This window comes from Triticum urartu, chromosome 1A (assembly GCF_056163025.1).
Source record: "Triticum urartu cultivar PI428250 chromosome 1A, HENAU_Tu73, whole genome shotgun sequence".
Taxonomy (NCBI): domain Eukaryota; kingdom Viridiplantae; phylum Streptophyta; class Magnoliopsida; order Poales; family Poaceae; genus Triticum; species Triticum urartu.
Genome location: NC_141873.1, coordinates 89,747,896 through 89,817,163, shown reverse-complemented (window position 1 = coordinate 89,817,163; position 69,268 = coordinate 89,747,896). Strand labels below are relative to the sequence as shown.

The following is a 69,268-nucleotide window of genomic DNA, read 5'->3' as shown; positions in this document are numbered from 1 at the left end:
AGCAAGAACACAAGCAAAGGAAGACACAATCAACCACGGTGCAATGCTCAAGCAACATGATGCAAAACATGGCATGATATGCAGGATGTGATATGCAATGCATATGCGTGCCTCGGAAGGGAAAGATTGAACCAGGCCTCAACTTGGAAAACCAAGAGTGCGGCTGGAAAGATGAGTTGATTTCGGTCGAAATCTATATAAAGATCACCGGAATCGAATGCACGGTTTGCAAATGACAAGCAAAACAATAATGGCACAAAGCTGTGATTAACAGCACAAGGCCATCTAAATGTATCAAGAACAACAAGCTACTGCACTCTAACATAACAACAAAGCACATGGCAGTGATCCACTCAAGATGCTTGACAAAAGATGAACACTGAGCTACGGCTAAATCACACAATAGCATGTTCAAACAAGCATGGCAAAAGTGCAAAAGATATCAGGTTCACAGACTTAGTGAAAATAACATGGCAGGATTTAACATCAGGAAGCAATGTTTAGAGCAAGATAACAACATGCTACAGGAACATATCATGGCAAAGCAAGTCATGGCATGAAACTACTCAAATCATACAACAAAAGTCCCTTACTGACCATAAGCCAAAAGGGATCAGAAGATACAATGGCAACCACGTGAACATAGCAAGTTTCGTTAACAGATTCAGACGTAGCAGAAAACTGGAACATGGCAAAACAGAATTACTAGTCATGTTTACGAGCTCGATGCACTCACCACAAGGCATTGCATGACAAGCTAAGCATACACCCAGCAAGTAGACATGATAAATAAGCTAACCATGGCAAGAACACTCTCATAGCATGCATGGATCAACTACAACAACCTCGGCAAAATTGATTAACATGTAAACAATCTGCCAGGAACATTTTATAGCAAAAGTTGAGCAAGATTGAGTCATGCTAGGATACTCCATAATTGCAAACAAAGACATGGATGGATAGAGCATAACAATATCTCAAAAACATCCTTACTGAACATGCTCAAAAGAGGCATGGATCACTCTGTAGCAACAAGAATACATGGCATAAAAATATCATCAGGGAAATGACTTAGAAGAATTCTAAGTCCCTGAAATCAGCAACATCACGAGAGCTACTTTGCATGCTTGTGCTAATCACCACAATGATCACAAAAATACATGTCATACACCCAAGTAAATATGGCATGGCATACAACAAAACACATGTAGGGCTCAAGATCATAGGAGGCACACATTAAACATGGCAAAAATGACAAATGTCCATAGTCTATTAAGAATCTGAAGCTAACACTACATAACACTCTTGCAACAGCATTTAGGGCATCAAGATGAACTCAAATGAACATAGTGCAATGGAATGGAATGAAGAGCACATCCAGACGAACAATTTGATATGCTACACGCCCAAAACAGAGCCACGGATGCAAAGTTATGATGCCATGAAAAATGTGTTGGAAATATGCCCTAGAGGCAATAATAAATTGATTATTATTATATTTCCTTGTTCATGATAATCGTTTATTATCCATGCTATAATTGTATTGATAGGAAACCCAGATACATGTGTGGATACATAGACAACACCATGTCCCTAGTGAGCCTCCAGTTGACTAGCTCGTTGATCAATAGATGGTTATGGTTTCCTAACCATGGACATTGGATGTCGTTGATAGCGGGATCACATCATTAGGAGAATGATGTGATGGACAAGACCCAATCCTAAGCCTAGCACATGATCATGTAGTTCGTATGCTAAAGCTTTTCTAATGTCAAGTATCATTTCCTTAGACCATGAGATTGTGCAACTCCCGGATACCGTAGGAGTGCTTTGGGAGTACCAAACGTCACAACGTAACTGGGTGACTATAAAGGTGCACTACGGGTATCTCCGAAAGTGTCTGTTGGGTTGGCACGAATCGAGACTGGGATTTGTCACTCCGTGTAAGCGGAGAGGTATCTCTGGGCCCACTCGGTAGGACATCATCATAATGTGCACAATGTGATCAAGGAGTTGATCACGGGATGATGTGTTACGAAACGAGTAAAGAGACTTGCCGGTAACGAGATTGAACAAGGTATCGGGATACCGATGATCGAATCTCGGGCAAGTATCGTACCGATAGACAAAGGGAATTGTATACGGGATTGATTAAGTCCTTGACATCGTGGTTCATCCGATGAGATCATCGTGGAACATGTGGGAGCCAACATGGGTATCTAGATCCCGCTGTTGGTTATTGACCGGAGAACGTCTCGGTCATGTCTGCATGTCTCCCGAACCCGTAGGGTCTACACACTTAAGGTTCGATGACGCTAGGGTTATAAAGGAAGTTTGTATGTGGTTACCGAATGTTGTTCGGAGTCCCGGATGAGATCCCGGACGTCACGAGGAGTTCCGGAATGGTCCGGAGGTAAAGATTTATATATGGGAAGTCCTGTTTTGGTCACCGGAAGAGTTTCGGGGTTTATCGGTAACGTACCGGGACCACCGGGAGGGTCCCGGGGGTCCACCAAGTGGGGCCACCAGCCCCGGGGGGCCACATGGGCTGTAGGGAGTGTTCCTTGGCCTACATGGGCCAAGGGCACCAGCCCCACTAAGGCCCATGCGCCTAAGAGAGAGAGAGGGGGCAAACCCTAATGGGATATGGGCCTTAGGGCCCATATTGGTGCGCCTCCCTCTCCCATCCCCTCTTGGCCGCCCCCTTGCCTCCCCATCTAGGGCTGCCGCCCCCCTAGGGGTGGGAACCCTAGAGGGGGCGCAGCCCTCCTCTTCCCTATATATATTGAGGTATTGGGCTGCCCAGAAGACATACGATTCGATCTCTCGTTGGTGCAGCCCTGCATATCTCTCTCCCTCCTCTTCTGTGGTGCTTGGCGAAGCCCTGCAGTATTGCCACGCTCCTCCATCATCACCACGCCGTTGTGTTGCTGCTGGATGGAATCTTCCTCAACCTCTCCCTCTCTCCTTGCTGGATCAAGGCATGGGAGACGTCACCGGGCTGTACGTGTGTTGAACGCGGAGGTGCCGTGCGTTCGGCACTTGATCATCGGTGATTTGAATCACGACGAGTACGACTCCATCAACCCCGTTCACTTGAACGCTTCCACTTAGCGATCTACAAGGGTATGTAGATGCACTCTCCTTCCCCTTGTTGCTGGTCTCTCCATAGATAGATCTTGGTGACACGTAGGAAAATTTTGAATTTCTGCTACGTTCCCCAACAGTGGCATCATGAGCTAGGTCTATTGCGTAGATTCTATGCACGAGTAGAACACAAAGTAGTTGTGGGCGTTGATTTTGTTCAATATGCTTGCCGTTACTAGTCTTATCTTGATTCGGCGGCATCGTGGGATGAAGCAGCCCGGACCGACCTTACACGTACTCTTACGTGAGACAGGTTCCACCGACTGACATGCACTAGTTGCATAAGGTGGCTAGCGGGTGTCTGTCTCTCCTACTTTAGTCGGATCGGATTCGATGAAAAGGGTCCTTATGAAGGGTAAATAGCAATTGGCATATCACGTTGTGGTCTTTGCGTAGGTAAGAAACGTTCTTACTAGAAACCCATAGCAGCCACGTAAAACATGCAAACAACAATTAGAGGACGTCTAACTTGTTTTTGCAGGGTATGCTATGTGATGTGATATGGCCAAAAGGATGTGATGAATGATATATGTGATGTATGAGATTGATCATGTTCTTGTAATAGGAATCACGACTTGCATGTCGATGAGTATGACAACCGGCAGGAGCCATAGGAGTTGTCTTAATTTATTCATGACCTGCGTGTCAACATAAACGTCATGTAATTACTTTACTTTATTGCTAAACGTTAGCTGTAGTAGTAGAAGTAATAGATGACATGACAACTTCATGGAGACATGATGATGGAGATCATGATGATGGAGATCATGGTGTCATGCCGGTGACAAGATGATCATGGAGCCCCAAGATGGAGATCAAAGGAGCCATGTGATATTGGCCATATCATGTCACGTTAATTTTTGATTACATGTGATGTTTATCATGTTTTGCATCTTGTTTACTTAGAACGACGGTAGTAAATAAGATGATCCCTCATAACAATTTCAAGAAGTGTTCTCCCCTAACTGTGCACCGTTCCTAAAGTTCGTCGTTTCTAAGCACGCCGTGATGATCAGGTGTGATGGATCCTTACGTTCACATACAACGGGTGTTGACGAGCCTAGCATGTACAGACATGGCCTCGGAACACATGCAAAACACTTAGGGTTAACTTGACGAGCCTAGCATGTACAGACATGGCCTCGGAACACAGAAGACCGAAAGGTCGAGCATGAGTCGTATAGAAGATACGATCAACATGAAGATGTTCACCGATGATGACTAGTCCGTCTCACGTGATGATCGGACACGGCCTAGTTGACTCGGATCATGTAATCACTTAGATGACTAGAGGGATGTCTATCTGAGTGGGAGTTCATAAGATGAACTTAATTATCCTGAACATAGTCAAAAGGTCTTCACAAATTATGTCGTGGCTCACGTTTCTGTTCTACTGTTTAGATATGTTCCTAGAGAAAATTTAGTTGAGAGTTGATAGTAGCAATTATGCGGACTAGGTCCGTTAACTGAGGATTGTCCTTATTGCTTCTTAGAAGGCTTATGTCCTTAATGCACCGCTCAGTGTGCTGAACCTCGAACGTTGTCTGTGGATGTTGCGAACATCTGACATACACGTTTTGATGACTACGTGATAGTTCAGTTAAACGGTTTAGAGTTGAGGCACCGAAGACGGTTTTGAAACGTCGCAAAACATATGAGATGTTTTGAGGGCTGAAATTGGGATTTCAAGCTCGTGCCCACGTCAAGAGGTATAAGACCTCCGACGATTTTCTTAGCCTGCAAACTAAGGGAGAAAAGCTCAATTGTTGAGCTTGTGCTCAGATTGTCTGAGTACAACAATCACTTGAATCAAGTGGGAGTTAATCTTCCAGATGAGATAGTGATGTTTCTCCGAAGTCATTACCACCAAGCTGCTAGAGCTTCGTGATGAACTATAATATATCAGGGACATATATGATGATCCTTGAGATATTCGCGATGTTTGACACCGCAAAAGTAGAAATCAAGAAGGAGCATCAATTGTTGATGGTTGGTGAAACCACTAGTTTCAAGAAGGGTAAGGGCAAGAAGGGATACTTCATGAAACGGTAATTCAGCTGCTGCTCTAGTGAAGAAACCCAAGGTTGAACCCAAACCCGAGACTAAGTGCTTCTATAATAAGGGGAACAGCCACTGGAGCAGAATTACCCTAGATACTTGGTAGATGAGAAGGCTGGCAAGGTCGATAGAAGTATATTGGATATACATTGTGTTGATGTGTACTTTACTAGTACTCCTAGTAGCACCAGGGTATTAGATACCGGTTCGGTTGCTAAGTGTTAGTAACTCGAAATAAAAGCTACGGAACAAACGGAGACTAGCTAAAGGTGAGCTGACGATATGTGTTGGAAGTGATTCCAATGTTGATATGATCAAGCATCGCACGCTCCCTCTACCATCGAGCTTGGTGTTTGCGTTGAGCATAGACATGATTGGATTACGTCTATCGCAATACGGTTATTCATTTAAGGAGAATAATGGTTACTCTGTTTATTTGAATAAAACCTTCAATGGTCTTGCACCTAAAATGAATGGTTCATTGAATCTCGATCATAGTGATAAACATGTTCATGCCAAAAGATAGTAATGATAGTACCACCTACTTGTGGCACTGCCTCGTAAGTCATATCGGTATAAAACGCATGAAGAAGCTCCATGTTGATGGATCTTTGGACTCACTCATTTTTGAAAAGTTTGAGACATGCGAACCATGTCTGTTGGTGTATATGCATGAAGAAACACCATGCAAATGGACCATTTGAACTCACTTGATTTTGAATCACTTGAGACATGCAAATCATAACACATGGGCAAGATGACTGAAAGCCTCTTTTTCAGTAAAATGGAACTAGAAAGCAACTTGTTGGAAGTAATACATTTTGATGTGTGCAGTCCAATGAGTGCTGAGGCGTGTAGTGGATATCGTTATGTTCTTACTTCACAGATGATTTGAGTAGATGTTGAGTACATTTACTTGATAAATCACGAGTCTGAATTATTGAAAGGTTCAAGTAATTTCAGGGTGGAGTTAAAAGATCGTCGTGACAAAAGGATAAAGTATCTATGATATGATCATAGAGATGAATATCTGAATTACGAGTTTGGCACAGAATTAAGACATTGTGGAAATTGTTTCACAACTGATACAGCCTGGAACACCATAGTGTGATGGTGTGTCCGAACATCATAACTGCACCCTATTGGATATGATGCATACCATGATGTCTCTTATCGAATTACCACGATAGTTTATGGGTTAGGCATTAAAGACAACCACATTCACTTTAAATAGGGCACCACGTAATTCCGATGAGACGACACCGTATAAACTATGGTTTAGAGAAACCTAAGCTGTCATTTCTTTAAAAGTTTGGGGCTGCGACGCTTATGTGAAAAAGTTTCAGGCTGATAAGCTCGAACCCAAAGCGGATAAATGCATCTTCATAGGACACCCAAAACAGTTCAAGAGTGATCTAAGAATGGATCACAGGACAGCGGTCAAAGTTATCCTTAGTAACTAGTGGACTAAGGAATCTTCTCGATTATGGAGGTGGTAAAAGAGTTCGTCGTAAAGGGTTACGCCGATGCAAACTTTGACACTAATCCAGATTATTCTGAGTAGTAAACTGGATTCGTATAGTAGAACAGTTATTTGGAATAAGCTCCAAATAGAACATGGTAGCTGCATCTAGGAGATGACATAGAGATTTGTAAAGCACACACGGATCTGAAAGGTTCAGACCCGTTGACTAAAACCTCTCTCACAAGCACCATGATCAAACCCAGAACTCTTTGGGTGTTAGTCACATGGCGATGTGACCTATGAGTGTTAATCACATGGCGATGTGAACTAGATTATTGACTCTAGTGCAAGTGGGAGACTGTTGGAAATATGCCCTAGAGGCAATAATAAATTGATTATTATTATATTTCCTTGTTCATGATAATCGTTTATTATCCATGCTATAATTGTATTGATAGGAAACCCAGATACATGTGTGGATACATAGACAACACCATGTCCCTAGTGAGCCTCCAGTTGACTAGCTCGTTGATCAATAGATGGTTATGGTTTCCTAACCATGGACATTGGATGTCGTTGATAGCGGGATCACATCATTAGGAGAATGATGTGATGGACAAGACCCAATCCTAAGCCTAGCACATGATCATGTAGTTCGTATGCTAAAGCTTTTCTAATGTCAAGTATCATTTCCTTAGACCATGAGATTGTGCAACTCCCGGATACCGTAGGAGTGCTTTGGGAGTACCAAACGTCACAACGTAACTGGGTGACTATAAAGGTGCACTACGGGTATCTCCGAAAGTGTCTGTTGGGTTGGCACGAATCGAGACTGGGATTTGTCACTCCGTGTAAGCGGAGAGGTATCTCTGGGCCCACTCGGTAGGACATCATCATAATGTGCACAATGTGATCAAGGAGTTGATCACGGGATGATGTGTTACGAAACGAGTAAAGAGACTTGCCGGTAACGAGATTGAACAAGGTATCGGGATACCGATGATCGAATCTCGGGCAAGTATCGTACCGATAGACAAAGGGAATTGTATACGGGATTGATTAAGTCCTTGACATCGTGGTTCATCCGATGAGATCATCGTGGAACATGTGGGAGCCAACATGGGTATCTAGATCCCGCTGTTGGTTATTGACCGGAGAACGTCTCGGTCATGTCTGCATGTCTCCCGAACCCGTAGGGTCTACACACTTAAGGTTCGATGACGCTAGGGTTATAAAGGAAGTTTGTATGTGGTTACCGAATGTTGTTCGGAGTCCCGGATGAGATCCCGGACGTCACGAGGAGTTCCGGAATGGTCCGGAGGTAAAGATTTATATATGGGAAGTCCTGTTTTGGTCACCGGAAGAGTTTCGGGGTTTATCGGTAATGTACCGGGACCACCGGGAGGGTCCCGGGGGTCCACCAAGTGGGGCCACCAGCCCCGGGGGGCCACATGGGCTGTAGGGAGTGCTCCTTGGCCTACATGGGCCAAGGGCACCAGCCCCACTAAGGCCCATGCGCCTAAGAGAGAGAGAGAGGGGGCAAACCCTAATGGGATATGGGCCTTAGGGCCCATATTGGTGCGCCTCCCTCTCCCATCCCCTCTTGGCCGCCCCCTTGCCTCCCCATCTAGGGCTGCCGCCCCCCCTAGGGGTGGGAACCCTAGAGGGGGCGCAGCCCTCCTCTTCCCTATATATATTGAGGTATTGGGCTGCCCAGAAGACATACGATTTGATCTCTCGTTGGTGCAGCCCTGCATATCTCTCTCCCTCCTCTTCTGTGGTGCTTGGCGAAGCCCTGCAGGATTGCCACGCTCCTCCATCATCACCACGCCGTTGTGTTGCTGCTGGATGGAGTCTTCCTCAACCTCTCCCTCTCTCCTTGCTGGATCAAGGCATGGGAGACGTCACCGGGCTGTACGTGTGTTGAACGCGGAGGTGCCGTGCGTTCGGCACTTGATCATCGGTGATTTGAATCACGACGGGTACGACTCCATCAACCCCGTTCACTTGAACGCTTCCGCTTAGCGATCTACAAGGGTATGTAGATGCACTCTCCTTCCCCTCGTTGCTGGTCTCTCCATAGATAGATCTTGGTGACACGTAGGAAAATTTTGAATTTCTGCTACGTTCCCCAACAAAATGCTAAAAATACTGGGGACTTACGGGAGAAACGAGGTCAACCCTAATTTCAGATCTGGATCTGAGGCACGCTTCACGAGGTTCGACGGAGCTCCTCGCCGGAGTTGATGGAGTGGTGGCCGGAGTCGGTGGACTTGCCGGATCTGGTGGGGAGGAGGAAGATGGCCGGAGCCGGAGACGGTGAACGGCGTGGCGAGCTCCGGGCGGCGCGAGGCGGCGCGAGGCGGCGGCCGCGGCGGATGGCGAGCTGGTGGCGGCCGGCAATGGCGGCGGTGGCCGGCAGCGAAGGAGACGGCGAGGTGGCACGGGAGGAGACGAACCGAGCGGCGGGGGCGAGCCGGGTAGGCGACGGCGGCGCGCGGGCCGGGAGGGCCCCGCCTGGGCCCCGGCGGGCCGGCGCGCGGGTCGGACGGCGATGTGGGCACGCGGGCGGCGGCGAATGGCACGCTGACACGTGGCGGCGGCGGGTGGGGCGGACGCGTCCGGCCGTCTCGGACGTGTCCGGCGGCGGCGGGGGAAGAGGAGACTAGGGTTAGGGTGGATTTGATCCGAGATTTCGGAGGGGGAGACCTATTTATACATAGAAGGAGCTAGGAGGCTCCAAATTGAGCACGGTTTGCGCCCACGCGATCGTGATCGAACGACCGAAATGATGGAGGGGGTTTAGGTGGGTTTTGGGCCACTTTGGAGGGGTGTTGGGCTGCAACACACACGAGGCCTTTACGGTTCCTCGGTTAACCGTTGGAGTATCAAACGAAGTCCAAATGGTACGAAACTTGACAGACGGTCTACCGGTAGTATACCAAGGCCGCTGGGCAAGTCTTGGTCCAATCCGATAACGTTTAACACCAGCACACGGAAAAGAGGCAAAAGGGGACATCGGAGGACGTAGGAGCGCCGGAATGCAAAACGGACAACGGGGAAAATGCTCGGATGCATGAGACGAACATGTATGCCAATGCGATGCACATGATGACATGATATGAGATGCATGACATGGACAAAATGCAAAATGAAGACAAAACCCAACAACGAGGAAATATCATAACTTAGTGCCGAAAATGGCAAGAGTTGGAATACAAATATGGCAAGTTACATATGGGGCGTTACAAATATCTAGCAAGATCAAATCATCATGACCATTTTGATTGACTGGACCGGATCAAAGACATCCTGATCATGAGTCCATCTATTGCGTGTTGTCCAAATCGCATGCATGACCATAATCAGCTTACAACGATCATATTCAGAAAATATTCCATCCAGCACAATATCCTTCGTCCACGTAATCGGGTGTAGGCGAGGAAGCTTCCGATCAAGGATCTCTCGCGCATCCACCCAGTATTGCTTAGCATGTGAGCAGTGTAAGAGCGCATGCTACAAATCCTCCGTCGTGGCTTAGCATAGTTCACAGCGAGCCATTGTGTGTATATGGCATCGTTGCAGATTGGCGTAGTCAGGGAGAATTCCCTTAAGTACTCGCCACCAAAATACATGAACTCTTGGAATCACTTTTAGCTTCCACAAAGTTTTCCACAAGTGTTGATCCGACATTGAAGAGCCCGCTACTGTCCCTTCCTCTTGAGCTAAACGCTCTTTATGAGTCATAAGAGCTCGGTATGCCGTTTTAATGGAGTATACACCTGATTTTTCTAGACACCACACATATAAATCTTTGCCTCCTCCCCTTCTCAAAGGAATATTCAGAATTGCATCGGTGCCAGGAGCTAAAAAGTTGCTGCGTACCAATTGGATGTCCCATATACCTCTCTGCTGATCAATCAGTTCAGCAACCTTGTCGAGTTGCGCATTCCCAATATGTCCTATTAGTTTCATCATATCTGTATCAGGAATCCATCGGTATGTCCATATAGATATGGATTCTCCGGTACCCACTCGCTTAATTAGTCTCGTGTCCAAAGCTGCACGCCCCGCAATAATGGCCTTCCACGTGGCAGATGCAGATTTTGGAGCCTGGGCATCCTCAAAGTTACATTCAGGAAAGTATTTCCCCTTCAACACCTTGGAACATAGCGACTCCGGGTGTGAGATGAGGCGCCATCCTTGCTTGCCTAGTAGCGTAATGTTAAATTGCTGCATATCCCGGAACCCTATGCCTCCTCTCTCCTTTGGTGCAGTCAACTTATCCCATGACAACCAGTGTAAAGATTTCTTGTCTATGGAGCTTCTCCACCAGAACTGTGACATGCCTGCTGAAAGTTGTTTAAGTATCTTCTTTGTCAGCAAAAAGCAGCACATACTGAAAGTAGGGATAGCCTAAACAATGGACTTGAGTAGAACTTCCCTTGCAGCACAGGCCATACCTCTCTCGTACCATCCTTGCATCCTTCCACGACTTCTCTCTACAATGTGATTAAAGTTACCACTCGTTATTCGTCCAACTGCCGTGGAAGGACAAGATCTCTCTCTATAAAGGCTTCTACAAAAATTCCAAGGACCTGCTTGATCTCCGTCCTTAGTGGCTGAGACGCATTACGACTGAAATAAACCGAACTTTTCTCTCGGTTAACCACTTGTCCTGAACATGCAGCATATATTCGAAGAACTTCATTCAATCTAGCTGCACTTTGCTGAGTTGCTTTCATGAAGATTAGGATGTCGTCCGCAAAGAGTAGGTGATTAATCCATGGTGAGCGGTAGCTCACTCGGATCCCTCTATCAATGTGTAGGCCACCCCAATTGTTCATCAATGACGTGAGGCCTTCTGCACATATTAGAAAGAGAAAAGGGGACATGGGATCACCCTGACGGAAACCCCGAGAAGGAGTAAAGAACGGGAGAAGTGTTCCATTCACCTTCACTGAAAAACGGACTGAAGTCACACACTTTATAACCACTCTCACAAACTTGTCACGGAAACCCAACTTAGTCATCATGGCCTCCAGGTAGTGCCACTCTACACGGTCGTAGGCCTTGAGCATATCAAGTTTAACTGCACAAAATGCTAGGAAGTAGACAACAACCAAGGAAAAACTAATAACATAGAAAAAATAAAACTATAAAAGCAGTACATACTTATTTGGGGTTGATCCATTAATTGACTTCACACGAAATAGGAGGGAAGTTCATGTTTGCCACCATTGCAAGAAGAAGGGCCCGTTCTGCGTGAAGCATTTCTCCATGGTCCGCATTTGGAGCTCAACATGGCATGCGCAGGGTTCAGGTGCGGGTAATGCTCACCTAAACCCACTCCCGTCCCAATATTTTTTGCCCAAACCTGTACATGCACCCCGGGTTGGAACCATACCCGTACCCAGTCGGGTGCAGGTAATAGTGGGTAAAAATACCCATCACGGTCAGCTTTCAATTCACATTTTTTTTCATGTATTATTTTAGAATTTCAACATTTCTGTATGTAAAACACAACATTTCAAAATACCCATTCCTGTATGTAAAACACAACATTTTCGTATGGAAAATGCAACATTTCAACATGTGTTGCCCATTGGAGCTCGATGCGTGGCAGAAGGAGGTGCTCCTGCAGCCCGGTGGTGCTCGCGTGGAGGAGATGAGGTGGAGGATAGGAGGTGGAGGCAGGAGATGGTCTGGTCTGCTAGTTGCGTGGAGTAAAGGGAGGAGACGAGGAGATGAGGGAGGCGGTCGGTCGCATCGCTGCAGGCAGCCGACGGTGGCGGCCGATGGCTCCTCCCCCTAGGGTTTGTTGCGAGATAGTAATGGGGGCAAGGGGGTTTGTGCGGTGTGAGTGACGACGCGAAAAGGGGTATGGGGAGGAATTTGCGGCCCAAGTTGCGGCTGGGTAAAGCGACACTAGGGCTTTCACATTTTTAGTGGATGACACATATAGGGCCTAACTGTCATAATGAATAAGCATATGGGTATGCGGTCACGCGGTATGGGTATTGCCTTCCCATACTTGTACCTGGCTCACCCAATGGCTATATTTGTTCCCATTTATAAAACCATGGGTAATTAATTTTTCCAAACCCTTACCCTAATAGGGTTTTTACCTGCTGGTTAGCGGGAACCTATTGCCATGTTGATTTGGCACGACCCATTGACAAATAATGTTTTAACTTGTTTAGTTTTTATAAATCTTAAAATTATGTCTACTTCTTCTAATTTTATAATTTGTTTTCGAAAATATGCATTTCTATAAAATATAAATATTCGTTTATATTAAAGTAAATATCCATGTATTTTAAAAAAATAAATGTGCATGTGTTTACCTAAAGATGTTCTTATGTGTGAAAATAAATGTTCATATATCTCAAAAGGATGTTTGTAGCGTTGAAAAACTATTAGTTTCTTCCAGAATAAATGTTTCTGTATCTCAGAATAGATACTCATGTACATCAAAACAATATAATAATCAAAAGGGAAACGGACGAATAAAAAAATGGTGAAGGAAAATCGTGCATTTATCTCTGAAAAAAATCATTTATGTATGACCCAAAAAATAAGAAAAATACTTGTAAAGGGGGATTTTTTTTGTACCTATCAGTAAATTAAAAGGTGCACAAACAAGGATTTTATTTTTGAATAAAATAATAAAGAATAAAAAATGAAAAAAATAGATAAAAAAGGAAAAACAATATTTTTTTGAGACAAAAAGGAAAAACAAATAGAAATGGAAGTAGAGGAAGGGCTAAATGGGCCGACCAACGTGGTGGTACGCGGTACTTCTGGTTCTGGGCCTCCTTACGAAATCCCTTATCTCACGCGCCCCGCACGTGCCCCCCCCCTGCTTGCTACGCTACACTCTCTCTCAGCTCTGCTGAAGAGAGGATAAGGAGCTGAGCTCCTTCGTCGCGGCGAGAGGGAAACCCAAATCAATCGAACCGCGCCCTCGAAGCACGCGCAGCAGCAGCAGAAGCAATGGCGGCCCTCGCCGCCCTCTTCGCCTCCCCGGCCCTCCCCTTTCCCTCCACCTCCGCCTCCTCCTCACCGTCATGCTCCTGCCGCTTCCGCCGCGCCGTCGCCTGCGCTCCGCGCCACCCGCCCGCCTCACGCCGCGTCACGCGCCGCTTCGACGAGGTGCGCTTCTTTTACGTTCGCTTGCCGCCCGTGTCCCCGAGAAACGGGTCGAGGGGCCGCTTGTCTGACGTGCTGGGACTCGTTTTGGGGTGGTTCGCAGGTGGAGGAGGCGTCGAAGAAGCGGCGGGGCGGCGGCATTGGTGGCGGCGGCGGCGGCGGAGGGGGCTCTCTGGCGTCGTCAGCGCGCAAGGATAAGGGGCTTTCCATCGACTTCAAGGAGTCGCAGGTGCGAAGCGCAATGAAATGCCATGTCTTTGGTTGTGCACATTGTACAGTGCTAAGAGTTTAAAGTAGAACCACTAGATTTCAATTTAGGATGGACGTTCCAATTGGCTCCAAGTAGGCCATTTTTTTGGTTGGGAGCTACTTCCTCTGTCCCATAATATAAGATCGTTTTGCAAGCTGTTTAGCTTGCAAAATGATCTTATATTATTGGGACAGAGGGAGTAGTATCGAATTGCTTCCTGGTTCTGTAAGCAGGGTAGGGTAGTGTTTTGCTGTTTGGATTGGGTGTGTGCTTCGTGCTACAATTCAATACTCTCCATTGTCATATGTATCTGTTTCCGGGATATGCAAGATGAACATTGCAGTCTTAATTGCCGCATTCACCATTTGATAGAGCCACATTTCCTTTTGTTTGCCATGTAAGTTCACCTTTGCAGCAATTACTAATGCCTACACTGTCTAGAATCTCTCAATTCTTATTCGGCGTCTCTGAGATCCTTAATGTGTGTTCTTACTGCCCTGCAATCTATTTCTGTGGACGTATTAGCTATGGTGACCAATCACACTAATATCTCCCAATTCTTATATCCACAAATGTTCTGTTTTTTGTGGTAAACTGCTGCAAACTCTTTTGTTGAACTCAGTGTTGTGATCGATGACATCATAAGTTGCATGGATTTTCTGCTAACTATGTGCTGTGCTAGGTTGCTGATTTCGAGGATCTTGAAGAGGACAAATTCCTTAATGCTGTTGTTAAGGTGGGTCTCAAGAATATGTCCTGGCTGTCAATGATGCTAGACAATGCTAGTTTAGTGCGAGAACTTGATATGTGTGATAGATGCTGCTTATGGTATTATAAATGTACTTTGTGTATAAGTATGTCTGTCAAGCATAGTGCTCTAGCCTGATCCAAGTCAAAAGGTCATGTTACCTTGATTTTGTGTTGTAGTCTGTGCTTTATTTTTATTAACCATGTCTGTCAGGCTTAACTATTTGATCTCTTGTTAGGTCTACTGTACTCATATTAGACCTGATTATGGGCTTCCTTGGCAGAAGCAAAGGCAACATTCAAGCACTGGGAGGCAAGTATTGGCCTCATACTTATTTATGATTTGTTGATTACATTGTTTAGGACTGCACAACAAATTTGACGTCAGTTTTTTTACCATGGCAAATCGAACGATTTCACGGCAAATCCGCCTCAATTCATTTATTTTGTTAGAAAATTGCCGTGCTTGCAAACTAAATTTGCCATCATCGCATCAACATAAACTGCCATGAAAACGTCAGATTTGCATGCCCAAAAATCTGATGTCAGATTTTTGGTGTTTCTGATTGTTTATTGTAGTTCTTTTCATTTACCTTTTTTATATTTGGCACTGACTATTGACATCCCTCGTCCTGTGTGTTTAGTGAGTGGATGGGAAAGGGTACGGGCTTTAAGCATTTGGATTCAATATGCTGCAGTTAGGGATAGTATTAATTTAATGATGTTAGATGGGTGATGTAGTGTTCCTTTTTGGTGTTATGTTTCACAAACTGACTGGACAACTTCACAAGTAAATTGTAAACATATCTGGTTGTTGTTTCATTCTGAAAGGGTGCATACTTTTTGAAGTCTTGAACAAGCAAGTCTCACTTTTATACCTTAACCTTTATCTGCATATCTGGATGCAGTCACTCATTTCAATTATAATTTCAGTGGTGATCCTCGTGTCTTGAATTTAGAATTTCTGCTTATCTTAATACACATTTCTTTTGCAGTGCCTTTATGATTGGTGATAACAAACTATTGACAAATGCACATTGCGTTGAACATGACACCCAGGTGCTTACTTAATTAGACATACCTATGAATTTCTTCTTTTTATTTTATAGCAGAGTCTTGGATCCACATTTTTGTATATACCTTCTTTTGAATAAGCATTGTTTCCTAACATTCTTCTTAGGCAGAACAATCAATTGTTTCACAGATTTTAGTTTGAATGACCTGTAAGTTGTCCCGAAACCTAACTAAAAATCTTATATTCTTATTTAGCTGGGTGTACTATCCACATGATCACATCATAGCATGGGATATAAACAGAATGAAGCTAATTTCAGCTCCGAGGCACTCCAATAATGCAAGAACTGCACCAACTTGGCTAAAATCTTGTCGTGGCTCTAAAACTGTGAAGTTTCAATTCAACCATTAACATGTATTTTGACTCTAAATTGCTTTCTCTGAAATTTTTGGGATTATTTAGTTTTGGAGTTTTGAATAACTAGTACGGGTCAGAGTAGCCTAATTCAAAAGTTCTGACAATAATTCAATATGTTGTACCATTTGTTTTTGGCGGCTAATGATTTAGTTATGCCATTTACAATATTAAATTAAGTCTTCTTTTATATACAGATTAAAGTAAAGCGAAGAGGAGATGACAAAAAGTACGTCGCCAAGGTACTCTCCCTGCGACTATGCTGCTTTATCGACATTTTATCCAAAAGTGTGCTCACATAATCTGGATTACCTGAACATCGGCACATGCTTAGAGCGTTCTTATATAAGACACTCCCTCACCAATGAGTAAACCTCTTACTCCTGAATCCTGCTGTTACTGTTATGTTCTGTTGCGCATATCAAACCTGGCTTGCCAAATTTTCTGATTGACCACATTCCTCTAGATTGGTAAGGTCTGACCTCCACAGTAGGCACATAGGATTGCTTACAAATCTAAAGAGAAATAATAAGTTCATCGGACGATGATTTGATTGTCTAACATTTGGAAAGGTTTGCTACGAGTTAATGTTAATAATATCTTTTGAAATAAGATTTTTGGTTATTAGTTGCAACTTTAATTAACGTCTTCCAAAATCTGGTTTGGTTGTCTGATTAAGTAGTTTACAGGTCTTAGCTAGAGGCACAGAATGTGATCTTGCGATGCTTTCTGTCGAGAATGAAGAGTTCTGGCGAGGTACAGAACCACTTCAACTTGGTCGTTTGCCATGTCTTCAGGTAATTAACTATGTAATGTTCGAATGTACCATGTACTTACTGAAAACATGACAGTAGCGTCAAATGAACCAGGCCTTCGTTATTACTATTCGTAGCTACATTTGTAAAGATATGTACAATACTTGGTTGATATTGATTGATATATCATTTTTCCATTTCTTTTCCCATCTGACATCGTTCTGATGATTTATCTCAGGATTCAGTAACTGTTGTCGGGTATCCTCTTGGTGGAGACACTATATCTGTGACAAAAGGCGTTGTATCACGCATTGAGGTGCTATCTCTTGGCTCATTAAGTTTTCTTTACATTGCACTTTTTGAACGGACTCTTCCCCTAACAATTGAGAAGTGATGGTGTTTCATGCATACAATGGTTGTCCTATTTCTCAGCTATCCAAAAAGTCCTCGACTCCTTGTATGTTTGTATAGCTGTTCGATAGCTAATACTCTCTTTTTCTCCAGCGCATGTTTCTAGGATGTGGAAACAAATTAGACTGCTTTCTATGATAGTTATCAACATATCTTTCTGGAATACTTGCTCGCAAGCTTTTGTTGCTGTCAGAAAACGACCCTCATCTTCTAACATTAGCTAAATAGTTTTAACTAGTTTGGTAGGTAAGTAGTTATCAGTTGCTCCGTCTGTCTCCAAATATTAGGCTTATAATTACAGTAGCTTCGTTTCAAAAAGGTCAACTGTACTATTCTCTTGGTCTCGTGACCTTGTTTGACCAAAATACGTATACGCCTTATGAAACAAACGAAAGGGGGGGGGGGGGGTTGCAAATAGAGGTCATTCTGTTCCATGCCACTCACTGAAGTTACAGTAAATTCAGTATTATTTCAGAGGTGTATATTGATATTCGCATTTAATATTGCTTTACTTACGTAGTCGCACTTATACTATTTTACCTTTGGAATAGCCCAGGTCACACCATATGCGCATGGAACATCAGATCTTCTTGGGGTTCAAATTGATGCGGCAATAAACGCAGGTTTGCTTTTACCTTGAACTTGTGATTTGCTTTAGGAAGGGCTTTCCTCGCTATTTTTTTTTTGAAGAGGATATATAAAGCATCGATATTGTATTTGGTATTGTTTGCTTTCTGGCAGGAAACAGTGGTGGACCGGCTTTTAATGAGCAAGGGGAATGCATTGGAGTAGCATTTCAGGTACTTTTACTGATTACTTGCTTACGTAGCCGATGTGTGGAACTGTGGATATAAGTGATGTACTCCCTCAGTTCTAAAATACTTGTCGTGGTTTTATTAGCCATGTAATATCCCTGTTGTATAATGGTTTATCTGCATATTTACCACACCAGTATGTGTGTCAGTGTGAGTACATACGGTCTATGGCCTCATGGAAATACAAGTTTCATGTTTCCTCAGAATGGTATCAGAGGCATAAGGTCTCAACTTCAAGAGGTAGCCACTGTGCTATTAATAAAAACAGTTGCGGCCTCCATCTAGACATGAGGGGAAGTGTTTTGGTTTCGGGTTCAGAAAATTCCAGGTTATATGGCTTTGCTATATCAACTCAGATCGGATTTACTTAATCATGGATTAGAATTGCATCGTTTAACATTTTGTAAGCGATGACCACTTTGTTTTTCTACTCAAATAAAAGACTATCTTTCCCAAAGTTTTTATTAGCAAACCTGAAAGATACACTCAAAGCCCTGTTAATGCGTAATTTTGATGAACATCAAATGGTTAAGTACATTTGGTATGAATGTACTTACCCAGATACGTGTCTGCACTGTTGAATGTTTATCTTCTTGTCTTTCTATTCCCTGTCTTCATGCTGTCTTTTGTTTAGGTGTTCAGGTCAGATGAAGCTGAAAATATTGGATATGTTATTCCAACTACAGTTGTATCCCATTTCTTGAATGACTATCGGAAAAATGGAAAATACACAGGTAACGTACATATATCTTTGGAAACAAAACAAAAACTGCGCCTTAAGTACTTAATTATACATTGGCATATAACTTATTACAGTCTGTTCATTTGGTTGCAAAATTTGCTTGGTCAGGCTCCACTGTTAAACTTCAGCGTTGTATTAATTTTGGCATTTTTCTGAAGCCTTTTTAACCCCCTAAATATATTTACAAGTTTTTCGTAATGTGTACTCACCGAATATGCATTCATTAGTAAAACTGTGTGATGACTGATGAGATGCTTATTTTCGGAGGGTCTACTTGCTGTTGTATGTTCAAGTTGATGTCCTCAATGTGTTCAGACATTATGCAGGATTTCCTTGCCTGGGCGTCCTACTTCAGAAATTGGAAAACCCAGCACTGCGTGAAAGCTTGAAGGTGCCTTCAAGTGAGGTATGATATCGATATGTGTTCAGCTTCAGCTTGTGGATATGGAGATTTATTAGAGATTTTCGAACAAACTCTCATACACACAAAGGTACATGTATTTCCATATGGGTTTAGCCAGTAGTTTCTGGTGAGATCCATGTCATTGACGGCAGCACTTTGTATCGTGCCTACTGTCTAAATGCAGATGTACATCTGTATTAGCAGAGAGTAGTCAGTGAGTTGTGTAGGATTCTGTTATCTATGTCTGGTAGAGATTACACCACAATAACCCATTTTCCCTACATAATAAAATGCTACAGTTAAATAAAGAGATACCGATTTATATCCAACAAACGTATGTTCTGAAACTACTCTCAGTTTTGTCCTTACCACTGAATAGTGCTCTATGTTTTTCATTATTCTCCTATAACATGCCATTTTAATTGGTTGAAGGGTGTTCTTGTCCGCCGGGTTGAGCCTACAGCTCCAGCAAGCAGTGTTCTGCGAAAGGTAAAGTGCATCTGCATCTCTTAGATGGAGTTCACAGATTTGCTACCTTTAGGTTTTCTTCCCGCAAATGAATCTTTCTGAATTAATAGTTACCAGAACGGTATTTGCTACAATTGCTTCCTTCTTAAGCTGATCAGGTGTTTGTTTTTCTCCAGGGAGATGTGATAACAAGTTTCGACGGTGTCTCGGTAGGATGTGAAGGAACAGTACCATTTCGGTCCACTGAGCGGATTGCTTTCCGCTACCTCACAAGTCAAAAGTAAGTGCTTCCTCACAAGTACCATCATTTTCTTAATCATCTTGAAGTGCTTTTCCTAACCTTTTTAATTTATTTATGTTCTGTTCTAGGGCAGAACATTTTTTGTCACCAGTTTCTAGTGGTCTGGAATTTCATAATGGCACAATACCACAAATCTATATTTTGACAGCCATAACCAGTGGGCTTTGTTTCAACATGTGTACAGATGCATATAGATGTCACATTCTCTATCATTTGTATGGATGGGTAAAATGAAAATCATGCAATCACCTATTAACATGTATCTATTTCATGTTACCTTCTGAACCTTCATTAGTGATTCAGTAGTGCAAAATCATGGAGAACTAAGCAGTCTTTAATTATATGTGCGCTGCTCTCCATTTGCCTAAAACCCTTGTGTGTAATGCCTACGAAGCTCCCTCTTGATCTGGGATACCAAAGTTACAAGCCTTTTCCATCTGAGGCATTGCAATTTTGTTCCAATAATCTGTATGTGGATCATATAAATTTGACACTAGTGACATCCTTTAACATCTGAAGAAAATAAAATGTTCCAACATGATAGCATGAACTGCACTAAACAATTGTTATTTTATTAATCAGGTATGCAGGTGATGTTGCCCAACTAGGTATCATTCGGGAAGGCAAGGTCATGAAAGTGCAAACCATTTTGCATCCAAGAAAACATTTAGTAAGACACTATAACCCTTGATCATTTCATGAGCTAAAACTAGAAATGTAAAAATTTCACCGATTTCACAATTTTCTTCATCCTCAAATAAGGTGCCATTCAATGTTGATGGGGGTCAACCTTCTTATCTGATAGTTGCCGGCCTTGTCTTCACGCCTTTAACAGAACCATTTATAGAGTAAGTAAACAACTATTTCCTCTTTCAATCCATGCTTGGTGTCAGAAAGGTTGTAGTTACTAACACATAAATCTATCTACGTTTGCAGGGAAGAGTGTGAAGATACTTTAGGGGTAAGATCATTCCACATGACCATCCTGCGTGCAGCTTACCTTTCCGGAAGATCTGCAATCTCTTACTGTTGTTGATATCTTATCTTTGTGTGCAGTTAAAACTGTTGGCAAAGGCACGATACTCTCTATCAACCTTCGAAGGGGAGCAAATCGTAATTGTATCTCAGGTATGTTGTATTTCGTGGTTGGATAAATTGGCTAGTCCTAGTGCTGCAAAGTGTTATCACGTTCTTAAGTTACCAATGTTTTCCAGGTACTGGCGAACGATGTCAACATCGGGTACGAGCACATGGGCAATCAACAAGTAAACCTCTTGTCTATTCCACTTCTAGCCATCTTGTTATGCATTTGCATTCAGCTAATGTGTTCCTGTAACCACTAATTTTATCAGGTCATAAAACTAAATGGAACTATGATAAAGAACATCCACCACCTTGCTCATCTAGTGGACAGTAAGTACCGGCTGCCTCCTGTTGCATGACCTTCTAAAGCCATTTATTCATGCCAATCTTACCATTAATTGAAATGTGTAGCCTGTCAAGACAAGTTCTTGACATTCGAATTCGAAGACGACTTCCTCGTTGTTTTGGATCGGGAAGAAGCAGCGGCCGCATCGTCAGATATCCAAAAGGAGCATGCCATCCCCTCTGTAAGGTCATTGGATTTGTCTGAGCCCTACGTCGACACAAACCATGAGGTCCAAAACCAAGGCGAGGATTTCGGCGACAGTCCCGTGACAAACTTTGAACTGGGTGTTGATTGTCTGCTGTGGGCGTGAGGAGCTGCTATCGCTCCGTCCTAGAAACCAAGAACGCCCCAGTGAAACCAAGCATGGGGGGTTTCAGTTGAAAACTGGTAGTAACGCCAGTGGGTTTTTCCATCTACCCGGTGGCAAAATACACTTGACAGCGGCAAAAGCCGAACCATGTTGTATTTTGTTGTATCTCAATGCTCGAAGGTTAGCTTAGGTGTAATTTAGAGCGTGTTGTATGTTAAAATCACAGAATGCTCCATTCATCAACATTTTTCGGGGGATTGTGGCCCTTGGCCGCCCTTTGTACAACTAGGTAACAAACGATTCTTTAAATTCTCGGAAGTGCAATAAATCAGAAATTTTGTTGGATTATTTTCTTTGCTACGATCAAGGTTCAAAAATCGAATACTGTGCTCATATCGGCGTGGTCTTAAAAGAGCTATACGATCGACATTGTAGCCGATTGGCCGATGCAAACTATGCCGCAAACCAAAACGTTTGACAAAAAATACAACATTTTTTTTGTACAAGATGTACCAAAATACTTAAATCCAATGGTCTATTTGAACCACCGACATAAATTTAGGAAAATATGATTCATTTGCTCTCCTTTATGTAACATCAGTATTTTAAGCCACACCTAAACCGAAGGCAGTATTTGAACCGCTGCTGTAAATTAACGAACATGTGGTTATTTTGCTCTCATTCACTGTAAGTTTGCTTTTTAAGCCAGTTTGCTTTTTAAGCCATACTTAGGGCATCTCCAACCCGTGCTACAAAACATTCGGACCTTTTTTTTTTGCCATCCAATGTGATGTCGCATACGTTCGTGGACACATCCGCGTGTTCAAAAGCCCGCAAACCGAATGCAAAGTTGGGGAAGATTTGCGGGAGTCCGGACCTCCTCCACGTAGGACTCCAACAATCCTGGTCCACCCGAATCCCCACCTGGAGCCCACACATTTGGCCACAACCGCACTGTTTCCGCATCAAGCCTGCGCATTGCCACCCTCTCCAGCCGATCGTTGTCAACCTCCACCCTTGTTCTTGCCCGTTTCGCCGTCTGCCACCGCATGGATCCGCTCGTAACGTTGCCAGAGCCGGAGGAGGAGGAGGGTCCAAAGTTGGTGGCCGCCCGAAAATAGCAACTTGGCGACCCACAATGCGCGCTGCTACGTCGAAAGGATCAAGGAGAAAGCGGTTTTGGCCATTTTTGCAAAAAGGGGTGATCATTAAGTTAAAAAGCTCACTGGTAAATGTGAGTATTCGTCTGCTCATGTGATCTATATGATTTAAAATTCTTTTGCGGGAATGCATGATTTAACTTTGACCATTATTTTGATGATAAATATATTTGTTATATGTCATAAAAATCATATCATTCGAAACTTTGTTCAAATACGAACACCATGATATAATTCTTATAGAAAACGACACACATTTAGGGGCTGTTCGGGTTCTCTCCGCTCCAGAACTGCTCTCCCGGAGCGAGCGGAGCAGCCCCAAACGCTGTAACTCCGCAGAGTCAGCGGAGCGGAGCGGAGTCAGCAGTAGTTCAAAATTGTGGAGCGGCAAATGAGCTGATCTGCAGATCCTAGAAACGAGGGAGTTCGTGGAATTTACGGATGTATGCCACCGATAAGTGAAACTTACCGGTTCGATAGAGTTTGTTTCTCGCGCTCGTCACGTTTTCAGCCCCGAACGGGCCGGTAGCTTGACCAACCTCCCTTTAGCACGGGCCACAAAACAGATTATTGGGCTTTCAGCCCAACTCACGAAGCGGAGTGGAGCTAGCGAGGCGAACGGTTTTTCTGGCTCGCACGATCGATCGAAGAGCTGGAATTCACTTCGAGGAGCGGAGCGCAGGATTTTGTGGAGCCAGCGGCTTAAATTTTGCAGCGCACAAATTTTAAACTTAATTTGGAATCAAGAGAGAAAATAGTAAATAGTAAAATCCTATTTTTACCCGCAAAAAAGTAAAATCCTATTTCTTTCACCATACAGAATCTTATCTTACCTACTAATAAAGCATCGACTGTTTCTGGTCGTCCGTCACGCCATTTTACAAATAAACCCCTCAGTTTTATGTAAATCAAACCACAGTACACATTTAAGTTACAACCGAACCGTTTTTTCATTTTCTCAGAAAACCCCTGACATTTTAGACAATCAACCCGCCGTCCACATTTAAGTCAGCCGAAACGTTTTTTTAGTTTTAACAGAAAATCCTTTGACGTTTCGATTAATCAATCTACAGTTTATGTAAAATAAGATTATTCATATTTTTTAAACCGTAACTTAGATTTTAACATGTTATATATGAAACTTGATTAGAAAAATATGTAGAATCTAAATATGAAGTTATTTTTAGCTGTTAAATATTTCTAAAATATAATTTTTGGTGCAAATTTAATATATAGTGTATGGTCCGTTTTTTTTGTACCGTTGGTGATTCGAATTGCAAATAAACATCTATTAAAACCAGAGTGAGAGAAAAAACATCGAGAACCATGCATACACAACTATGAAAAACCTTGTGGGAAAAAAACAACATACTTTTTATCTTATTCCAAGCGAGTGTGCGCACGTGCGCGCGCGCAAAAGAGAGAGACATTAAGACTAACCACATTCAAACGTGTTTTCATTGTGTGAGCACAGAGGTCACTGTCGGCAACACAAATGTGATGCCATGTGAAACTAAAAGATGTGGGCCTATTAATGTCTTGAGTCGTGGTTATTGGGTTAAGAGTGTGTGTTAATTTTTTTCCCGTTGCAATGCACGGGCTTTTTTTTTTTGAGCGAGTGTGTGAGCATAGCGGAAATACAAATGTGATGCCATGTGAAACTAAAACACGCGGGCCTATTAAGGTCTTGAGTCATGGTTATTGGGTTAAGAACGTGTGTTATTTTCTTTCTCGTTGCAACGCACGGTTTTTTTTGCTAGTATCAATGAAAAATAATACTCCCTCCGTCCCACAATATAGATTGTTTTTCAAGCTAGTACCTGACCTAATTATGTTTTACAGCATCGTATGTGGTACAGTAGTAATTTCTCAAAAAACAAAAACAGTAGTAACAATATTATTATTATTCGGAAATTAATAATCTTCCCCGCAATTTTTTTTATTATTGTTATTATAAAAGCTGAGCATGTACATGACCCTTAAGAAAATGGCTGTCCCCGCGCTCCTCAACTACGCCTACCTCAGCGGCCTCCTCTCCCGCTGCGGCCGCGCCGCCGACCACCGCCTGGGCGCCGCCCTCCACGCCACCGTCGTCAAGAATCCCGCCCACTTCCTCCTATGCCCACTGCACCCCTCCCTCCGCCACGTCCTCGTCGCCTGGAACGCGCTCGTCTCCATGTACGCCAGGTGCGGCCGCCACGACGACGCCACCAAGGTGTTCGACGAAATGCGCGTCCGGGACTCCGTCTCCTGGAACTCGCTCATCGCCTCCGCCGCCGCCTCCTCCTCCGGCGCCGACGACGCGCTCGCGCAGTTCAGACGGATGCTGCGCTCGGGCCTCTCGTGCGACCACGCCACCTTCACCACAGTCCTGTCTGTGTGCGCGCGTGCAGTGTCCCTCCCCGCGTGTGCCATGGTGCACGGGCTGGTCGTCTCGCGTGGGTTTGAGGGCGAGGTGTCTGTCGGGAACGCACTGGTGACCGCCTACTTCGAGTGCGGGTCTCCGGGCTCGGCCAAGAGGGCGTTCCAGGGAATGGCAGAGAGGAACGTCATTACATGGACGGCGATGATCTCCGGGATGGCTCGAGCAGAGCTCTACGAGGACAGCATCGTGTTGTTTCGACAGATGAGGCGCACGGTGGACGCCAACAATGCGACATACTCGAGCTCCCTGTTAGCCTGCGCTGGATCTCTGGCAGCCAAGGAAGGCAAGCAGATTCATGGCCTTATTGTGAAGGCTGGACTCGCGACCGACCTCCATGTAGAGAGTGGGCTCATGGATGTTTACTCTAAATGCGGATTAATGGAGGATGCTCTGAGTGTGTTCCGCGCATGTCGGCAGCCTGACGAAGTTTTCTTGACAGTCATTCTGGTCGGATTTGCTCAAAATGGGCTGGAAGAGAAGGCGTTCGAATTGTTCGCTGAGATGGCGGGTGAAGGAATTTGCATTGATACAAACATGGTTTCCGCAGTTCTGGGGGCATTTGGTGCCTCCGCGCCAATTGCTCTTGGGAAGCAAATCCATGCACTGGTCATCAAGAAGTGCTTCGGAAGGAACATATATGTCTGCAATGGTCTGATCAATATGTATTCAAAGTGCGGTGAGCTGCAAGAGTCTGTCCAGGTCTTTGATGAGACGCCCAGTAAAAACTCGATCTCATGGAACTCCATCATCGCAGCCTTCGCGCGACATGGTCAAGGTTCTGAAGTCTTTCAACTGTTTGAATCCATGAAAGCCAGCGGTGCCAATCCCACAGATGTCACCTTCTTATCACTACTACATGGCTGTAGCCATGTTGGATCAGCAAAGAAGGGGCTGGAGATCTTGAATTCCATGTCATCGCAGTACGGAGTGCTCCCAAGGGTAGAACATTATGCATGTGTGGTCGACATGCTTGGCCGAGCTGGTCAGTTAGACGATGCAAAGTCATTCATCGAGGACGGACCTTTCAAGGACAGTGCTATCCTTTGGCAGGCCTTAATGGGAGCTTGTAGCTTCCATCGGAACTTGGAGATCGGGAAATACGCGGCTGAGAAGTTGCTCCTTGTGGACCCCGAGTCCCCTGCTTCTTACGTCTTGCTATCAAACATCTACTCAGCGGAAGGCCGATGGGATGATCGAGCCAAGGTTATGAAGAAGATGAGGGAGATGGGTCTGAGGAAGGATACCGGCAAGAGCTGGATCGAGCTCGAGAAGGAGGTCCATTCTTTCGTCGTCGGGTCACTCACGTCTCGTCCTGACCCTGCTCCTGTTGATGATGTGGTGCTGCAGCTGTCTGCAGTTGCTGGTGATCATCAGGATGATGTGATGGAAGACAATGCTCTGTGAATGGGACGTCGGTGCGTGCATGCTTGATTCTGATGCACATAATATAGTGAAGGCTATTTCATGACCATGGCCTTCATGGTGAGCAGAACCCCAGCAAGACCATGGCTGGTCTTCAATCACGCTGTTATGATGACATGGGCATGGACCTGTATGCTTCATGGCGAGTGGCGCCCAAGTGTGGATCAAGGGGAAGGCCATGTCCCAGATGAGCTGCCGGTGGCTCCTGGAGATCACGACAGATGCTGGTGGATTGGTAGCGCCTCGAGGAGGAGGAAGCAGAGGTTTGAGCAGCAGCACTCGGCTTTGACAGCGCCATCAAAGAAGATCAATAGCTATGTGCTCAATTCATACTTTCTCTGTAACTTAATGTAAGACGTTTTTTTACACTGACTCTAGAAACGTCTTGTAAAAGATTACAGAGGTGTACACAAGGGGTCTATTTTGGATCACATGATACGAAAACACTGAAACGGAAAAAACATGTAGTGCTAATTTTGAAGATGGAAGACAAATCGGTCTGTAATGCTGAATTTGGTTCAAAGTGATGATTCTAAAATTTAAACGCGTGGGATGACACGTTGGTGAAAGGAAAATTGATCCGCCTTGCAGTTTTTGGTTTTCTATTCTAGCTCGTGCCCCGTGGGTATCATTTTCTATGTACACCCAGCTTGAGTTTGAAAATACATTGATCATCATGATCATCATGCTAGCAATTTGCCCCATGTTAAAGAGGCCATGCTTAGAGCAACTCTAGCAGACCCAGCAAAACACGCAGACCCGCAAAATTTCGGTGAGTATGCGGGCTCGGCCCAATTTTCCGGCCAGAACAGAGCCCGCATACTCGCCCGGCCCGCAAATTTTTTATCTCGGTCCGCAAACCGCACGCCCCGACCGCTATATCTGCGGTTCCGCGACTCGTTTGCAGGTCCAAACCCTATCCCCCGCCGCCGCCGAGCCACGCAATTCCCCTTTCCCATCTTCACATTTTTCGTCGCCGGCGACCACCCGCCCCACCTCCAGCCGCCATGTGGGGCCGAATGTGGAGCTCCGGACGCGGCTCCGACAGCAGATCCAGCGGCGGAAGGGACCCGGAGCGTGAGCGGCGCGTCTGGTCGGACGGCGCGACGAAGCGCGGGGCCTGGAAGTGGACCAACCGCGGCCTGTCGCCGCCGGCGAGCTTCCAGCGGAGCGAGATGGAGGAGTACGACTGCCGGCGCGCGTCCTTCTCCTTCGCGAGGTCATCATACGTCGGGAGCTCCTCCCCCTCCGGCGCGGGCCTTCTCCCCGTGAAGAGGGAGTGGTCGAAGGACGAGGAGGAGCCGGACGAGTTCGCCTTCGTCCCCGTGAAGGAGGACCCCGCTCCGCTTGGCCGCCGCGGAGTCGTCGGGCCGGAAGACTACGTCGCCGACGTCGATGCCGTTGCGGCCGCCATCACCGAGCGGAGCGTGCGCGAGGAGGCGGAGCGTCGGCGCCATGGCGAGGAGCTCGAAGACCTCCAGTGGCGGCAGACGGTCGCTGCCAACCTCGCCGTCAAGGAGAAGGCCGAGGAGTGATGCCGCATCCGCAAGGAGCAGGCGGCGAAGTATGTCGACCTGTGCAGCTCCGGCGAGGAGGATTGACCGTCCTTCTCCTCCATGGCGCCGTCCATTTGCCGCGACCTCACTGTCGTCAGATCCGACCCTCTCTAGTACTAGTTAACGTAGTATTTAGTATGAACTATGCTTGTAGTTTGTTGATCATGTAAAATCTATGTAGTATGTAATGAACTATGTTTGTGCAATTTCTTCCGCGGAAGTGTTTTTTCAAATTATGCAGGTTTAGATACGGTTTCTGTTCAGCCGCGTTAGTTTTCGACCCGCAAACGCGATCTTTGTGAAACCGCAAACGCGATTTGCGGGTCAAGTTTTTGCGGGGTCTGCTAGAGTTGCGCTTGGTAACCATCCTAGTCAAATTTGAACAAAGGTTGGTTTCTCCTATGAGATGCTGCTTCAGTGTTGACCATCAGCGAGGTATGATTACAAAGGGCCCTATCTAGGTTTTAGGGGTCTTTGTTCTCAATCTTTGCTCATGAGCACCCTGTCAAGCGTCTCAGTATTGTCTTAAATCCAAGCTACCAACGACAGCATTAAATCTGTTTCACCACCCGCACAAAACTGGGTTTGCTCTGCACCATAGAAAACCACCAAGATCCATATGAAAACCTTGTCTATATTGCAAGTGAAATTTTACAGAACGAAAGCTAATCTTAGAAGATAGCCAAAATGGAGAGGCTGCTAAATTAACTATTGATACATGTATTTGTATGAGCCAAATATCGCAGCTAATAATGCCACTGACATTTTCTCCAGCAGAAATACCATAATCTCACTTCACAGCAAAACTGATACTGAAGATAACCTTGGAGGCACATAAGACTTTTCATCATAACCATGAAACATAAGCACCAGGTACATCAAGCTCATCTCTAGGAGATACTCCCTCCGTCCCATAATATAAGAGCATTTTGTAGTGTCAGAAATGCTCTTATATTATGGGATGGACGGGGTAGTAAAGTAACACTAGTACAAACTGGTTCAGCAACTGCTTCAAGGCTCATCTTGGCTCAAGCTTTGTGATGGTCATTCCATTCGAAGACTCCGATTCTGAATTATCACTGTATCCACTCAATCTGTCACAGAAGGCTGGCATGGAAACAGAAGGGAGACGGACACTCTGGCTGGTAAGCATGGCATTTACCGACGACATTGTCGGCCTATCTTCAGGTCTGTTCTGCACACACAGCAGCCCGGTTCGGATGCATTTCAGCACCTGGTCAACGTGAGAAGGATGGCCGCTAAGGGATGGATCGATCAACTCGACGACATTTCCCCTGGTCCAGTGTTCCCATACCTGCACCAGATTGGTAAATTGTTCAGTTATTATGATAGGGATTCAGCCGCGCACAGGGTTAACTAGCTTTGGTTCTTAAGTACTTACAAGATTTACGAGATAAACATATTGCTCGGAGTTGCAGGAGCCGTTGTTTCTTCTTCCCGTGACGATCTCCAAAACCAAAACGCCGAAGCTGAACGCATCCGACTTTGCTGAGTATTGACCGTGCATGGCATATTCAGGCGACATGTATCCACTGCAAGAAGAACAGAAGTGTTACTATAGGTTCTACTTTGATGCCTAGCTATCAAATGCTGACTGTGCTTACTATGTCCCGGCAATACGTCTAGTGACATCTTCTGATTGATCCCCTCCAAATATCTTTGCCAAGCCAAAATCAGAAATCTTAGGGTTGTAATCAAAGTCCAACAGAATGTTGCTTGCTTTCAGGTCCCGGTGAACTATCTTCAATTGAGAATCTTCGTGGAGATATTGTAATCCCCTAGCAACTCCACTGATAATCTTGAACCTCCTTCCCCAATCTAGGTCTTTGCGTTTCTCAACATCTGCATTTAAAAAAGAAATATCAGCATTGCAACGAAAGTTTGGTGGCACTTGCACTATTCCTATTGAAGCTCGGCCATAGTGGAAAAAAAATCCTTGAGAAATTAATAGTGAAAAGGTTGTACCGAAAAGAATGGTATCAAGGCTTCTGTTGGGCATAAATTCATACACAAGTATTTTCTCTTGTTCTTCCAAACAAACGCCAATTAGGCTCACAAGATTCCTATGGCGAAGCTTAGCAACAAGGACTAGTTCACTTTTCAGTTCACCTATTCCTTGTCTGGAACTGTGAGATAGCCTTTTTACTGCTATTTGTTTACCGTCAGGTAGGACTCCCTGTGAAAGAAAAATAAATACACGCTCATTGGTAAATATATAAAGTTGATAAATTCTAGATACAGCATGGTTTGTACCTTATGAACCATTCCAAAACCTCCTTTACCAAGCATAGTTCCTTCGCCAAAGTCATTTGTAGCCACTCTTAGTGTTAACAGATCGAGAAGAAGTGAATCAATGCTTTGAATATCATCCAGCAGATCACTGTATCTGAAGTCAGTCAGTGCGGCCCCAGCAGTCTTGGATATCCAAAAAGTCCTGTCTCGGCGGCACGTCCGAGATAGAAAGAACAACACAATTGCAAGGATTATAAAAAATGCAGCAACTCCACCAATAACTGAGCCAATGATCGTTGTTTTCTTCCTTTGCTGATCTGGTAGCTCGGATGCTGCAAGCCTGAGGAAGAATGTGCCATCTCCAAAAAATTTGCTGTATCCTTCTCCGAGGTTAACCAGGTCCCCATGCCAAACAAAGCACCCAGTGTAATTGTAAGTGTAAGCAGAGCAGGAGCAATTTTTCAGACAAGCCACCTGACATTCCTGAGAGCTTGTTGCCACTGCACCCCGAGCATTAGCAGGTACCCTCACATCTTCCATGGCATAGAACTTATCAGACCGAGAATGTGCAGAAGTCGAGTGGGTCTGGCACTGCAATGGTGTGTTCCTCTTGCACCCACCACTGTAATCGTCAAGGTCCCAGTCATTCTGAATCTTCTGGCTGAACCCCTTGACACAGTTGCAGAACGGCAGGGCATTGAGGTTGCAGCTGCCGTATGCCCCACAGCGCGCATACACCTCACACTCCGTCTGTGGCTGGGTCCAGATCAATATCCACTGCTGTGAGGAATCCAGCCATGTCAACAACCTGAGCTGCCCGCTAATGTCGATGATGATGTGTGTGATGACCGAGTCGTCTTTCGTCGAGTACAAGAGGTAACTTTCTGTGGAGCTGTTGACGAATCGCAAGGCCACCATCCCCGGGAGATCGAAGTCCCAAGGGGTACTAGCCCAGTAGCTTATGGAATCATTCCACTGCGCGAAATAAAGCGGTGTGCCGTTTGGGTCATGCTCCAGCGAGAACAACCCAGGAGATGGATCTGCCTCACTCTTCCAAGCAACAAGCCTCTGGCTAACACCAGTGATTTTGTTCAGCCCGAGCTTTACCCCTGGAAGCAAGGTGTTTGTTGGATGGTCTATGCTTTGCCAGTAAACTATCGATGAATTGGAGGCATCAATGAGCTCGAGGCTACCACTGTCCCTGATGGTGGCCATGGTGGAGTTGGATGCTATACTTACATTGGTCGACCATAGCAGTCGGTTCTTGGCTTGATCAAGGAGGACAAGGTTGCCGTCGCTGGTGATTTCCAAGGAGGCGGTGGTCGGGTCAGACACCGGCACGTTGGTGGTTGCCGTCCACACGGTGGTCGGCAGTGGTATGTTGCTGTACCATATGGCTATGTAGTAATTGCTAGAGGTGGTGTTACCTTGCGGTGGGGAGTAGAAGCCCAAGGTGAATTTGCCGCCCTGGGACACAATCTGCTGTGACCCGGACAACGGTGTGGTGGAGGTGATGGTGTCGACGGCTGTGCAGAGTAGGATTTGGCCGAATAGGAGTAGGAAGACGAGAGGAGCCATGGATGGGAGCTTGGAAGAATACCCAGCCACCCAGAGCTGGAAGGAGCATCGGAGTTTGAACTTTCTGAGTAACTCGTGGTGGTGCTTGGATATAGAGGTTTTTAGGCTGGCGAGCAACAAGACTCCACCTCAAATTAGTAAGGGTCCTTCTTTTACACTAGATAGGCTGATTGAAAGGTACACACACCCGACGCCATTATGGTGCTGAATGATGTGTCAATTAGCAGAATACAAACTAGCCACTAGTTTGTTTGAAAATTAAGAGCGGATTGACTCTAGGGGTTTTCCCTTGATAAATTGTTCTGTCTGTTTTATTCATTTCAACTCAACTTAAGCAATGCCTTGGACTGTGCAACTTGACCAAGAAGTGTCGTTCTTTTCGGGAGTGGCGTTTTGGCTCTCGGGTCCAGGTGAACCTGAAATATGAGCCGCCCAGACAAGCATGGGGATGTGTGCTGCAGGTCACTGCCGAAGGAATACAGGAATTGAAAAAGATTTATACACTGCAGGCTCACAGTGTACGTACATACGATTCATGAGGGGCCTGCAGTGTACGTACATACGATTCATGAGGGGGAGCGGACGGAGGTTGGCTCTATATTAAGAGCTCTGACGCACCTGTACTCTGAACCTGTACCTGGTCACGTGGTACATATAGTTTGTTTGGACGCCCCTCCCCGTCAGCCATCCCCACATGTCAGGTGAAAGTAATAAAGGATGACAGATAAAAATACTGATTCGGTTTCTGATTCAGATAAATAAATTAAAAACATGATAGAGTACGAGTCAAGACATAAAAACTAAAGAAAAACTTGTCACAGATGTAGTTTGTTATAATTTTTGCAACAAAAAGAAAAATCGTCCAACACCACCGCCCGCACGAGCCACCATCAGGTCCAATGCCGCCGCCCACCTGCACCGCCACCACGGAGGCGACCACCACCGACCACCTGCGCAGCTCGACCATCGTCGCCCACCTGCGCACCTCCCCCACCACCACGCACGGGAGCGATCAGTGCATCCATCGTCGGGCTCAGCGCCACCACCCACCTACGCCACTGCCATGGGGATGACCACCGTCGCCCACCTGCGCACCTCCCCCCCCCCCCCCCCCCACCACGCATGGGAGCGATCAGTGCATCCATCGTCGGGCTCAGCGCCACCACCCACCTACGCCACTGCCATGGGGATGACCACCGTCGCCCACCTGCGCACCTCCCCCACCACCATGCACGGGAGCGACCAGTGCATCCATCGTCGGGCTCAGCGCCACCACCCACCTACGCCACTGCCATGGGGATGACCACCGCCGCCCACCTGCGCCACGCAGGCGACCACCACCGCCACTCGCAGGACCAGCCACTTCGTCCGCTTCGGCTGCCTGCGCCGCGGATTATTGTCGTGCAGTCAAGAGTGTCACTGCATGATCTGAATACAGTCAAATATACAGAGAATATACAGTCAAGAGTGTGAAAACAGTGACTGAATTTACTGAACTTATGCTAATGAACTACTGAACTCACAACAAAAATCTACAGTTCTAAAAAATCTGAGATCTAATGGATCTACTTCTTGAGTTGGTCCTGGCTGCAAGAGTACATCCTACTGGACATATATAAGAGGTTATGCAGAACCAAATTGTCATTGTGGTTTCAGTACAAGAATTGAGTGGTAGTGAGATCAGAACAACCACAAGAATTGTCGTTGTCATTGTGGTTTCAGCAAATAAAGTTTCTGCTGGCTAATCGAACCAGCAAACAAACAAGGGTTCTTGAGTTTCACTAGAAATGCCGTTTTGCAATTAAAGTGAGATGAAAACAAGTGAAGTGCTAAATGTGTTTGCATGATTGAGTCAAGTTTCATCCATATCATTGTCATTGTCACTGAATGAATGATTCAGTCAAGTTTCACTAGAATTTGATTTTGCAGTACACATTGTGATTTAGTCAAGTTTCGCCCAGAATGACAAGTTAAACTTGACTGTCAATTTTCATTCATTTCTGTGTGTGCATGATTCAGTCTAGGTTCACTAGAATTTCATTTCACAGTACCAATTTTCAAACAACTCTTCCTGATTCAGTTAAACTGTCATTGTCATTTTGCTGAGATCTTGTTTGAAACTAGTACCCCCACCCATATCAACAACACTAAAATTTGTCGAGGTACTGAATCCACCCACATCAACTTTGACACAAACCTAAAGGTACTTAATCCTAACAGGTTGTTGTGTTAATATCAGCAGCTCTAAATGTGTGAAGGTACTGAACTGAGCGTACCTGAATAAGTGATTGTTCATACTGGAGAGCATGCCCGGTTAATGCTGGAGAAGCCTGAAAAGCATCCAAGTAATCTTCCTAACCTGGTATAGGAGAGATGCAATGTGTAAAAAAAATCCAGTCTTTCATCAGATATCCCAAATCTAGTGAAATGAACTGAAACTAAATGGCCCAAGGGAGAAGTGGACCGACCTGCAGGAAGTGGAGTTGTGCGCGGGGGTCGTCGACGGGCACCAGCTGGTATGTGGCCACCACAAACTCCTCATTTGCCTCCCACTCATCTGTGCTAGTGACGGCGAGGGGGCAGGTGCAGGCAGGGAGGGGGCGCGGAGGCGGGCAGGCAGGAGCGCGGGGTGTGGGGAGCGCCATGGCGAGGTGAAGAGGTCGGGTCGGCGAGGCGACGGACGGAGGAGGGGGGAGTTAATGGTAGTGGAGGTGGACATGAACGACGGCCGCCATGGCCAGGGGCACTTGGGGATGGATGCGTCATTGGTCTGCCGCGCAAAATCCAAGCTTTAGATCTGGAACCAGGCAGCGGCGGCGCAGCATAGGGGAAGAAGGCGGCGCCGGCCTGGACCTGGGGGGAGGACTCGGAGGAGCGATCAAGGCGGCGTGGGCGGGGGAGATGGAGCGTCGCGTGGTGCGGGGTGGGCGGTGGAGGCAGACTGGTGGGGGAGAAGAGTCCCGAACGTATGTGTCCGTCATCCCCGCTCTGTACCGAAACGGCGTTAGCAAGCCACGTGATTTTGCGCGTGGGCCAAGGTACATTTTCTAAATCCGAATACGCAGGAGAATACTTTTCTATGCGTGAATCGTGAGGCACATGTGTGGGGACCCGGGAGCCAAGTTGCATTTCCGGTTCTTTCTTCTCTTTTTTTCGAAGTCAGTCCGAAGGATCTCGATTCATTAAAAATAAGAGAGTTGCCTGGTCAATATACGAAAAACTAGGCTAAAACTGTCACAGAAGCCAACATAGGGCAATACCGGCCAACCTGCAGACTGAGGTATATATAGCCTAGTGGTGGAAAGGGGCTGAAGCTTTCCCACCCACCCAAGTTCAAGACAATGTACTTGCAGTTTGGGTTTGTTGCACCAAATATAATCGGAATTGCTTCACGGACGACACCATATGCACGATCTGCAACCGATATTTTGTTCCCAACTGCGCTAGCTTCAGCTTTTGAATAAAAAACAATTGCCTAAACGTTGTTGGTGCTGCCACGTAGTATCGTGCAGGCGTCGGGCACAAAATTATCGTCCATGTAGCAGCCCTCAAAATAATATAGGGGCCTCCCTTGCAGTTTTTCTGTCAAAAAAACACCGGCCGACCTGGCCACCCATGCAAAAAAATGCTGCATGAATGGCCGTAGCAGAGAAGGATTTGGCCAAGTAGAAGGAGGAGGAAGGCTAGAGGAGGCATGGATGGGACGAGGCCTGGAGTTTGAACATCCGGAGTAACTCGTGTGGTGGTTTGATACAATGAATATAGGTTGGTAAGGCTGCCCGTAATGGAAGTATCATAGATAGTATCATGCATGCCAACTAAACAAGTTTGATGAGGTGGCATAGAATTAAATAAAGAAAGAGAGGCTTGAGTATCCATATCATGATACCGTATCATATTAAATGATGTGCTATTTGGTGTCATGCATGACAATAAATATAGTCCTCTATGATACCAACTTATAATACTATGCATTAGGGATGTAGTATAATAGACTCATGACACTAGTAACAAGGCTTCACTTCAAATAGTAAGGAGCCTTCTTTAACCTGGCACACTAGCTAAGCTGATTGAAAGGCACAGACAACCAGGCACCATTGTGGTGCTGAATGATGGATCAATTGACAGAATGGAATCCAGTCACTTGTGTTGAGAGAGGATTATTATTCTGCCTATTCAATTCATTCTAGCTTACTTCAGCCATTCTGGTTCTTGAAGAAAGACCTTCAGCAATTTCTACGGTTGTGGAACTTGACCCAGAATGTCGTTCTGGGTCAAAAGCCAAACTCAATTTCCAGGAAGCTTACCGCCGATGGACAGTAGTCAGCAAGGACTGCCAGCTCTTGCTATGGCTCGGGTTGCAGGACCCATATCGGACAGCTGATCAACTAACAGGCGATGGATGGCCCCATTATGATGCTTCAAGCTTTGTGATCAAGTGCCCGAATTGCAAACCATTCATTTTTGAATTGTCCATTCTCCAAACAAGTATGGCTCCTGTCCAGCTCTTGGATCCACGACAGCTACCTCCATTACCTTGGCCAGGATGCGCTCCCGCCGTAGACGTAGCCATCTACAAGGTTTTGTACATTCCTATATTATAAGAGAGGTGTTTTTTTTTCATCTTTGTTGCCACAATATTATATTCCCTCCGTTCCAAAATAGATGACGGGGCGTATTGTTGCTTCTTTCATCTACACTGTTTTTTTATATCTGTGGTGTGGACAGAAAGTTAATACTGCAATTAGGTTGCTCGCGTAAGCTTATTCGCGACACCCCTTGGGTGTTCGCTGAAATGCTGCCTCCAAGCTGCTTCTGCGAGACATCTCTGTGACCATGTGACGGCGCCCGTGAGGATGCCCAGGAGCTCCTCGTGGCCGGAGATGCGTGGCGCAGTCGCCGACACGGACCTTGTCGAAGACGAAGCCGAGGATGATTTAGCCGTCGGGGCCTCTTGGGCGAACATGCGGTGGGTGCGGTCGTGCGGATGACGTCAAAGCCATCAACTGCGAAGGTGAAAATGGGACACGGGAGAGCCGCTCGCCGAAAGGATTTGGCCTCCTCGGCCTCTCGGCGGAGATGGCAGGAGTTGCACACGCATACTCCCTCCTTTTCGGTTTACAGGGCTTATCTCAAATTTTTCGTTTTTCCAATTTAAAAGGCTCATCTTCAACTCCTATTAAGATTCCAAGGCACATTAAACCTTTGCATGCAATAATTAAAAAAAACTAACCAATGCATACAATGTCCTACTCATCTAGTGGCCAAGCATGCATGTAGTGCAATTACTTCAAATTAATGCGCTAGTTTCACTTACTTCCTCCTTTCCGGTTTATAAGGCTCAATTTAAAAATCTCACCAATCAAGATAGATGGTGAGTGGTGGAATACCTTTTGTAGTTTGCAAAAGCACCCAATTAATGCTCTTGTTTTCTCAAAAAATTATGTTTACCAATGCATTAATTACAATCATGCATGCATAAAGTACATGAATTGGTCAATTTTCTCTTAATACTTGCATGCAATGATTTAATGTATCTTGCAATCTGAACTTGTGATGGGGAACAACCAAATTGAGCCTTATAAAATGGAAAACTAAAATTTTGAGATAAGGCCTATAAACCAGAAAAGAGGGAGTAGGTAGTTTTGTAAAATACGAGATACATTCCTCCACTCATCATCTGTCTTGGTTGATGAGATTTCATATTTGAGCCCTATAAACCGGAAAGGAGAGAGTATTTGGTTTGGGAGGAGAAAGAGAGGGAAAAGGACGAGGAGAGCTGGGTGGGCGGAGATGGTCGCCCTTCCCAGTGCTCCACCCTGGACAGGTGCTAAGCATGTCATGTAAGGAAAAAATGACATGGCACAGTAATTAAAGAGAAGAGAGCATTTTGGTGACCCCAGAAAGAACCAATGCTAAGCACGTGAACCTAGGCAAACCACTTAAATGAAAGAAGATGACCAATGCATGAAAGAGTTTATGTGCTTAGCAACAAGTTAAGCACCTATGCATTGGGAAGTTGAGTTGCTAAACTATTTAATGCACTAAGCACCTCATCTAAGCACCTTATCTAAGCACCTTTGCATTGGAGGATTGAAATGGGTTGCCCGCTCTAAGAAACTCTTTTCACTACTTTTTGCAGACACAAAAGGCATTCATGATTTTTTTTGTTAAATTAAATTGAAGCCATGACTTATTTGGAGAGAAGAGAAGTGACAATAAGGCTAGCCATAGTGGGGGTAACTTAGGTAGTAACTTAACACCTCCCAAGACAATTTTGCTTATGTGGTAAGTATTTAATAAAAAAAGAGGTGCTTGTGGTAACATAATATGTTACTGAAACATAGCGCTTCCCGAAGCAAAATGAGTCTATAAGCTAATAAATGAAACCATCTATGACACTACTACTTAATTACTTTGCACTATGAAGGTAGTAACTTAGAGAGGTAAATACACCGCAAGTCATAGAACTTGCACGCGACGGTCAGTTTGATGCATAAACTTGTAAAATATGTGTTTTTGGTCATCTAACTTGTCTTTCCGTTCATATACGGTGCTTTCTACCGTATCATGTGCACGCAAAAAAAAACATGGCAGGGCCCCACTATCATGGGATGAGGCAGTGGGTAATCCGCGTGCACTGTTATTTTTCAAAAAGCACCCTTGCGTTTTATTTATTTATGCACAAAATCCTCAAATAAAATGAAAAGTGCTAGAGCAGCAGCAGGATTCAAACACACGCCCCGCTAACTTAGATAGCCACTTGACCTCCTTACTATTGACGTTTATAGAGCACAATTAGCTTTATATAAGATAAACCGTACGAGTTAAAGTAGAAACCAAACGAGAAAAGGGCAAAGCACCGGTTCTAACCTATGACCACATAAGCTCGCCACGTGTGCGAGCGCCAACCATCTGGCCACATTGACATTTAAATAGATAAACACAATTCTCTTATGTATTATTTCTTTCTATTTAAGAAAATTACTTATATTCTCAATAAACTTTTTGGACAAATCAACTAGATTTTGTTTGAATTCAAGTAATTTTAAATTTAAAAATCTAGATAGGAAATATAGTGCAGACTGAGTGTACATATTTTTTGGACAAACCAACAAACATTTTGTATGAATTCGAGTAATGTTAATTTTAAAATGTAGATAAAACAAAGTATAGTGCAGAATGAGTGTATGTATTTTTTGCACAAACCAACAAACATTTTGTATGAATTCGAGTAATTTTAAATTAAAAATGTAGATAAAACAAAATATAGTGCAGAATGAGTGTACGCATTTTTTGCACAAACCAACAAACATTTTGTATGAATTCGAGTAATTTTAAATTAAAAATGTAGATAAAACAAAATATAGTGCAAAATGAATGTAATTTTTTAATTCAAATAATTTTAAATTTCAAAATCTATATTAAAGAAATCATAGGTGAAAATGAATGTATGTAAATTTTCGGACAAAACAACTAATTTTTTGATTGAATTTGAATAATCTAGATAAAATAAAATAAAGTTCATAATGAATATATGTAAATTTCTTTCAGACAAATAAACGTAATTTATTATGAATTCAAAAATCTAGCTGAAAGAAATTATATGTGAAGAAGAATGTACATCTTTTTTTTGGACAAATCATCTAATTTTTTGTTTGAATTGAAATAATTTAAAATTTGAAAATAAGATAAAAGTAAATCTAGTGCCCAATGAATGTACATATTTTTTGGGGAAAATCAGCGAAATTTTGTTTGAATTCAAATAATTTTAAATTTGAAAACCTAGATAAAAGAAAATATGGGTCAGAATGAATGTACATATTTTTTGGGGGACAAATCAACTAATTTTTATTTGAATTTGAATAATCTATATAAAAGAAACATAGTTAACAATGAATGTACGGAAATTTCTTTCAAAGAAATCAACGAAAAGAAATATAGCTAGACAAAAGAATATATAGTGCAGAATGAATGTACCTAATTATTTTTCGAACAAATTATCAGAAAAATTGTTTCAATCCGAATAATTTTAAATTTGAAAATCTAGAGAAATGAAAATATATTCAGAATGTGCACCTTTTATTTTAGAGGTGATATACCTTAGTAGTCCAAATGAAATACCAAGTACGATCAATTGCGGTGGATAGGTCGCTGGCTCCATTCCAATTGGTCCTTGGTTAGAACTCGCTCGTCCCATTTTTTCCAGCCCAATATATTTACAACTTACACTGACCGTAGGACCCAGGCACTCAGCGGACAATTATTGTTGGAGTGCTTTTGCAAAAAGTAAAAAAGAATGAGCGTGTTTCCGGAAAAATCATCACGTGCACTAGCCACTGACAATGGACCCAATATATTTACAACGTACACTGACGGTCGGACCCAGCGGGCAACTATTGTTGGATTGCTTTTATAAAAAGTAAAAAGAATGAGGGTGTTTATGAAAAAAACGCCGGCCATTGGTGTGCCATGTAGGCAGCGAATACACCTGCGTACGGAAAATGTGACTGTATTTACACGCCCGCACAAGTTAGATGACCAAAAACATGTATTTTACAAGTTTATGCACCAAACTGACCGTCGCACGCAAGTTCTAAGACTTCTAGTGTATTTAATATGCATGACACTAGTAACATAGCGCACTCCAAGAAATTTTTGCTTATGTGGCAAGTATTTAATATGAGGTGGTAACATAATATGTTACTATAACATAGCGCTTCCCAAGACAAGATGAGTCTACAAGCTAATAAATGAAGCCATCTATGACACTACTATCATGTTACTTTGCATTATGAAGGTAGTAACTTAGACTAATGTCATACACTAGTCTAAATTACTCCCCACTGAGCAATTTGATAAACTGACACACACACACACACAAATTGCTCCAATAATTATCCCCGGATGCCAAGGCCATGAGAAACGCTCTGTTTTGAGGAAATGCTTTCTGGCTGATGTTTCAAGAACATGAATTGCCATGATATCCTTATTACGGAAATGTTATCTGTCCGACATTCTCCATTGACGTTTCCCAGTGAACCACCTCAAGCCACACACCATCCAGATCGCTCGGATAGCAGTTTTCGAAGAAATTTGCCTCAAAACAAACGAACTGCCTTGCACTACACTAAAATTGCCACCCAAATAACACTAAAAATGAGACTCGCTCCTGCCATTGTGTGCATGACATGTGGGCTCAACGGGTTGCTGGCCCACACGTCACAAACCCAAAGGAGCCGTGTCCCTAAAAATGCCAACTGGGTCGTTCGCAAATGTCATCTCTGGCAAGGAACATTTCCCAGATATTGCGGTCCTATCTTTGTTACTTTCTAAATGTATATGGGCACAGTGGAAGAATCAACACTTTGACAGTAACATGTGAAGAAACGCAGAAGTTTGAAGGAAAATTGCACTGCAAGGGGGAAAGCATTTATGAACATCAGAAACTAGTAACGTCATTGTAGTCGTAAGTCCATATGCATTCATGATAGTAGGAAATTACTAGGCTACAAAACCCTAATTGTCGACCCAGATAAACTAAGGAAACAGGGCCCAAAACCTGAGGCTGCTGTCTCCATCCGTGGTGCATCTCAGAAATTCTTCAGGGGTTAGATAAGAAGGCTCAGACACAAACTGATACTCTTCAGTCTTCAGTTTATTACATGTGCATGATTCTGTAAGCCCATTTATTACACTGAGATATAATCCATGCATCTGTATCGAAGGAGACACACTCCAACCTCGACTAGGATTGTATCACACAAATTTGAGGAGACAGATGAACTGGTACAATACAACAGTCAGGAAGGAAGCGTGCTACATACTGCATTCCCCAGATTACGAAGTCGGATTATAGAGTGACCACACAAACACACACCAAGAACATAAAAGTAACTAATTACATCGTACGAGGTTCAGACATTTAGGCACAACTGGTTGCGCCGCAACCATCGTATGGATGATTGAACTCCTTCCTCTTCGTTACCTCTGCACAAAACCTTATTATCATCATAAGATGTAGTGAGCCTCACATTTCTGCAGCAGAATCAGGGTATTCAGCGTATCAGAAGATTTAACCCAACCAAGATGCGAACAAAGTAATAAGTTTTGGAGTGTGATCAGCATGCTCTTTTTATCTCCACAAAAGCTAAAGCCAAGAAGAAAATGTTAAGTTATAAACTGAATTGTTTGGTTCAAATATTTATGTATAATAATCAGATTGTTGGCCAAAACTTGCAAGTAGGGGTACCATCTTATCCAGCACCTTGTTCAGTAGGGTTCAAGCATGAAGGCGGCCACGCCATCGTGTAAGGATACATCAGGGCCGATGGGCACTCGTCTTTCCGAACCAACATCCTCAGCTTCATAGTTTCCAAATCAATGGAGAGCAGGCGATCCTTATTGCGCAAGAAGACCACACCGGCAACCACCGCAATGACAACCAGCCCATGCCGGTAAAACTGTGGTGAACCAATCATCTCCGCCATGGCCCTTTGGAACCTCACCGACTTGTCCACCAGTGTCCATGTTAGCACACCGCTGCCATCATCCCAGCCGCCCCATACCTCGATGCAGCATCCGAGCATGGTGAGCAGGTAGAGCCCGCCAGCATCGTCGTCCCCCTTCTCAATGACATCGAAGCTGAACTGCCGCGCGAAATCCGGGAGCTCCAGCAAGGAGAACGCCATCGTCGCCGTGTTGAGCGCAACCATGCGCTCCCCGCCCTTGAGCTTCCAGTACAGCGACCCGTTGGCTTGCATCACCCGGGAGTCCTCGAGATTGTACTGGCCCGCGAGGACAGCGGCGTCGGCCCATCGGAGCTCGCTGGAGGAGAGGACCAGGGCGCGGAGCCCGGAGGAGCCCCCGCCGTCTTCTGAAAGGCAGAACGCCTGGAACACCGACGAGCAGCCGTCGTCGGTGACGAGGCCGTACCCCACGGGGCGCTCAGCCGGGGGCGCGGGGAGAGAGGCCCAGCGCCGGGTCAAGGGATCGGCGACGGCCAGCTCTCCGGACACCCGATTGCGCAGCAGGAGGCGGCCGTTGCGGCAGTCCAAGACCTTCCACGGATCGGCGACGGGCTGCTCCGCGGACGCCCGATCCCACAGCAGGGGCCGGCCGCTGCGGCTGTCCAAGACCCTCCACGGGTCGGGGCCCGACGAGCCGCGGTCGGGCAGGAAGGAGAGCGCGAAGTCGCCGCCCTCGACGACGCGGCGCGCGGCGGCGGGAAGGGGGGCGGGGAGAAGGAGAGGGCTGGGGTCTTCGCGGCAGCGGTCCTCACTGGGGCGGTGGACGAAGCAGCCGAGGAGGAGCGGGCAGGCGGAGGGGTGGCGGCGGCGGAAGCGGCGGAGGAAGCGGGCGCTGCGGGCGGCGTGGATGAAGGGCTTGCAGGCGAGCGCCGCGCGGAGGAGGTCAGCCGGGGTGGGGAGGTGGAGGAAGACCTCCCGCAGGAGGTCGCCGCCGAGGACGGCGATGGTGTCGGCGTCGGCGACCGGAGCCGTCCGTGCCATGTGGCGGCGCAGAATGGGGATCGGAATGCGAGCAATCGACGGGGCCTCACTCTCAGGCCGAGGTAGTTTCGACTTTCGACGCGTGGGACGTGTTGCTCAATGGCAATCTTGTAATATAACCCCTCCAGCAACCTTTCTGCCTTTTCATTAAGAAGAGGAACAAAAAATGTGTATATGTTGACATCTTTGTACGGGGGGCCAAGAAAAAAAGCTCTAAAGCCGTCGCCGCCTACTTTCCCTTCTCCTTCCCGTCTACTTCCTCCGTTCCAAAATAGATGATCCAACTTTATACTAAGTTGTTGATAGAGAAGCCGTCAACGGTCTTCATAGTATCCCGACACTGGCAACGAGGGGAGGAGGGCTAAAGCCGCTGCCACCTACTTTTTTTTCTCCTCTCCGGCTTGCCGTCGCCAAAGGAGCCATTGGACCGGCTCCAGGGAAGGGGGTCGCATTTCTCTGGTGGTCGCTCTCTCATGCTCGCGCACGGGGGTGGGTGTGGCTCTCTCGGCAGGCTGGTGGCGAGTACGGGTGGCGCTAGTGTGTGGCGGCGCGGACATGCCTGTAAGGGGCGCACGGTGGTGGGTGTGGGGGCGCTCAAGCCGGATCTAGATTGGTTTTGGCACGTTGTTTGGTGTCCTGTATTGTCTTCACTCATGCAACTACACATTGTTTGATTGTATACATGGGATATGGTTAGGAGTTGACACCTACACATAACACACAGAGGAGGAGGCCAAAAAGAACAACACCGCCGACGGCGTCAATGTAGTAGGACGTGAACGAGGAGGTCGAGAGAAACGACGCCGGTCATGGCTTCAGTGTAGCAAGCCATGGGAGAGAAAACGGAGACCGCCCAAGTGTAGTAGGACACGAGAGAGGAGGTTGAGAGGAACGAGCACTAGTGCAACAACACGCGGGAGTAAGGAGTGTCATTAACACACATCACACATATGCATATGTACGTTCCAACGAGGAAGAAGTTAGATCTACTCGTCTACAGTCGTTGAAACGGAAAATGCGCAATACGAAAGTCGTGCGAAACTGCAAGGCGGAGCTACTGGTCAAAAGAAATCTCAAATGATCGACCATGCGCGACAAATTTGACAAAATTTGTTCAAAATAGCTTCAAACATGAACACAAAATTAAGCATTTACGGTCGACGAAGCTACGAATCGATCGCCTGAATGGAACCATAACATCAATGTGCATCTTCTTCGTGCAGAGCTTATCTCAGATCGAAGCATATATCGCTGGGTAGATTTAGAAGGGCCGAGGTAGAAAGAAGATTAGAGACAACCTCACTCGATGTAGGAGTAGATAGCACGCTTCGCATCTCACTTGCATACGTGGTGCGTGCAAGAGGGACCACCATGTGTTGCTGGACGTGACTCAACTCAGCCTGACTGGTTGTAAACTCCCGGTTCAGCAATCGGTTCCTACCAGGCTGCCGGGTCCGTGCGATAAGATTCTAGAGATCGCATCCATTCCGTGTTGCCGATATTTGTTCGTTTGGTTGATTGGAGCAGGGCAATACACACATCTGTGCCTAGAGGCAGATTGAAATATAAGAATTTCCTTCTAGTGTGCCATTTGTAACCTAGAAATTTATCAGTTTTACTAGAACTCATCTAGATAAGATATAATTTGGTCTCATTCATCTTTTATAGCCATTGGATGTGATGCTATAAGATGCGTGTGTGCTGATGTGAGTTGTATCTGTTCTTGTTTTTCAGGTGAAATTTATTGTGCTTGGTACCTGAAAGTTTGGCAGATTTGCTTGCGGGGGGGCGGTATACCAGGACTGGCTGATGGGTCATGTGGGGCTCGAGGCTCCTTTTCTTTTAGATCAACCTGATCTTGCTTTGCAAGTGCGTAATTCCTGTCACAGATCTGGACTTCGTTTTAAACTGGCAACTTGGCCTGCCTCCGCAACTAATAAAAGAGATGAAGCCACTTTTTTTTATTACTAGTATTATTCTGCACATGGTTGAAGACATAGCAAGCTGCTAACAACTGCACACACCGACACACGCATGGACGATAGTACCAATGTGAAGAGATTATTATACAAAGGTAAAGCACACACATTGTAACCAGATTATCTGCATATCTCATTATGTAAGTTTACACGCATGAATGCAAGAAAAAATTATTTATTTGGACGTAACATTTTCCTTTTGCGGGAAATTTATTTGGACGTAACAAATTGCAAGGACTTGCATGATGAGGCGTTCTCATTTCAGGTATTTGTGGAACCAGCCGAGCATTAAGCCAAGGGCTTGTTCGGCGGTCTTGACTGCGAACGGGTTGGTGACATTGTATCTGCAAGCGAAGCCATGGGCAACTTCTGGAAAGATCTTTGCATAGTAAATCTGCAACAAGCGAAAGTCATATGAGGCTCTCACTCACTTCTTGTCAAAGAACATGAATGAAATCTTCTGTGCTTATTGCCTAACTTTTGGGTTATTCTGAAGGAATTTTCTGTTTCATGAATGCAAATTGATTTGCATGCTTCCATGCACAGGGTAACAAGCCATGTAGAAACAACATAGTAGTCATTTGGTATCCAAATGTTTGGAATGAAATCACCTGAAACTAACCTGATTGCTTTGATGCAAGGCATCAACAAGCTGATCTACTAATGCTGGCGGTGTAACAGCGTCATTCTGAGCTCCAAGAATCTCAATGGGGCACTTGATCACTGAGTGGCAGTTGAGCTAAGAATAAAAACACATGTATAGTTCACCAATAAGAGTACCAACAAGATAAACAAAAGTTCACCTTTCATATCGTCGGCAGTGACTGCTGAAGGATGGGAGATGACAATTGCTTCCACCTCGTTTGTTTTCGCCACCTCCACAGCGAATTTCCCTGTCGGTAGAGGACGAGGTCATGAACCAAAAAAAAATCTCTAAAAAAGTGAATACGAACTAATCCTATTTGCGGAATTACTAATTTTCTCTTCAACATTTTGTATTCCAAGCATGCCGGCAATATAAGCATATTTCTATGTGTTGGTTTCACTAACCGCCCCAACAATAGCCCCCAACTCCAACAAAAGACTTCTTTTCCTTCTTCAATGCCGCGAAGATGGGTTTTGCATCTTGAGCTGCTTTTACCTGTATGTAAAGATCCGATCAGAGTGGGTAGAAAAATATAGACAAAATGAATTAATGAAGAATTATCATAGGTAAAGATGAATTTACCGGAGAGTGAGCCAGGAACCATTCTGTTCTGTTTGTGCCTTCTGTGTAAGGTTGTCCATTGAAGAAGTCGGGTACCACAACGTAGTATCCAGCTTCACCGACTTTGTCGGCAATTTTCCTTCATTTCCATGAACGCGCAAGACTTTTAGTTTAAACAATGATATGGATACAAATTTATTGGTATTGCACCCATGGTGATATGGGTTGGTGTTGATTTGACTTGGTTCCACAAACCGAGCCATTCTTGCTAAAACAATTTGCAATTGATTCATATCATTGTTTTGTACTTTTACTGAAGAGCAGTCCGTGCTCACAAATTTCCTAGTCATCATCAGTGAAGAGAGGAACACAAGGAAATGCGAGGAGAAAAAGTTGGTACCTCAACAATGGCGCTTCGAATCCTAAAAGATCAAATAAAGCACCGTCAACACCAAGTCACACTCACACCCATACTCTGCCTGCACATTCCATAATCAAGATGAACTGACCGTAGAAATCGGAGGCGAGGACGACGGCCCTGTGGGAGTGGGCGGCGCCGGTGACGTAGGCCTTGAAGCCGGCGAGGTCGTCGACGACCGCGCCGGCCTCGTCGCCCCCGGCCGTGAGGTCCGGCGGGTTGTCGGTGCACTGCGAGTGAGACTCGGCGGCGGCGGCGCCGCCACTGGCCAGCACGGCGAGGCAGAGGAGGCTCAGACAAAGCAATGCGCGCGGAGCCATGGTCCTGCAAAGCGTTGGTCTGCGCTGTGCCTTGCGTGCGTTTGTATTTGTAAAGATGAAAAGAACGTGCAGCTTGCGGGGTAGGTGGCATGGATTGTTCATTGTTGGGTCGCCTCCACGTCGCCGTCGATCGGGCTTCCTTTTTCTTTGCTTCTTGCAACGTGCCCAGTTGAGTAGTACGTTGTACATACACTATAGCATTTATTTTGTGAAGAAATCCTATTTTTCTGGTTGACCTTTAGGAGTCGCCATCGACGGGGGAGAGAGAGACCCGGCGCAGGGTCAAGGGATCGAATGGCGACCGACAAGCCGCGAGCGGGCAGGAAGGAGAGCACCAAGTCGCCGCCTCTGCCTCAACGTCATGTGGCACACAGACAAATACTCTAAACCAATGCACAAGTATGGAGGATCATGATAAAATATATGCAGAGCAATGATGAATCACGAATGCCCACGACTTCATATGAATTTGCCAATTGAAAAAATAACCAAAAGTACTAGTACATGAGAGAGGCGATGGGGATTGGTTTGTTCATGTTTTACCGATGAACAATGCAAAGGTTCGTCTGTTCATATATCCGCCCTCATAATATATAGCCCTTTTGATTCATAATATCGAGGTTTGAATTGGACTTGCAAGTGTATTTGTTGATGGCCCTTGTGCTGTATAACAGGATAGCTAGAGGTTTTATGTGTAAAAGGGGAACTCTGTAAATACTTTGTACCCCCCCGAACCCTAATCTTAGAGAAAATTTTGAGTGTGTTCTACAAGCGTATTGTTTATTCGTCTTCAAATTATGAGATAATTATAGCACCTTCATCATAGTATTGTAAGATTATTTACCAGTTTGCAAGATATTTACTGATATAAATCCATCATTTCAGTATCCACGAAAAGAAAACTCATCATTTCAATTGGTCTTTGGTTGGTCATTTTATTGTCTTTTGGTAAGAACTCATATAATATAACTTTCTGTCCAACCAAAGCTTCTTCAAAGTTTACAGGGAGCATTATCACATACTCCCTCCGTTCCGTGCAATTTTTTTAAGTCAAATGAGTGCATGTTTGACCAAGTTTTTAGAAAAATATATCAATATCCACAATGCAAAATTTATATCATTTGATCCATCATGAAAAGTAGTTTCATATATTATCCACAATACAAGAGTATAGGGGAAGCCGCATAGTTCAGGATTTCCTAAGCCCGTTTACAAATGTATTCATTTTCTCATTGGACTGTTTTTTGTCAATTCAAATTCTCCTTGTTTTCATACTTCAGTAGAATTATTTGCAATGATCAATATTCAACAACCAAATTCTATTATTACTACGATGTTACAACGGAGTGGTGCACGCATATTAGATTCGAGAAGATAGAGGGGAAGAACAGCGATGGCAAAGGGAGAAATGGCACCTGTCATCGGAAAATCAGCAGAAATTTTAACAAATATTGCGCCTTGATGAGCATCAGATGTGCACAGCCATCATTTCAGCGGATGCGTACACAAATAAGGATAGCGAAATCACTGTATTTATCCACAAAACCTCCAACCCAGACTTCAGCAAGAGCTTCAGCTTCTTCCCTGTGGCATGACCTTGGAATTTGGATGCACAGTAAGACTGGCATTTGCATCAGATAAACCAAACTAAAAACCTGAACCAGAACTGTTCACCCAATATATTCGAACATGATAGAAAGACAAGCATAGCCTATCTCAGAAATCTCAATGCGTTTTTGCCTGCAAAACCTTCAACTAAGATTAACTGAAGAAATGAACCTGGACCGTGATGCTGCTATCTCCATCCATGGCGCACCTCAGAGAAGTGAAAAATAAATAAAAACACACCAACACCAAAAGATAAAACAATTTATCAAACTTCACCGTAATAACAACACTTGGTGACATTAGGCCAAGTTCTTCAGTCTTCAGTTTCTTCATTGAGCATGCCATCGGAAGAAAAGTAGACTATCCAGCATTCGCGCATCTGTACCAGAGGAGCCAGACTCCTAACCCCAGCCAGAATTGTATCCCGACAACCTCAAGTTAAGCACCAAAATTGAGCAGCCGGATGAACTGATACAGAAATTCACACTATATATCATAATCATACAAGCAATATAAAAGCTCTGGCGAAACAGTCACAAAAGCATGCTAAATACTATATTCCGAAATTATAACCTCAGGCAATAGAGTGACCATACACATAATGGTGGCAGAACACAACACACCAACTAAGACTGCAAGCACAACTAATTACATGATACGAGGCTAAAACATATAAGGACAACTAGAGCAGGTTCGCGGCTATCATGTCTCAAGAATTCATATGGATGATCAAATGACATCCTTTTCCAATAACAGCTCTGCCACATAATCATCATAAGCTGAAATGTAGCTTCACATTCCTGCAGAAAATTCAGGGCATTCAGACATATCAGAAGAATTCACCCAAGAAGCAAACAAAAAGAAAATTTTGAATGGCAGAAGGTTAACTGAACTGTTTGGTTTAAACATGTCTGTATAAGCAGTTAAGCACATTGTTGATCAAAACTTGCAGGACACATTCAGCATATTGTAACTGTGTATCACCTTATCAAGCACCTTGTTCAGTAGGGTTCAAGAACGCTGGCGGCCATGCTATCGTGTAAGGATATATCAGCGGAGACGGGCAATTCACGTCCAGAGACAGCCTCGTCATCTTCATGGTCTCAAGATGAATGGAGAGCAGACAACTGCCGCTGCGCAAGAACACCACACCAGCAGCCACCCCGATGACCTCGCCCTGTGGAGTCTGGTCCAAAGGATCCGAAAGAATCATCGGTTCCATCGCCCCATAGAATCTCACAGACTTTTCCAACAGCGTCCATGTCAGCCCACCGGCGCCGTCATCCTCACCGTTCCAAACCTCAATGCATAATCCACGCATAGTGAGCACACAGAGCTTACCGGTGCCATCCTCCCCCTTCTCAATGACGTCGAAACTCTGCTCCCGCAAGAAAGGCGGGAGCGCCAGCACGGTGAGCTCCATCGTCGCGGTGTTGAGCGCCAGCATGTGCCTCCCACCCATTAGCTTCCAGTACAGCGACCGTTTCGCTTGCATCGCGCGGGATCCAGCGAGATTGGGCTGCTGCGCGAGGCCACCCACGTCGTCCCACCGGAGCTCAGCGGAGGAGAGGAGAAAGGCGCGCAGCTCTGTGGTTCCAGCGCGTCGGAAAATGCATACCGCCTTGAGGGCCGAAGAGTCGCCGTCGTCGGCGACGAGGGCGTACCCTACGCGGCGCCCACCGGGGAGCGCGGGGAGCGAGACCCAGCGCCGGGTCAACGGGTCGGCGACCGCGAGATCTCCGGAAGCCCCGTTACGCAACAGGAGGCTGCCGTTGCGGCAGTCCAGGAGCCGCCACGGGGTGCCGGGGCCATCCGGCCGGCCGCGGCGGGGGAAGAAGGAGAGGGCGAAGTCTCCTCCCTTGATGGTGCGGTGCGTGGCGCGGAGGAGGTCGGCGGGCAGAAGGTAAGGGGCGCTGGCCCCGCGGCGCTTGCCGGGGCGGTAGAGGAGGCATCCGAGGATGACCGGGCAGGTTGAGGGGTGGCGGTGGCGGAAGCGGCGGAGGAAGGCTGCGCTGCGGGCGACCCGGAGGAAAGGCTGGCAGGCGAGGGCCGCGCGGAGGAGGTCGGCGGGGGTTGGGAGGAGGATGAAGACCTCCTGTAGGATGTCGTCGCCGAGTACGGCGATGGTGGCGGCCGCCGGAGCCATGTGGCGCAGGATGGAGGGGAAAGTATCTAGCGCTCCCAGGTGCTCCCGGTGTTCCGATGCGAAAAACATTTTTTAAAATGTTTAAAAAATTCTGGAAAAATGCAACACATCAACGGAATATTGATGTCTCTTGTCACAAAATTTCAAATCAAAATTCAAAACATTGCTTGAGATACAAAAATAACAAATTTAACATCAATGTAATAATGGGCTAAAACTAAAGCCCAACTTATGTTATGTACACAAATTTATTATTTTTGTATCTCAAGCAATGTTTTGAATTTTGATTTGAAATTTTATGACAAGAGATATTGATGTTCCGTCGATGTGCTGCATCTTTTTCAGAATTTTTTAAACATTCTAAAAATATTTTTCTAACATTTGAAGCATCCGAGCATCCCAACCCTAGGAGCACTAGATATTTTCCCCAGGATGGAGTTACGCACCTGGGCGGCGGCGTTTCATTGTGACCTAATGTGTGGAGCAATCGCACAGAAGAGAGTGAGAGTGAGAGAGCAGATGGCCCGGCCCAATTCGGCATTTCATTTTTGGGAAGCTTCTACCCCAGTTTTTTTTTGGTTGTAGGAGGTTCTCGAAGGGTTTAGTTTCGTTTTTCTCGGGGGTTTTCGTTTTTGTCTTTTTAGAAGAAAAAAAATCCTATTTCTGAAAAATGTTCACGTTTTATAAAATAAATTCCATGTTTTTGAAAATTTCAAATAAAAAATAAAAAAAAGATATTAGAAAAATGTTCACAACAGTTTTAAAAAATGTTCAAGTTATCTAAAAAATGATCACAAACGTTTAATTGTCTTTCAAAAAATTCAACAAAATTTTAGAAAGTGTTCAATTCATGAAATAATTTTTTTGTATTTTCTGGGAAATCGGTGAAAACAGAAAAATGCCACTCCCTCCTTCCATCTATATAGGGCCTAATATGTTTTTTAAGACCGCCTTTGACTATTGACAAGATTAATAGTACATGACATACACAATGTGAAAATTATATAATTGAAAGCTCCTTTCACACACGAATTTAACGATGTGCTTTGTGTAAGTTGCATGTCATATATTATTGCTCTAATATTTGGTCAAAGTTAGCCTCGAAAAACGCATTAGGCCCTATATAGATGGAAGGAGGGAATAGAAACATAACATGTAGAAAAAATTCACTTGCTTCACCTGAGTCATTACAGTAGCTACTGCGCTAATGGATCGGACCCCTTATGGCACCCCTGTGCGTGCCTCTCCTATCTGACGCAAAGAGTGTCAACTAGGAGGTCCCTCGAACCCTCGACATATGCCCAGCCTAAAAACCCAGCCCAAGTGGCCTTCCCAAACCTCTGCCATTTGTTTGGATTGTCTAAGTCGTCCCAACCCAGCCCATATGTCAGGCAGATACGATGTCGTCCAGACATGTCCACCACATAGGACCCGGCAAACCGACATCACCCTACTCCCACCAAATCGACCCGCAAGTTGTTCTTCTCCTCATGTGTATTGCCCATCCTGCGCCCTCCCAGTCATGCAACACCCGGAGCGCTGCCACGTCCCCGAACTTGTTCATCGTCCTAGACCCTACCCCCACTTGGAGCACCACCCCCGAGCACAGTCGCGACATCAGACGCCACCCTAGTACGTCCTAGTCCTCATGGATGTTGTCACTGTTAGGAACGTAGCACAACATGTACTTACATGCACGGTAACACTATGAAGATGCTAGAGGTAGATCATATAGTTATCAACAAATGCGGCCGAGAAGAGATGTTGGTATAGACTTGTAGATTCCCGCAGCTAGGTTCAACATCTCGAGCCGTGAGACTACGATCCCTCTGCCAGTATCCATGCCAAGGAATCACTGATCAAGCATAGCTCGTTGTCTAGGACGAAGAAATGCCATAGACTAGGAGATGTGGCAGCCTTGCAGCAATGGTGGAAACTTGCAGAGATAGAGATGGAGAGGGCGCCACCAGATGGAATTGAGTGGTTGCCCCCTCTGCTATATATATAGACGCATGTGAGGAGGGACTCCCTCTCCCCTAGCTAGGGTCGGTCGCACCTGGGAGGGATGTGCCCCAAACCCTAGCCGCCGCCCCCTTTGCCTTCCCCAAGGCATGTGGGGTGTGCCACACTAATGGGCCCCTTGATGACCCACAAGTATAGGGGATCAATCATAGCCTTTTCGATAAATAAGAGTTCGAACCCAACGAGGAGCAGGAGGAATTGACAAATAGTTTTCAGTAAAGTTTCATTGTAAATGATGTAAAGATAATTTAATAGATTGCTAACAACAAGATAATTCGTAACAACATAAATATTAACTAAAGCAATAGAGTGCAGCAAGTGACCCAATCCTTATGTATGCTAAGGACAAGCCGGTTCTGTTTCTTATAATAGCTAAAACTCTCTTGAGGACACACAGAAATTTCATCAAGTTACTTTCACCATGATTTATTAAGCTATTGTTTATTGATTTCGCAAGTGTTGTGTGGGTGGACCGGAGGTAAGGTATTGTTCTTACTTGAAAAAAAAATACATACTTATGATTGTACCCTCCATGCAAACATGTAATTAACATAAATCTAACCATTGCATTAAACGATAAGATTCAAAACAGCCCCTCACGGAATGATTTCATAAACCGTGTTTTAGGTTTATATCACTCCCGCAACCCATCATCTACAAAAAAAATCTACAATGTCTTCCCATATGCCCTTTTGATGGTGAAGTGTCATGTAGTTGACGTTCACATAACATCACTAGAGGAAGAACAACACAACGTATCATCAAAACATTAAACGGTATTCAACTTCAAATGATTACTAGCAACAAAAATTCTCCCATGTCCTCAAGAACTAATGAATCTACTCACAAGACATCATATGGATCATGATCAATGGGTATAAATATGCAATGAACAATCTGAACATAACAACTAACATAACAATCTTTCACCGATAAATCTCCTATGCATCAATTACCGTACATGTTCTATTGGGCAAATCAAAGACCTAGAAACCCGTGCCCGACTATAAGGCAATAAGGCAATAAATGAAACAAACTATGACACTACTACTAAGATACTTTGCACTATGGGGGTAGTAACTTAGACTAGTGTCATGCATATGACACTAGTCTAAGTTACTCCCCACTATGACCAGCCTTATAAACCCATTCGAAGGGAGTATTAGTGATTCAAGATTCGTGTCTCAATTAATTCTTCATTGATGAGCCATTACTGATGACGAAAAATTATTATACGCACTATCAACAAAACCTCCAACCCAGATACACATGGCAGAACAGAACACACCCCGACACCAACTATAATTACTCAAACTCATCATTTTAATGGATGCATACATAAATAAGGATAATGCGTGTCTCTGCGAAATCAGTGTATGTGTCAACAAAACCTCCAACCCAGATAAACTCAAGAACAAACCCCAGACTAACCTGAGTCTGCCATCTCCATACGCAGCATGTCTCAAAATTTCACAAGAGAAGAGAAAAAGGCACTAACACCAATTGATAGAACAAATGATCCGGCTTCACCTTATAAAGGCACTCACTGGCATAGGCCAAGTTAGCTCTTCAGCTTCTTCCCTGTGAATGACCCTGGAGTTTGGATGCACAGTAAGACTGTCAAACAGGCATTTGCATCAGATTAACCACACTCAAAATCTGAACCAGAACTGAAGTCGCCCAATATATGCAAACATGGTAGAAAGACAAGTACGGAGTACTCTATAACGTAACTGAGAAATCTCATTGCATATTTACCTACAAAACCTTCAATCCAGATTAAGTGAATAAATAAACCTGGAACATGATACTGCTGTCTCCATCCATGGCGCAACTCAGAGAAGCGAAAAATAAATAAAAACGCACCAACACCAAACGACAGAACAATTATCAAACTTCACCATAATAACAACATTTGATGACAATAGGCCAAGTTCTTCAGTCTTCAGTTTCTTCATTGAGCATGGGATTGGAAGAAAAGTAAGACTATCCAGCATTCGCGCATCAGTATCAGAGGAGCCAGACTCCAAACCCCAGCCAGAAATTGACACGATATATAATGATCATACAACCAAACATAAAAGCTCCGGTATAACATTCACAAAAGCATGCTAAATACTATATTCCGAAATTATAATCTCAGGCAATAGAGTGACCATACACATAATGGTGGCAGAACATAACACACCAACTAAGACTGCAAGCACAACTAATTACATGATATGAAGCTAAAACTGTAAGCACAACTAGAGCAAGTTTGCGGCTATCATGTCTCAAGAATTCATATGGATGATCAAATGACATCCTTTTTCCAACATCAGCTCTGCCACAGAATCTAATCACCATAAGCTGAATGTAGCTTCGCATTCCTGCAGAAAATCCAGGGCATTGAGACATATCAGAAGAATTCACCCAAGAAGCAAACAAAGAAAGTTTTAGATGGCAGAAGGTTAATTAAACTGTTTGGTTTAAACATTTCTTTATAACCAGTTAAGCACATCATCGTTGATCAAAACTTATAGGAGACATTTACCATATTGTAACTGTGTATCACCTTATCAAGCACCTTCTTCAGTAGGGTTCAAGAACGCTGGCGGCCACGCTATCGTGTAAGGATATATCAGCGCAGACGGGCAACTCTCATTCTCAGAGAGCTTGGTCATCTTCATAGTCTCAAGATGAATGCAGAACAGACAACTGCCATTGCGCAAGAACACAACACCGGCAGCCACCCCGATGACATCCAGTGTGAGATGGTAAAAGTGTTCCGAGCCAATCATCTCTGCAATCGCCCTGTGGAACCTCACCGACTTGTCCACCAGCGTCCACGCCAGGCCACCGGCGCCGTCGTCCTCGCCGACCCAAACCTCGATGCAGAAGCCACGCATGGTGAGCACATGGAGCCCGCCGGCGCCGTCCTCCCCCTTCTCGATGACGTCGAAACTGAGCTCCCGCAGGAAAGGCGGGAGCGGCAGCACGGCGAGCTCTGTCGTCGCCGTGTTGAGCGCCAGCACGTGCTGTCCACCCACTAGCTTCCAGTACAGCGACCCGTTGGCCTGCATCGCCCGGGAGGCCGCGAGATTGGGCTGCTGCGCGAGGCCGCCCACGTCCGCCCACCGGAGGTCGGCGGAGGAGAGGAGGAAGGCGCGCAGGTCCGTGGTGTCGCCGACTCGGGAAATGCAGGCCGCCGTGAACACCGAATAGTCGCCGTCGTCGGTGACGAGGGCGTACCCCACGGGGTGGTCGCCGGGGAGCGCGGGGAGCGAGACCCAGCGCCGGGCCAACGGGTCGGCGACGGCGAGGTCCTGGGACGACCGGCTGCGCAGAAGGAGGCGGCCGTTGCGGCAGTCGAGGAGCTGCCAGGGGGTGCCGGCGCCGGCGGCGCCCGGCCGGCCGCGGCGGGGGATGAAGGAGAGCGGGAAGTCGCCGCGCTCGGCGACGCGGCGCGTGGCGGCGGCGGGGGGCGCGGGGAGCAGGCGCGGGGCGCTGTTCCCGCGGCGCTCGCCGGGGCGGTGGAGGTGGCAGCCGAGGAGGAGCGGGCAGGTGAAGGGGTGGCGGCGGCGGAAGCGGCGGAGGAAGGCGGCGCTGCGGGCGGCGCGGAGGAAGGGCCGGCAGGCGAGCGCGGCGCGGAGGAGGTCGGCGGGGCCCGGGAGCAGGACGAAGACCTCCTGCAGCAGGTCGTCGCCGAGGACGTCGACGGTGGAGGCGGCGGGCGGAGCCATGTGGCGCGACGCGGAGGGACGCCGCCTGGAACGGACGGGGGAAAGGGATGTTCCTTCCCCACTACGCGGTAGTTTCGGGCTGGGACCAGGCAGGTTGCTATATCAAAAAAAAAAATCTGATTGCTGATTGGCACTTTGCAGTCTTGCAAATTGCAATATAACCGCTCGGGTCTCATTTACGCCCAGTAATGTTTGCTTAATTACGTAACGACTCTAAAATATATATACTCAGAAACAACCCTGTAACACGCATTTTTCAATTAAAAATAAAAAGGGGGTGAACTGCAAATGTTCAGGATTTCATCTAACTAGGTTTCCACGCAAAAAAAAAAGAGAATATCTGACTAGATTTACGGCACGGCAAAGGGTGAAGGGTTTGGCTGGTTTGATGTCCCGGTGTGGAAAAGTTGGCAACCCAAACAATTCGGCCGGAATTGCTTTATTGCCTACGAACATTATTAGGAAGGCGGATTATTGTGTTTCTTTTTGGCAGCAAAGCGATCAGCACCTAAAGTGTTTCACCAATCTTTGACTTGGGAGCAGGCAGTGACCAATAAGTGGCAACCAATCACCGTCCTCTTGCCAAAGTTCCGTATCACAAAATTGTTGGATTAGGCCGTCCACGACGCAAGATACTTTATTTATTTGGAATATATATGTCCCGCTCAGAAAAACGAGACGGCAGCGGTTCTCTGAAAATGGAATAAAAATCTTTTCACCCACTCTTCGTTCCGTTGATGCGTCTAGTATCGTCGGTGGGCGTGTGGAGGTGTGTCTCCGACAAATCTGTTTTTGATGAATTTGCTCGGATCTATTCGTCGTTCATCTATGTTCTTGTGTCTTCAAGTTGGATCCTTCTGATCTACACACTTCATCGACGGCGGTTGCTGTACTGGTGCGTTGGTTCTGTGGGGCCTTAGCACGACGACTTCCCGACTGTGTACTACAATAAGGTTTGCCCGGCTCCAGTGAGGAAGGCACGATGACAGCAGCTTGTCTTCGGCTCGCTTCAGTGCTTGTACTCGTCACTAGGTGGTCTACGGATTTGGATGTAATTTTATTATTTCTAGTAATCGTTGTAATACCATTGTTGAAGATGAATAAATCAAAAGTTTTTCTTGCAATATGTGTGTAAAGATCTATATTATATCAATAGAACACCGGATACAATGAGATATAGGTTAACTGAACACATAAAAATCCTACCAAAAGAAACTAAACCCACATAAACGAAAACTACCCTAAACAAGGGGGGCGGGCTATGACTAGGACCAAATGCCTCTAAAATCTTGCCAAAGCCACAATAAAACGTGTCCTCATTGCACAACCGTGCTCACGGCAATAGTTGACAACATCAAGGAATCCAACCGCAAAGACGTTAGAGAAACAAGTCTAGTTCAATTGTCGTAAATAGTAGACCGCCACGAAACAAATCTCGTTGAATCGCCGTAATAGTAGACCGATACGTCTTCAATGTATCTATAATTTTTTTATTGTTTCATGCTATTATATTATCTGTTTTGGATGATAACGGGCTTTATTTTATAATTTTATATTATTTTTGGGACTAACTTATTAACCGGAGGCCTAGCCCAAATTGCTGTTTTTTTGTCTATTTTAGTGTTTCGCAGAAAAGGAATATCAAACAGAGTCCAAACGGAATGAAACCTTCGGGAGCGTTATTTTTGGAACAAACGTGATCCAGGAGACTTGGAGTGGACGTCAAGCAACAGACTTGGAGTGGACGTCAAGATCCAGGAGACTTGGAGTGGAGAGTCCAAACGTGATCCACTATGGCGTCGTATCTTATGAATCCGGCATCTTCGTGCACCCCTATATTCTCTCGTTCCCAGTCATCCGATTTAAATCCTGCGTGTCTGCTCAGTCGTAGGAATTTTTGCACTAAGCCGCCCGCCTCCGGTCCTGTACGTCCGTAAGTTAATCGTGCAGATTTGCAAGGGCACCCCTCAACAGACCAGACATGCGAAACCCACGTTCCCGATCACCATGGCGGCGGCCTGCGGCTAGAGACGAAGAACTCTCGTACGCCCTAAACTTCCAGAAGACTGGATCCTGGGTGCAGGCGTACACACAAAGGTTAATACAACATCCCAAATCCATCTCTTCTGCCCCTTGCCTTGCGGTGCCCTGTTCCTGCTGAAAGCAGATCGCTTTGCGTCAGGTCTTCAGGAGCATTATATTGGGAAAAACAATGCTCTGTATGAGGGAAAACAATGATCCAGTACTTATTATTGAGAAAAACAATGAACCAAATCACTTTTCAAAACTTAATTCTCGTTAACTTGATGCAAACATAGGTTTCTGTGGTGGATATGTTGTGATTGAACTTAATGGGATGCATGTGATGTAGCTCATATTTACTGTTCGAGATTATGCTAGTTTGGTAGTGAAAATTTATCCTGAATGAAACTCTTCTTGTTGACATCCATTCAAGTGCTGCCAAATTTTATAGTAAAGTTGGGAATCGCTATTCTAGATTTTACCTGCACATACATCTACATTGTCGAGGGTCTGTAACTTTGTACACTGATTGTCATTTGAATGACAGTGACCAGGTCTGTCAGTTAGTGTTGGGTCTAAATCCATATTGGGTTGTATTTCTCTCAAAATGTGTGTTGGTTTTCTGGTTAGTTCTAAAGGCTTATCATGTACCTGTTGGTGCAGGTGCAGCAATGGGATCTACAAATATGTGGCAGATGCACATGAACGAGGAAGGATTTAATACACCCATAAAGAAAGCAAGTGTTCCTCTCTGTGTAAGTCAATTGCTGTTGCCGAACAACAGGCGTACTCATTTTACTTATTTGTACATGAAAGTGCTTATTAATTCATCCTTTATGTTCCAGTGCTCGTCCTTTATACCTGAATGTGAAGATGATTTGAAGCCTAAAGTGGGGATGACATTTGAAGGATTGAAGGCCATGGAGGAGTTCTACAAATCTTATGCACATCAATCTGGGTTTGGAGTTCGCATTGGGCAACAAAAGAAGTTAGAAAATGAGGTAGTTCGCACTAAACGATACATGTGTAATAGACAAGGATTCAAGTCTGAAAATGGTAACAAGATTGACGATCCATCAAAGAAGAGGCGTAAGAACACAGACACAAGGTGCGGTTGTGATGCACACATCTTTGTGAAGTTATGTGCTAATGATACCTACAAGATAGAATCATGGGTCGAGCACCACAGCCATGGTCTTGTGTCACCGGATAAGCGTCATTTGATCAGATCAAATCGCCGAGTTAGCGAGAGGGCAAATAACACATTGTACACATGCAGCAAAGCAAGCATAGGCACCTGTCAGGCATACAGGCTCCTACACGTCAGCGAGGGTGGATTTGCGAATGCTGGATGCATGAAAAGGGACTTGCAAAACTACTACTGTGACCTCAGATTAAAAATTAGGAATGCAGATGCTCAAATGTTTGTGGCCCAGCTAGGTAGAAAGCAGGAAGTTAATTCAGCATTTTTCTATGATTTTGTTGTCAGTGCTGAAGGAAAGTTGATGTATGTGTTCTGGGCAGATGCCACAAGCAGGAAGAACTACAAACATTTCGGTAGTGTGGTGTCCTTTGATTCTACATGTACTACTAATCAGTATGACATGATCTTTGCACCATTTACAGGAGTTAATCATCATTTACAAAGTGTGTTCTTTGGTGCTGCGTTCTTACTAAATGAGAAGACCGAGTCATATGTCTGGTTGTTTGAGACCTTCCTGAAGGCAATGGGAGGTGTAGCGCTGACACTCATCATAACCGATGAAGCTACTAGCATTAAGAATGGAATTGATGAAGTTTTTCCAACCTCAGTACACAGGTTGTGCATGTGGCATATAATGGAAAAACTTCCTGAGAAGCTTGGACCTGCGATTAGAGAAGAATCTGAATTTTGGAAGAGGATGAATGCATGTGTATGGGGTTCAGAAACCGTGACCGAGTTTGAGTTAGAGTGGAATTCTATAATTTCAGAGTATGGGTTGGAGGATAATGAATGGTTGACTAAAAGGTTTAGCCTCAGAGAGTCATGGATACCAGCCTATTTTATGGACATACCACCGGCAGGCATTCTTCGAACTACTTCAAGGTCTGAAAGTGCAAATTCATTCTTTAACCGATTCATTCATCGCAGGCTCACTTTTGTTGAGTTCTGGCTTAGGTTTGAAACGGCTTTAGAATGTCAACGTCAAGAGGAGTTGATTGCCGACAATTCAAGCATCCATAGGATCCCCCAACTAGTGACACCGTGGGCAATGGAGAAACAAGGTAGTCAAGTATTCACACATGAAGTGTTTGGGAAATTTCAGGAACAAGTTATTGCAGCAAGAGATCATTGTTGTGTTCAAGGAATTGCACAAGATGGGGGAATAAAAGTAGTGACCTTCAAAACGGGAGCCAGTAGGGTAAGGGAGGTCCGTTGTGACACGACAACCATGATAGCTAACTGTTCATGCAAGTTATATGAGTCACATGGAATCCCATGCCGCCATATTGTCCAAGTGATGCGAATTGAAAATCAAAAGGAGCTTCCAACCTTCTATATTATGGAAAGATGGAAGAAACGGTGTAAAAGGTATGAAAGTTATAAAAATCAATGCTCTTCTCTTTTTTAAATCATATGATTGACATACAGAAAATTGCAGTGAGAGTGTTTACGATGAGCAAGGGAACCTTCTAGAAGAAAATCCCACCGATTCCTTGGATGCAGCCGCAAGGAAGAAGATTTCAACAGTACGCAACAAGTTGGAAGATCTAATTCAAAGAGCCAAGCAATCAGATGAAGGCATGGACTTTTTAGTATCAAGTGTTCTGAGCATTGAGGAGCCTCTGAACCAAATGGTTCCCAATGCAGTCAAGCACACTAGGCAAGAGGAATATGAGGCGTTTATTGGTTGCAACATTCCTACTCAAGTTGACATACACCCGCCAAATGATGGCCATTCGGTAGGGAGATGTAAAAGAATAAAAAGAGCAAAGGAAATGAATGGGGAAAAACAAAAGGAGAAGAAAAAATAAGCCAAGGCCAAGGTCACACGCTTGTGCAAGACGTGCAACCAAATAGGGTTTCATGACAGTCGCAATTGTCCTAGCAAAAAAGGTCATGAAAAAGAAGCCATGAATGTGCAACAAATGCTTCCAGATGGTGCATGATGATAGCTACAAGTCTTCGAAAAATAGATGATGTTTAATCCCATTTATTCAGTTTATTGAATGTTTGAATTTATGCACTGGATTCGAACTTGTGCTTTGTCCAACTGTTTATGTTATTTGTATCAGATTTGATTCATGCTTAATTAAGTGTGAGTGGTGAGCAGATGCATGAGTTTTGATTCATGTATCAAAGTTTGGAAGCTTGTTCTTGTTTATGAGTAGTTGAAGAAAAAAATTGAATGCATAAGATGTTCGACGGAGCAGCCATATACTAATTGCGGCTAGCATGTATCAGGTGTTTCCGTCTGAATTTTAATTCAAAACAACTTAGAAGCACTTGTTTATGAGCTTTATCCATCAATGGCAGTCACCCAGGAGAACTAGATGTACAAGAATCATGGCTAGCTGATGATCTGATCTATTTGTGTTGTTACCTACTTACTACCCGAAGTACTAGTTATACTGTAATAATTTTTCAGTGTAAAATGAGACTTGTAGGCCAAACTGCAGCATGAATCTTGTACGAGCAGCCCAGATTACAAACTGCCAGTAAGCATGAACAATAGCATTCATCAAAATAAAGTAAACCAACCATTTCTCTAAAAAGAATGAGTCACCAATAAGTGGACATTCACTTGTTTCTGAATTTCTTTGCAAGAACAAGCAATCCCTGTCATATTCATTATGTGCAAGAGAGAGTTTAGTTACAAGTACTTGGGGTCACAAGAACATGCTCTTGTTCCCAACCGAACCCAAAGGAATTGGTCCAAACCACCAACGCACGTTGTTGCTACTCCTACCTAGAGCCTGCCCTGTACTCACACTGCTTCTATATTTTATATTCACTTATTTCTGAAGTATGATGCTCGATTGGCACCAACAGCAACTCGTATGATATTCTTACAGAAATCACCAATAGCAAGTCATCTGATAAGAACTAGCTACATGGTCGCAATAGTGGTCGGGTTGTGCTAGTCTTGGGTTGTGTCGAAGGAGCTCCAGGACGGTTTTGCCTGAAGAAATTGGGGAAGAGTTCGACAGTGCAGCAGCTGCAAAGAAATATCAGACTGCAAAGGCATGTCCGGCTCGGATCCCAAACGGGAACTCCAACGCATGGCTGGACGGCTCCATACATCGCAGTAGGGCAAGGCCTGGTGCGTCCGCAGGGGAGAACTCCACGCCTAGAGGCGATGGCCACCCGCTTGGATCTCTGCCGGAGAGGCTGCCATCGCTGGGAGAGGTGGCCGCCTCCGGCGTGTCTCCATTACAGCGTCCAAGGTGCTGCCGCCAATCACCGCTCTTCGTGGCAGGAAATAGTCGCTGGACTCTGGTGGTCTTGGTCGCCGCAGCCGTGGCCGTGGCCGCCGGCAAGATGCAGAGATTGGGAGGAAAACGATTGAGTGGTTAACTGGGAGAGTTGGTCTTGTTGGGGTCTCTTTTGAAAAGTTGACATGGCAAACTTGGGTGGATGCGGGCGTGTTTGTGCAAAAAAGACAGGGCACAAACAGCAGGCACAAGATTTTGATCCAACGACTGATAATGACAGGATACAAGGATTCACGAAGACGCCGGATTCACAGGATACACTGCCTATATATATCCCGTAAACATTCAGGAGCACCACGAAACCCTATTTCCACCGCCGCAACCTTCTGTACCCAAGAGATCCCATCTTGGGGCCTTTTCCGGAGCTCCGCCGGAGGGGCATTGATCACGGAGGGCCTCTACATCAACTCCATGGACGCTCCGATGATGTGTGAGTAGTTTACTTCAGACCTTCGGGTCCATAGCTAGTAGCTAGATGGTTTCTTCTCTCTCTTTGGATCTCAATACAAAGTTCTCCTCGATTCTCTTCGAGATCTATTCGATGTAATCTTCTTTTGCGGCGTGTTTGTCGAGATCCGATGAATTGTGGGTTTATGATCAAGTTTATATATGGACAATATTTGAATCTTCTCTAAATTCTTTTATGTATGATTGGTTTATCTTTGCAAGTCTCTTCGAATTATCATTTTGGTTTGGCCTACTAGATTGATTTTTCTTGCAATGGGAGAAGTGCTTAGCTTTGGGTCCAATCTTGCGGTGCTCGATCCCAGTGACAGAAAGGGAAACGACACGTATTGTATTGTTGCCATTGAGGATAACAAGATGGGGTTTACACCATATTGCATGAGTTTATCCCTCTACATCATGTCATCTTGCTTAAGGCGTTACTCTGTTCTTATGAACTTAATACTCTAGATGCATGCTGGATAGCGGTCGATGTGTGGAGTAATAGTAGTAGATGCAGGCAGGAGTCGGTCTACTTGTCACGGACGTGATGCCTATATAGATGATCATACCTAGATATTCTCATAATTATTCGCTTTTCTATCAATTTCTCGACAGTAATTTGTTCACCCATCGTAATACTTATGCTATCTTGAGAGAAGCCACTAGTGAAACCTATGGCCCCCGGGTCTATTCTCCATCATACAAGTTTCCAATCTATTTTATTTTGCAATCTTTACTTTCAATTTATATCATAAAAATACCAAAAATATTTATCTTATTATCATTATCTCTATCAGATCTCACTCTTGCAAGTGGCCGTGAAGGGATTGACAACCCCTTTATCGCGTTGGTTGGGAGGTTCTTATTTGTTTGTGTAGGTACGAGGTAACTCGCGTGTGGTCTCCTACTGGATTGACACCTTGGTTCTCAAAACTGAGGGAAATACTTACGCTGCTTTACTGCATCACCCTTTCCTCTTTAAGGGAAAGCCAACGCAGTGCTCAAGAGGTAGCAAGAAGGATTTCTGGCGCCGTTGCCGGGGAGATCTACGCCAAGGCAAGACATACCAAGTACCCATCACAACTCTTATCCTTCGCATTACATTATTTGTCATTTGCCTCTCGTTTTCCTCTCCCCCACTTCACCCTTGCCGTTTTATTCGCCCTCTCTTTCCATTCGCCTCTTTTTCCTTCCTGCCTTCTGTGTACTCGTTCTTTTTGCAATTCGTTGCCATCATGTCTGAAACTGGGGAGATTATCATTGATAAGGATAATAATATGGAAAACTTTGATGCTATTGATGATCCTCTTGAAAATCCTATTATTTTGCACACTAAAAGGTTTCGTATTGGTAGCGGTAATATTATTGGGAAGGGAGTTATTCAAGATTTATTTACTTGTGCCGGTGCTTTGCCCACCATGAGTGGATCTATCCTTCATAAAACTAGTAGTCTCGTAGATGCTATATCTTTGCTCATAGTTGAACTTGAAAGATAATTTTTACATATGCATACTTCCATACAAAGGATTTTCCTAGAATTTTCTAATATTGAGCATTCTTCTGTTAAGCGAGCAGCAATCATCTTTTTAGCCCATGAGTTTAGATTTATAATAAAAGAAGCCAATGCAATTTTTGCGCATTATAGGGTGGATGTTGGCCGTCCTCCCATAGAAGCAATCATTTTCTATCAAGAAGACATTATGCGTTTACGATCTTTAGATCATGTTGCTTTTAATGAAAACCTTAGAAAAAAGGTTCCTACCGATGCTCTTGTTAATAGGATCTCTGAACTTAATGATAATTTTGCCATCCAGAACAATGGGCTAGGTTTTTCCCTTGAACAAAGACTCATAACTTTTTGCCAAAAGAATGCTTATAATGATGAATTGGTTGTACAATATCAGGGGCCAAAGGAGGAACCAATACTTCCCGAGCTTGATCTTGGGGACTTTTGTCCCATTAAATTTAGCCCTTTTGATTACTTTTGTTTGCCACAAAGAAAGCTTGCTGCTGAACATAGGGAGTATGAGATGAGTTTTCGCGATTTACCTTATCATTATTGTGGCAATACCTAGATCTATCTTCGCTTTTACGCCTAGCTAGGGGCGTTAAACGATAGCGCTTGTTGGGAGGCAACCCAATTTTATTTTTATTCCTTACTTTTTGCTCCTGTTTAGTAATAAATAATTTATCTAGCCTCTGTTTCGGTTGTGTTTAATTAGTGTTTGTGCCAAGTAGAACCGTTGGGAAGATTTGGGGAAAGTCTTTGCGATCTTGCTGTAAAAAACAGAAACTTTAGCGCTCACGAGAATTGTTGCCATTTTTTATTGGAGAGTGCTATTTAGTTAATTCTTTTTGAAGATGATTAATAGATAAATTCCTCACGTCCAGCAATTTATTTTAGAATTTTTGGGGTTCCAGTAGTTTGCGTTAGTTACAGATTACTAACCTATTAACCAGAGGCCCAGCCCAGAATTGTTGTTTTTTTGCCTATTTTAGGGTTTCGAAGAAAAGGAATATCAAACGGAGTCCAAACGGAACGAAACCTTCGGGAACGTGATTTTCTCAATGAACAAGACCCAGGAGACTTGGACCATACGTCAAGCAACCAACAGGGAGGCAACGAGGTAGGGGGCGCGCCTACCCCCCCCCCCCCCCAGGCGCGCCCTCCACCCTCATGGGGCCCCTGTTGCTCCACCGATGTACTTCTTCCTCCTATATATACCTACGTACCCCCAAACGATCAGATACGGAGCCAAAACCCTAATTCCCACCATCGTAACTTTCTGTATCCACGAGATCCCATCTTGGGGCCTGTTCCGGAGCTCCACCGGAGGGGGCATTGATCACGGAGGGCTTCTACATCAACACCATAGCCTCTCCGATGAAGTGTGAGTAGTTTACCTCAGACCTGCGGGTCCATAGTTATTAGTTAGATGGCTTCTTCTCTCTTTTTGGATCTCAATACAATGTTCCCCCCTCTCTTGTGGAGATCTATTCGATGTAATCTTCTTTTTGCGGTGTGTTTGTTGAGACCGATGAATTGTGGGTTTATGATCAAGACTATCTATGAACAATATTTGAATCTTCTCTGAATTCTTTTATGTATGATTGGTTATCTTTGTAAGTCTCTTCGAATTATCAGTTTGGTTTGGCCTACTAGATTGATCTTTCTTGCAATGGGAGAAGTGCTTAGCTTTGGGTTCAATCTTGCGGTGTCCTTTCCCAATGACAGTAGGGGCAGCAAGGCACGTATTGTATTGTTGCCATCGAGGATAACAAGATGTTTTTTATCATATTGCATGAATTTATCCCTCTACATCATGTCATCTTGCTTAAGGCATTACTCTGTTTTCTTGAACTTAATACTCTAGATGCATGCTTGATAGCGGTCGATGAGTGGAGTAATAGTAGTAGATGCAGGCAGGAGTCGGTCTACTTGTCTTGGACGTGATGCCTATATACATGATCATACCTAGATACTCTCATAACTATGCTCAGTTCTGTCAATTGCCCAATAGTAATTTGTTCACCCACCGTAGAATACTTATGCTCTTGAGAGAAGCCACTAGTCAAACCTATGGCCCCCGGGTCTATCTTCATCATATTAATCTTCCAATACTTAGTTATTTCCTTTGCTTTTTTTACTTTGCTTTTATTTTACTTTGCATCTTTATCACAAAAATACCAAAAATATTATCTTATCATATCTATCAGATCTCACTCTCGTAAGTGACCGTGAAGGGATTGACAACCCCTTATCGCGTTGGTTGCGAGGAGTTATTTGTTTTGTGCAAGTACTAGGGACTTCGCACGTGACCTCCTACTGGATTGATACCTTGGTTCTCAAAAACTGAGGGAAATACTTACACTACTTTGCTGCATCATCCTTTCCTCTTCAAGGAAATCCAACGCAGTGCTCAAGAGGTAGGAAGAAGAATTTCTGGCGCCGTTGCCGGGGAGGTTCGCGCAAGTCAAGATTTGACTCCTGACAACGAGCCATTTCTGGCGCCGTTGCCGGGGAGTCTACGCAAAAGTCAACATACCAAGTACCCATCACAATGCTTATCTCCCGCATTACATTATTTGCCATTTGCCTCTCGTTTTCCTCTCCCCCACTTCACTCTTGCCGTTTTATTCGCCCTCTCTCTCTATCCTCCCTCTCTTTCTCGATTTGCCTCTTTTTGCCCGCTTGCTTTTTGTTTGCTTGTGTGTTGGATTGATTGCTTGTCACGATGGCTCAAGATAACACTAAATTGTGTGACTTTACCAATACCAACAACAATGATTTTATTAGCACTCCGATTGCTCCTCTTACCGATGCTGAATCTTGTGAAATTAATGTCGCTTTGCTGAATCTTGTCATGAAAGATCCGTTTTCCGGCCTTCCTAGTGAAGATGCCGCTACCCATCTAAATAACTTCGTTGATTTGTGTGATATGCAAAAGAAGAAAGATGTGGATAATGATATTGTTAAGTTGAAGCTATTTCTTTTTTCGCTTAGAGATCGTGCTAAAGCTTGGATTTCGTCTTTGCCTAAAAATAGTATTGATTCTTGGAACAAGTGCAAAGATGCTTTTATCTCTAAGTATTTTCCTCCCGCTAAGATCATCTCTCTTAGAAACGATATTATGAATTTTAAGCAACTTGATCATGAACATGTTGCACAAGCTTGGGAGAGGATGAAATTAATGATACGTAATTGCCCTACTCATGGTTTGAATTTGTGGATGATTATACAAAAATTTTATGCCAGATTGAATTTTGCTTCCAGAAATCTTTTAGATTCGGCCACGGGAGGCACTTTTATGGAAATCACTTTAGGAGAAGCTACTAAACTCCTAGATATTATTATGTTTAATTATTCTCAATGACATACTGAAAGATCTACTAATAAAAAGGTGCATGTGATAGACGAAATTAATGTTTTGAGTGGAAAGATGGATGAACTTATGAAATTATTTGCTAGTAAAAGTGTTTCTTCTGATCCTAATGATATGCCCTTGTCTACTTTGATTGAGAATAATAATGATATATGGATGTGAATTTTGTTAGTAGGAACAATTTTGGTAACAACGCGTATAAAGGAAATTTTAATCCTAGGCCTTATCCTAG

The 69,268-nt window shown here is 44.7% G+C and overlaps 7 protein-coding genes, 1 long non-coding RNA gene and 1 pseudogene across 13 annotated transcripts; 3 read left to right on the top strand and 6 right to left on the bottom strand.

Annotated features, from left to right (window-relative positions):
* The first annotated feature begins 13,534 nt into the window (after window positions 1-13,534).
* On the top strand, window positions 13,535-22,230 carry DEG2 (DEGP protease 2). Its single transcript, XM_087514132.1, has 21 exons — window positions 13,535-13,825; window positions 13,926-14,051; window positions 14,755-14,808; window positions 15,059-15,132; window positions 15,815-15,878; window positions 16,446-16,490; window positions 16,938-17,045; window positions 17,242-17,319; window positions 17,971-18,037; window positions 18,156-18,214; window positions 18,864-18,963; window positions 19,298-19,377; window positions 19,807-19,863; window positions 20,019-20,122; window positions 20,726-20,813; window positions 20,906-20,991; window positions 21,080-21,104; window positions 21,200-21,271; window positions 21,358-21,408; window positions 21,496-21,556; window positions 21,638-22,230. Exons 1-21 carry the CDS (start codon window positions 13,667-13,669, stop codon window positions 21,880-21,882), a joined length of 1,803 nt encoding a protein of 600 aa, XP_087370258.1. The 5' UTR covers window positions 13,535-13,666; the 3' UTR covers window positions 21,883-22,230.
* A 2,793-nt stretch (window positions 22,231-25,023) lies between these two features.
* LOC147990182 (Tetratricopeptide repeat (TPR)-like superfamily protein) lies at window positions 25,024-27,503 on the top strand. Its single transcript, XM_087514121.1, has one exon. It carries the CDS (start codon window positions 25,030-25,032, stop codon window positions 26,869-26,871), a length of 1,842 nt encoding a protein of 613 aa, XP_087370247.1. The 5' UTR covers window positions 25,024-25,029; the 3' UTR covers window positions 26,872-27,503.
* Window positions 27,504-29,029: 1,526 nt separating this feature from the next.
* LOC147990181 (G-type lectin S-receptor-like serine/threonine-protein kinase At4g27290) lies at window positions 29,030-32,656 on the bottom strand. 3 transcript variants are annotated; one of them, XM_087514110.1, is made up of 5 exons: window positions 32,126-32,656; window positions 30,720-31,995; window positions 30,071-30,642; window positions 29,848-29,998; window positions 29,030-29,760 (listed from the first exon to the last, which is right to left on the bottom strand). In XM_087514110.1, the coding sequence occupies exons 1-5, from the start codon at window positions 32,323-32,325 to the stop codon at window positions 29,464-29,466; spliced, it is 2,496 nt and encodes an 831-aa protein (XP_087370236.1). In that variant the 5' UTR covers window positions 32,326-32,656; the 3' UTR covers window positions 29,030-29,463. The 3 variants fall into 3 exon arrangements, with proteins under 3 accessions (XP_087370236.1, XP_087370239.1, XP_087370234.1); XM_087514113.1 differs by having other exon boundaries at window positions 30,071-30,308; window positions 30,432-30,642; window positions 30,720-32,655; XM_087514108.1 differs by having other exon boundaries at window positions 30,720-32,656.
* A 799-nt stretch (window positions 32,657-33,455) lies between these two features.
* LOC125532141 (uncharacterized) lies at window positions 33,456-35,261 on the bottom strand. Of its 2 annotated transcripts, none has more exons than XR_007293780.2 (3): window positions 34,745-35,260; window positions 34,553-34,635; window positions 33,456-33,695 (listed from the first exon to the last, which is right to left on the bottom strand). It is a non-coding gene; the product is annotated as an uncharacterized LOC125532141 (long non-coding RNA). The 2 variants fall into 2 exon arrangements; XR_007293779.2 differs by having other exon boundaries at window positions 33,516-33,704; window positions 34,745-35,261.
* A 6,643-nt stretch (window positions 35,262-41,904) lies between these two features.
* Window positions 41,905-43,891, bottom strand: LOC125532142 (uncharacterized). Of its 2 annotated transcripts, none has more exons than XM_087514105.1 (2): window positions 42,544-43,891; window positions 41,905-42,266 (listed from the first exon to the last, which is right to left on the bottom strand). In XM_087514105.1, the coding sequence occupies exons 1-2, from the start codon at window positions 43,784-43,786 to the stop codon at window positions 42,202-42,204; spliced, it is 1,308 nt and encodes a 435-aa protein (XP_087370231.1). In that variant the 5' UTR covers window positions 43,787-43,891; the 3' UTR covers window positions 41,905-42,201. The 2 variants fall into 2 exon arrangements, with proteins under 2 accessions (XP_087370231.1, XP_048552256.2); XM_048696299.2 differs by having other exon boundaries at window positions 41,905-42,314; window positions 42,544-43,889.
* A 1,932-nt stretch (window positions 43,892-45,823) lies between these two features.
* Window positions 45,824-47,761, bottom strand: LOC147990180 (endo-1,3;1,4-beta-D-glucanase-like). The gene is made up of 7 exons (XM_087514098.1): window positions 47,482-47,761; window positions 47,373-47,394; window positions 46,994-47,111; window positions 46,816-46,906; window positions 46,569-46,658; window positions 46,388-46,488; window positions 45,824-46,159 (listed from the first exon to the last, which is right to left on the bottom strand). Exons 1-7 carry the CDS (start codon window positions 47,708-47,710, stop codon window positions 46,022-46,024), a joined length of 789 nt encoding a protein of 262 aa, XP_087370224.1. The 5' UTR covers window positions 47,711-47,761; the 3' UTR covers window positions 45,824-46,021.
* A 2,085-nt stretch (window positions 47,762-49,846) lies between these two features.
* Window positions 49,847-51,528, bottom strand: LOC147990179 (uncharacterized). Its single transcript, XM_087514074.1, has 2 exons — window positions 50,303-51,528; window positions 49,847-50,118 (listed from the first exon to the last, which is right to left on the bottom strand). Exon 1 carries the CDS (start codon window positions 51,462-51,464, stop codon window positions 50,307-50,309), a length of 1,158 nt encoding a protein of 385 aa, XP_087370200.1. The 5' UTR covers window positions 51,465-51,528; the 3' UTR covers window positions 49,847-50,118; window positions 50,303-50,306.
* Window positions 51,529-55,578: 4,050 nt separating this feature from the next.
* Window positions 55,579-57,295, bottom strand: LOC147990178 (uncharacterized). Of its 2 annotated transcripts, none has more exons than XM_087514088.1 (2): window positions 56,020-57,295; window positions 55,579-55,855 (listed from the first exon to the last, which is right to left on the bottom strand). In XM_087514088.1, exon 1 carries the CDS (start codon window positions 57,206-57,208, stop codon window positions 56,045-56,047), a length of 1,164 nt encoding a protein of 387 aa, XP_087370214.1. In that variant the 5' UTR covers window positions 57,209-57,295; the 3' UTR covers window positions 55,579-55,855; window positions 56,020-56,044. The 2 variants fall into 2 exon arrangements, with proteins under 2 accessions (XP_087370214.1, XP_087370205.1); XM_087514079.1 differs by having other exon boundaries at window positions 56,041-57,294.
* Window positions 57,296-59,901: 2,606 nt separating this feature from the next.
* LOC147990177 (protein FAR1-RELATED SEQUENCE 5-like) lies at window positions 59,902-62,380 on the top strand (annotated as a pseudogene).
* The last annotated feature ends 6,888 nt before the right edge of the window (window positions 62,381-69,268 follow it).

Bases quoted from the DNA above. Each gene is read 5' to 3' on its own strand.
- DEG2 (XM_087514132.1), top strand. From the start codon at position 13,667: ATGGCGGCCCTCGCCGCCCTCTTCGCCTCCCCGGCCCTCCCCTTTCCC. The intron at 15,133-15,814 runs GCAAGTATTGGC...TTTCTTTTGCAG, and splicing joins CAACATTCAAGCACTGGGAG to TGCCTTTATGATTGGTGATA. The intron at 19,378-19,806 runs GTATGATATCGA...AATTGGTTGAAG, and splicing joins TGAAGGTGCCTTCAAGTGAG to GGTGTTCTTGTCCGCCGGGT.
- LOC147990182 (XM_087514121.1), top strand. From the start codon at position 25,030: ATGGCTGTCCCCGCGCTCCTCAACTACGCCTACCTCAGCGGCCTCCTC.
- LOC147990181 (XM_087514108.1), bottom strand. From the start codon at position 32,276: ATGGCTCCTCTCGTCTTCCTACTCCTATTCGGCCAAATCCTACTCTGC. The intron at 30,643-30,719 runs GTACAAACCATG...TTTCTTTCACAG, and splicing joins GTTTTGGAATGGTTCATAAG to GGAGTCCTACCTGACGGTAA. The intron at 29,999-30,070 runs GTAAGCACAGTC...TTCTTCTTGCAG, and splicing joins AGACGTATTGCCGGGACATA to TGGATACATGTCGCCTGAAT.
- LOC125532142 (XM_087514105.1), bottom strand. From the start codon at position 43,786: ATGGCACGGACGGCTCCGGTCGCCGACGCCGACACCATCGCCGTCCTC. The intron at 42,267-42,543 runs GTGCTGGATAAG...GGTTTTGTGCAG, and splicing joins CTTGAACCCTACTGAACAAG to AGGTAACGAAGAGGAAGGAG.
- LOC147990180 (XM_087514098.1), bottom strand. From the start codon at position 47,710: ATGGCTCCGCGCGCATTGCTTTGTCTGAGCCTCCTCTGCCTCGCCGTG. The intron at 47,395-47,481 runs GTCAGTTCATCT...TTGATCTTTTAG, and splicing joins CCTCGCCTCCGATTTCTACG to GATTCGAAGCGCCATTGTTG. The intron at 46,907-46,993 runs GTAAATTCATCT...CTTTACATACAG, and splicing joins GGTTCCTGGCTCACTCTCCG to GTAAAAGCAGCTCAAGATGC.
- LOC147990179 (XM_087514074.1), bottom strand. From the start codon at position 51,464: ATGGCTCCGGCGGCCGCCACCATCGCCGTACTCGGCGACGACATCCTA.
- LOC147990178 (XM_087514088.1), bottom strand. From the start codon at position 57,208: ATGGCTCCGCCCGCCGCCTCCACCGTCGACGTCCTCGGCGACGACCTG.